Source organism: Symphalangus syndactylus, chromosome 4, assembly GCF_028878055.3.
Source record: "Symphalangus syndactylus isolate Jambi chromosome 4, NHGRI_mSymSyn1-v2.1_pri, whole genome shotgun sequence".
NCBI classification, from domain to species: Eukaryota; Metazoa; Chordata; class Mammalia; order Primates; family Hylobatidae; genus Symphalangus; species Symphalangus syndactylus.
The window spans coordinates 101,548,748-101,601,890 of record NC_072426.2 but is presented as its reverse complement, the minus strand read 5'-3'; the positions used below and the strand labels follow the sequence as shown (position 1 = coordinate 101,601,890).

Here is a 53,143-nt window from a genome sequence, read left to right as displayed (position 1 = left end):
ACTACTTTGTTTGAAAATATTACTGTCATGGTACTGTTTAATAATAACTTAGCTGACTGCAGAAATTTTGACAGTATTTTCCAATCTTTTGTCATCCATTATTGAGTGTAATGTTCCTTTTTAAATAATCAGTTTGTCTTTTCTTTGATATTTTGCAATTTTATTATGTCTTTAATCATAGATTTGCTTTTATTCACTCAAGAGTTTTTTGTTAACCTGAAGACAAATGGATTCTTGAGATTCTGGAAAAGTATCAAACATTATTCTTTTGTTGTCTCTCACACCCTTTTTCAGTTTCTTCTGGATCTCTTATTAGAATATGTAAAATGTATTCAAACCACTATGACCTTTAGACTCTCCTTTGTCATGTTTTTAATTTCCAACACTGTACTCACAATTTCTAGATGTTTTTTCAAACTTGCCTGTCCTTTCATACTGTATTATTTTTATTAAAAAATAAAAAATCTAATTACTTAAAAAGTCTATCATTTTAAACATTCTGATTTTATAGTTTCTTTTACAGTGTTTCATCACATTTTTAGTTCTTGGGGTGCTAATTCTGTTTGTCATGTCTACCACTTTTGCCACACAATGCTTTGTTTTCTCAGTGACTCATCAGTTCATCTTCATTGAAGGCTACCTTTTCTGTAGGATTTTTTGTGGCCTAGGTTGTAGAAGTGTTTCAGAGAGGTTTTGTATTTGTTTTTGCCAATGCCCTGAGGGCTTCACTGGTCCTATAACAGTTTTAATGGTTTGGCTTGGAGTTCCTGTGTTATACGGATAGTTTAAATATATATATATATATGTGTGTGTGTTCTATACTTTGTTGTGGCACAAGCTTGTGGGGTTTTGATTTCTCACAGGTGGCTTTTTAATTTTTAAAATTGTTAACCCCCAAACCAGAGACATCACAGGTGGGTTTTTCTTTCCCTGTTCACTGTTGGGGTAGTTGGCAATTCTTTTCCACTATGATTTGTTGCCTATTTTTCTAGCGTCTCTTCTTAAATAAAACACTCTTTTTTAAGATTGTAGCTTTTTTTTCTTTAAACAGAAACAGGGTCTTGCTCTGTGGCCAAAGCTGTAGGTCAGTGGCATGATCTTGGCTCACTGCAGCATCAGTCCCCTGGGCTCAAGTGATCCTCCCACCTCAGTCTCCTGAGTAGCTGGGACTACAGGCATGTGCCAGCACACTTGGCTAATTATTATTATTTTTTTAGAGACAGGGGTCTCGGTATGTTGCCCAGGCTGGCCTTGAATTCCTGGCCTCAAACCAGCTGCATGCCTCGCATCCTGTGCCTGGACCCAAGTTTGTAACTTCACTGGACAGTTTGTGTGGTTGGTAGGCATGGTATGTTTCAGTTTCGACCACCTACTCTACCAGGGCCCCAATTCCTTAATTCCTATCTACATATGTGGGTGTCAAAATCACCCTTAGTGTCTATTTGTTTCTGAAATCTGTGGGCTGCTACAATGTTAGCTCCCAGTTACTCTCCTGGCCTTGAGCATCTTATTTCTAACATCTCTTGATATGCTATTTCCCTATTTAAAACAATACAAAACAAAACCAAATCTTTTTGGATATATTTTATCCAGCATGTTCTTTTGGGGGAGGGGCATCTGTGTCAGCACAATCTACCATATATAAAGTGAGAAAAGAGCAAAGGACTGGCCCCTGGAGAATACTAACATTTAAGAAGTGGTGGAAGAAAAGGAGCCCTTCTGAATCTACATTTCAATCTATCAGCTAATGAGGAATGAAGGTATCAATTTCTTACTTGTGTAGCATAATGTTTATATATGAACAAAGGAACTGCTTCAGAAAATTTAATGTGAGGGTACCAAAGTTCTAATTTTTACTAGAAAGCATCCATCTAGAGTAGGAATATAAAACAGCAAAAATCTCTTCAGGGGCTTTTGGCCTCTTACTACCCAGACAATGTCTGTTATTTTCATTTCCCGCTCCACTTTCTCTAGCATAACGTGCTGTGAGAAAACAATGTAAAATTCGTCAAAATAAATGTAGTTTCAGTAAGTATAAATGACTACCAACTTAAAAGGTCATCTTGTTTTATGGAGGGTGTATTTTAATGAATTAAGAGAATGAAGCTCTGAGAATGGAATTTTAGGTATTATTTGGGGAGATAGTTTTAGGGCAGGAAATTAAAAATCCTATCTAATAAGACACTGTAAAAGATGCAGTACCCCAGCTCTCTTCTACAGAAAAAAAAAGATGCAGCACTAGTCATTTAAGATAAAAATTGTATATATTTTAAATATATTTTAACTATTCATTTTCCAATGTTAAGATTTTAAAAAATAATTTCCTTATAAAAGCATGTTATGATTTTGCTCACTATAAACTCTCATTAATAACAGTTTAATGTAGTTTATACAGTTTTAGCTCTGTCCAAGATACTAAGTAATATTTTTACTTTTTGTTCTAACTATACATCTTTTAGGCTTCAAAGAATAGAATTTTTGTCTAGCAATTTAGCGATTAAATTCCTGTTTGCCCTCTATCCATGCCATTCAGAATTTAGAGCCTTTTTTCCTCTATGCATGCCTCTGTACAAATTGAAAACTTTTATATTATCTTACTCTTTATATGGGAAACTATGCCTCATATTTGGTTATTTTAACCATCTTTCTTTGAACCATTTGATAGTGTAGCAGGAAAGGAAAATATTTTCTATTTTGTTCCTGTAACTCCGTTATGTTGACCACTGCAAGAAATGATGTTTAGAGTTTGACTTTTTTTCCTCTTGAGGGATAAAACCAATATATTTAAAAGTATGGTCTGTATTATTGTCCTTGAAATACACTTTGTCCCTGTGCATGAGGAAGTTCATCCACCCCATTTTGCCCATTCACAGCCTCACAAAATCCTTCTATAGTTTATCCCCACTAGCTTAACATCCCTTTACTCATTAGAATGTTAAAAACTTGGGGATTTCAAATATACTGTATTCTACAACAGCTCTGAAAAACAATACAAACTCCTGTACAAAACCTTGGAATGCTGTTTATATCTGTCCATTGAGAAATACCTTTTTCTTTAGTTAAGCCAGTTCTGACAAAAATTTTGCTATACTCTGCTTACTAATAAAGTCAGAGTCAGGGAAAAAAAGACTCCTTTATAACAGTTTTAAACTTCCTCTATTGTCAACAAAATATACAAACTAATTTTCAAGAGGATACCTTTTATTCTAAGATATATTCACACTAGCAAGATTTTATTTTAAAGATAAACATCAGCAGATAAGCCATTTTTATTTTCCAGTTTGTTTTATAATGTCACTGAAGTCATTATCAAATTTTAAATGATCACATCTATAATCAAAGGCTGATACTGTAAATATTATACACAGTAATAACAGCTGTCTTAGATATAGAACAAAGTTTATTTGTGCCTACAGATATGATGACATCTATTGATAAGCTTTTAAGAAATATGTCATACCATATGACCTTAAAAGATGGGAAAACAGGTATATTAAATGAATAGCAGTTTAAAAGAAGATACTTTCATTTCTTAGATTTCAGCATTATATGTTTTAATTTTTAATCATAAAAAGAATTTTAAACTAACAAAATATACTACCTATAATAAATGAAATATCACACTAAAATGTGTTTGAGTCTAAGTGGGAGGAAAATCCGCATTTATCTGATTTTTAGTATTTAAATTCTTGAAAAAATGTATGCTTTATTGCAGAACTAGCACTTTAACAAAATACAGACAATAACACACTATCAAAATGTATGCAAATGGCAGCTATGTAATTTGTATGTTTAACAAGTTAAATCCATGTATTTCTTAATTTACTCTCCCGATTACCTACCACCAATATCAATATGAAAGAATTCTTTAATTTTATCATATAATACCAACACCAAAGCACCCCCTGTACCACGAAGAACATTGGAGAAGGCGCCACGAAAAAAGGAACTGATTCCTTCATGTTGGTATATCTTCACAAAGCAGTCTAAGGTTCCTTTATATTGCCGTTTAGCCTCACCACTCTATACAAAGAAAGACAAAGGGTTTTCCGTCATCCGAATATTTTTTATCTTAAGATAGTCTTCTATTAGCACTAAGGATAGATAAGATAAACACTGTGTTGAGTAGCACCGTGTTAAAAGGCATATATGACTACTGTCCCTAGTGGTTAGAGAACATTCATACTTTTCAGACACACTTGAAAACCATACATTAGGCGTAACAAATGTCAAAGGATGTCATCACATAGACCATGATTTATCCTCTCACCACACTACAATTAACTGAGAAATCAATAGCAAAATAGAAAAATACCATATGGGCTAGGCACGGTGGCTCATGCCTGTAATCTCAGCACTTTGGGAGGCCGAGGCAGGAAGATCGCTTGAGCCCAAGAGTTTGAGACCACCCTGGGCAATATGGAAAAATGCCATCTCAACAAAAAATACAAAAAATTAGCTGGGTGTGCTGGCACATGCCTGTGGTCCCAGCTACCTGGGAGGCTGAAGTGGGAGGATCACCTGAGCCTGGGAGGTCAAAGTTGCAGTGAGCCATGATCACACCATTGCACTCTAGCCTAGGTGACAGGGTAAGACCCTGTCTCAAAAAAAAAAAAAAAAAAAAAAAAAAAAAGAAATCATATGTTGGGATGTTAAGAAGAACACTTCTTAGAAAATACTGAAAACCAAATGATAATTACAAAACCTCTTACCTAAATTTTTAAGATGCAGCTTGAGTGGTAATTTATAAGGAAATTAATGACCTTGAAATATTAGAAAAGGCTAAAAGTTAATGAGCAACCTAAACATTTTTAGACAAAGTATAAACCTAAAGAAAGTAAAAACAAGAAAATAACTGGCAGAAGTAAAGGAAATAGAAAACACACACAACAGCACAAAAAAAGTCCAGTTAGGTCTTTGAAATACTTTGCTGACAGAGTTTGGAAATACTGTTTGAGGAAAAAAGAGAAAAGGCCCCAAGATTATCAGAAATGGCAACGGTAACAAAAAGGCAGATGATCCAGAAATTTAAGAGCAAGATGATATCATTAAAAACTTTATGACAATTATTTTTAAGTCATAAGAAATGGATAAATTCCTAGAAAAGTATAATTTACCAACAGAGTAGAAAAGAACTGGAACAATACCACAGTTGTTAAAAATTCAATCAGTTGTTGAAAATCTTCTTATAGGGCCGGGCGCGGTGGCTCACGCTTGTAATCCCAGCACTTGGGAGGCCGAGAAGGGCGGATCACGAGGTCAGGAGATCGAGACCATGGTGAAACCCCGTCTCTACCAAAAATACAAAAAAATTAGCCGGGCGTGGTGGCGGGCACCTGTAGTCCCAGCTACTCGGAGAGGCTGAGGCAGGAGAATGGCGTGAACCCGGGAGGCGGAGCTTGCAGTGAGCCAAGATTGCGCCACTGCACTCCAGCCTGGGCGACAGAGCGAGACTCCGTCTCAAAAAAAAAAACAAACAAACAAAAAAGAAAATCTTCTTATAAAGAAAACCACATGTCCAAGAGGCTTTACATGTGAGTTCTGCTAAACATTTAATTCCAATCTTACAGAAATTATTCTAGAGAAGAGAAAAAGTGGGATGACTCCTCAACATATTTTATGAGGCTCGCACAGCCTTGCTACCAAAGTCATACTACACCAATACAAGAAGGAAAAATACAAGCCAGTGTCATTAAACGTGGATGCAAAAATCCTGAACAAAACCCAGCAATCAAATCTAGCAAGCGCTACAGAATACAATACTTACAAACTGGGTTTATCCCAGGCTTATAAGAGTTAGCTCTAGAAAACAGATTAATTTAACACAATACGTAAACATATTAAAAGAAAAAAGGTTTAATCATCTCAGCAGATATAGAAAGAACATGACTGCCATTCATAATTAAAAATTGTTGTAATCCAGGAACAGAAAGGAACTGTCATTACATGATAAAGGATAATGACAAAAAACCCCCACAGTTAATATTATGTAACACTGATGTCATTTTCTGTATGATTAGGAACAAGATAAGGTTGCCAGTTACTACTTTGTAAATATAACACTGAATCTGGGGTCTCAGTGAGTACAGAAAGGCAAGAAAGAGAAATAAAAGGTGTAAGAATTGATAAGGAAGGAAGAAAACCCTGATACTAGTTGCAGATTATATGCCTGTTCGTGTCAATAAAAACTTGGAGGCTGGGCGCGGTGGCTCACGCTTGTAATCCCAGCACTTTGGGAGGCCGAGAAGGGCGGATCACGAGGTCAGGAGATCGAGACCACGGTGAAACCCCGTCTCTACTAAAAATACAAAAAATTAGCCGGGCGTGGTGGCAGGCGCCTGTAGTCCCAGCTACTCGGAGAGGCTGAGGCAGGAGAATGGCGTGAACCCGGGAGGCAGAGCCTGCAGTGAGCCGAGATTGCGCCACTGCACTCCAGCCTGGGCGGCAGAGCGAGACTCTGTCTCAAAAACAAACAAACAAACAAACAAAAAAACTTGGAAAGTATGTACATACACATTCGTGTAATAGGGTTAACAAAGTTGTGGGATGTAAAATGAAAATACAAAAATTAAGTAGTACTGTTATGGGCTGAATTGTTAAAATCATATATTGAAATCCTAATAACCCCCAGTACCTCAGAATGTGACTGTATTTGGCGATAGGGTCTTTAAAGGTAATTAGAATTAAATGAGATCACAAGAGTGAACCCTAAGCCAATATGACTGTCCTTATAAAAAGGGGAACAGGCCAGACGTGGTGGTTCAGGCCTGTAATCCTAGCACTTCGGGAGGCCTCGGTGGGTGGATTGCCTGAGTTCAGGAGTTCGAGACCAGCCTGGGCAACATGGTGAAACCCTGTCTCTACTAAAATACAAAAAATTAGCTGGATGTGGCAGTGTGTGCCTGTAATCTCAGCTACTCGGGAGGCTGAGGCAGGAAAATTGCTAGAACTCGGGAGGCGGAGGTTGCAGTGAGCTGAGTTTGCACCACTGCACTCCAGCCTCAGCAACAGAGTGAGACTCCGTCTCCAAAAAAAAAAAAGGAACGGAGGAAGAACCCCTGTGAAAACACAAGAAGAAGATAGCCATTTATAAGACAAGGAGAGAGGTCTTCAGAGGAAACCAAGTCTGCTGACATCTTGATCTCAGACTTGTAGCCTTCAGAACTGTGAGAAAATAAATTTGTTGTTTAAGCAAACCACTTTTGTGGGTGACACCAGCTCTAGCAAACTAATACACACACACATATATAAGACTCATATTCCCAAATTTTTTTTTCTGTACTGTTGTGAGATTAGGTTGCAGACATCATGCTGTTTATCCTTAAACACTTAAGTGCATATTTTTTCTTTTTTTTTTTTTTTTTTTGAGACAGAGTCTCGCTCTGTTGCCCAGCCTGGAGTGCAGTGGCGCCATCTTGGCTCACTGCAAGCTCTGCCTCCCGGTTCATGCCATTCTCCTGCCTCAGCCTCCCGAGTAGCTGGGACTACAGGCGCCCGCCACCACACCTGGCTAATTTTTTGTATTTTTAGTAGAGATGGAGTTTCACCGTGTTAGCCAGGATGGTCTTGAGCTCTTGACCTTGTGATCTGCCGTCCTCAGTCTCCCAAAGTGTTGGGATTACAGGCATGAGCCACAGTGCCTGGCTTAAGTGCAAATTTTCCAAATATTGGGATATTTTCTTACATATCCAAAGTACAGTTATCAAATTCAGGAAATTTAATATAATACCACTGACCCAAACCATAGTCTACATGCAAATTAATTTTCCATTTTAAAAAGTTTCTCAATGTGCTAAATTAGAGCTAGCTATAGAAAGAGAAGAAACACAGACATAAAAGGAATAACTCTAAGTATTATCCCTAAGTGAAGTAATGGGTTAGTTTTAATCTGCCAGATTGCCTACTGGTCCTTCCAGGACCATTTTGTAGTCAATAAAAATGAGGATAATGATAGGAACTACACCTCAGTGTTTTGAGAATTTAATGAGTAAAAGTATAGAATTCTTAGGACAGTATAAAGCATATAATAAGCACTATATTACTATTCTAGTTTTCTGACCTCATTATTTTCACTTGCCCTCATAAAACTTATGACCTGGCTATCCTGAACTACTTCTCAGGCCATATTTCTGTGTATGATTTTCCCCCTATGCTTAGAATGTTCTCTCACTGACTGAAGTAAGCCTACTCACTGAGATTTAGCTCTTTAAGAGACCACGTCTGATCATTTTAAGCATTTAGGCAACCCTCCTCTATGTATTCCTGGAACCTACACACATTTGTATTTAAACCATTAACTGTTTTCTTCAATATTAGACTATGAATTTGGGTGCAGATTTTGTCTTTTTCTGTCACCAGAGCTTAGCATAGATTAAGCATGCAAATATTTGCTGAATGGATGAATGTAATAAGTACAGGTTGGTATCCCTTATCTGAAATGCTGGGAATTAGAAGTGTTTTGAATTTTTTCAGATTTTGAAATATTTGCTTTGTATACTTACCAGCTGAGCATCCGAAATCCGAAAAGCTCCAATGGGCATTTCCCTTGAGCATCACGTTGGTGCTCAAAACATTTTGAATTTTGGGGTGTTCTGGATTTAGGATTTTCAGATTTGGGATGGTCAACTGGTAATAACAATAGAGATCAAATGTATCAAAAATTTGGTTTAGGGATTTATATTTATAACATAAATCATTACAAACAAGTTTTTGTCCTTGGAGTTCAAAATTGTTTACTTTCTTAAAAATATATTACAATAAATAATGAAATATTTCAATAGCTTGTGACTGGGCTTATTCTACTTAATCTAATATTTCAGTTAAGATAGACATACTCATCCAATTTCTGCCATAACCCTCTACCTTCCAAGCAATATATGCTACAGGAATAGTAGGCATTTCTGTTTTGATGGCAGGTGAGGAAGAAGCTTTGCTGGCTGATGGTTATTTTAGGATATGAAAGAATATAAGACAGAATACATCATGTATTTATTTTAGCTAGGTAAAACAAATGACCTATGCCTTTCAGCCAACATTTCTCTTAAATTTGATTATACTAAATATCAGAGATATTAAAAACTCAACTAAGCTTAGAAACAATAACATAAAATACCTGCATCATCATACGTCTTCTAACTGTGTCAAAGGGATAAGAAAGTATTCCAGAGCATGTAGTCACAACTTGAGCAATGAAAAAGGAGACAAGAAATGGAGTTTTCTTTGGCTTTGGTAATAAACCCTAGAAAAGAAAAGTGTACCAAGTAACTATCCAAATTTCTAAAATATCTTAAATTCTTAAGTTAAAGGATAATTTTTATAAATATATGAAAGACGGACCAATTATACTTAAAATGCAATAAAAAAGTTGGATTTAATAGTAGCAGATCAATAAAAAGTGGAATGCCACACATGACTATATTTCAAAGGTATATTTCAAAAATATAAAGCACATTTGCCATTATAAGAATTTGTTATTAATGCACATAAAACTAGGGAAGATAGCAGACATTGACAAAAAAGAAGTTCTTCCATGGCTCTTCCTTGTGGGGTTGAAAAAAAGTGAAACAAATGCTTGCTTTTATCATCAACACATATTTGATGGGCAGCTTTAAAACTTTAAGCTAGTGGAGAAATGTTCCTAAATTTCACAACTACTGCAGGTGATAACAAACTAGAGACAGAGTACACACATAACATTTTTTGTGATTAAATAAATGTACGAGATCCTGTAATTTTCATTTACATAGCAGTCTAAAAAATACACTAAAAACTGATCTGTCCAGACAACAATAAAAATGCTATGCAACTACATTTATACTAATGAAGGAGTATAGTATAATTATTTATTATACTAATAAATAATACTGATATTAATTTCATTGCTTCCTTTTGGAAGCATTATAATGTAGTCATTAAGAACACGGATTTTTTTGCTTGCCTTTAACAAGTAAATTACTTAACCATTCCTAGGCTATTTACTTAACAATTCCTAGGCTATTTATCTTTAAACAAAGGGGGGATTTTTTTTTTATTATTTATTTTAAACAACTAGAATTATCTTTATTTTCTTCTTATTTTTTATTTCAATAGGTTTTTTGGGGAACAGGTAGTGTTTTGGTTACACGGGTAAGTTCTTTACTGGTGATTTCCGAGATTTAAGATGTAAAGTACTTTAAAAAGATTCCTAGAACTAGGTAATAGCTAAAAATTGGTAGCCATTATTACAATTTTTCTTTTTCCTACCTACCACATGGAAGTGTTCTTAAAATCTGAAATGAAAAGGTAAATTGCAGAACAACCTGGAGAATACAACACAGAATCTAACAGTATCCAGTAGATAACCAAGCTATGGTAGCATTTATTTAATTAATTTTGCTTTGCCTACTTCTCAAAATGACATTTGATTATCTGCATATAAAAAAGTGATAATACGGTTAATATAAAATCAGAAAAACTGTTAGAAAATGCCTTTCCATATACCAATGATTTGATTATGATGTAAGCTTAATTAGCATGTTTTTCATTTGCAATGTGATGTACAGTGAAAACACCTCAAAAACTTAGATACATGCTTTATAACTAAAGTCAGATCCATACTACAGTTATAATTTAGTTAGGTTATGGCAAAATCATGATTAAGCAGAATTTCATGTCTCTCTTATTTCATCACTGATTTTTATTTTTATAATTAAAAGTAACATATCTGCTGAAAACATTACTAATTAAATAAATAGAAACCATATATTTAATATGTCCAAGTTAAAGCCCCCAGATTACCTTAACTGTGTCATAAGCTCCAAAATAAGAGGCTCGGTACACAATGATGCCCTGTACTGAAACACCAAACCCTTGGTATAAACCAGCAATTCCATCTGATTTTGCTATTTTCATAATACAGTCACCTAAACCCTTGAATTGTCGCTCCTCAGGACCTAAAATAAAGCCATTTAAAATCTATTAGCAACATTATATATCCAATAAACACTTTAATCAAACCTTTACAGATCTAAATGATCTGAAATTCCCACTTACAAATCTAACAAAGAAAGCACAAATCAAAATCCTCCCATTCTTTTACAGATAATCAAGATTTCAGGTAATATCTCAAAAGAAATAAATGGAAAATATTAATCTCTCATGAAAACAATTTACTTCAAACAACCTGCCTTAAAGCATTTTATTAAAGTTACCAGAAGTTACTAATTGAGGTTCAGAAAATAATTTGAAACAGGCCAGGTGAGATGGTTCATGCCTGTAATTCCAGTGCTTTGGGAGGCCGAGGCAGAAGGACTGCTTGAGGCCAGGAGTTCGAGACCAGCCTAGGCAACATAGTGAGACCCTGCCACTACAAAAAATAAAAAAAATATTAGCCAGGAGGCTGAGGCAGGTGGATCACTTGAGACTAGGAGTTGGAGGTTTCATTGAGCGATGATTGTGCCACTGTACTCCAGCCTAGGCAACAGAGTAAGACCCTGTCTCTATTAAAACAAAACAAAACAAAGAAACACTTAGAAATGAAAAACTTGGCAGGGCACGGTGCCTCACGCCTGTAATCCCAGCACTTTGGGAGGCTGAGGTGGGTGGATCACGAGGTCAGGAGTTCAAGACCAGCCTGGCCAAGATGGTGAAACCCTGTCTCGACTAAAAATACAAAAATTAGCCAGGCGTCGTGGTGGTCACCTGTAATCCCAGCTACCCAGGAGGCTGAGGCAGAAGAACTGCTTGAACCTGGGAGGTGGAAGCTGCAGTGAGCTGAGATCATGCCACTGTACTCCAGCCTGGGTGACAGAGCGAGACTGTCTCAAACAAACAAACAAACAAACAAACACTCTAGGACTGTTGAAAGCAAAAAGATAAAGCTAAAAACTAGTAAGGATAGTTTAAGATAGTTAACATTTCATATGAAGGGGTCATATTTTTCTAGTATTTTCTGGTTTTATTTTTCTCTTTCCTTGACCAAGAATTCCTTGACAGTATTTTAAAACTATTATATATGTACAATGTAATCTTCCAAAATAAATTAAATCTTCCTGATTTGAAAGAGAAAACAAAACTATGGAACTTAAAGCAAGATAATATTGAGTTATTTTTACCCTCCTATTAATAAAAATAAACTTTCAACTTACAGTTAAATAGATGAAACTCACATTTTTATTTTTGCTCAAACTGCCACCCCTTCTGAGACATTTTCTGATCACTTATTTAAAATTGGTATCACTCTCTTCTAACTTTTTTCCCTAGCATTTATCATTAAGTGACAATATATTTTAGTCATTTATTCATTTATTATTACTTGTGTCCTGCACTAGACTCTTAGGTACATGAGGCATGAGCTCTGTCTTACATGGGGGGTGGGGTGTGAATATGTGTGCATATACATACACATATACACACTCATACACGACCTGAGCTCTATGTCTTATATGGGGGGGTGGGGTGTGAATATGTGTGCATATATATACACATATACACACTCACACACGCCCTGTATCTGCAGGCACCCTGTATTCCAGAAGGCACTCAGTATTTGTTGAATGAATCTCTGTACCCTAAAGCAACTCTATTACATTAATAATAATGAAATAAAACAGGTTTAAAGCCAGATAGGCCAATAAGAGAACATGACAGAATGAAATCTACAAAATTTTGCCAGATGGAGAGAATAGGGAGGAGTGGTAATTCACCAAATAGAGCAGAAAAAGCTGAACCTATTTTCTTACAGAGGAAGATACTGTTGGGAAGCAAGCCATTTGATCACAATAACTTCAGAAAGACTTAGAAATTAGAGGAACTAACTACTACTTCCAGGATGAAAGCAAAGGAGCAGGGAGATGCTCAATATCCACAACCTCACCCTGAGCAGCCAAATGACTTACTGTGCTGCCATCCACAGAACTGAACACAAGGCTCCAGATTTAACTGAGCCAGTTGTGTGACCTCTGCAATCACTCAAACACTGAAAAAAGATTCATATAAAGATATTTTATTGTGAAATATAAGATCAGGGATAGAAAGAAACTAAAAAGAAAAAACATATACTAAAGGATCCGGGGTAAGCAAATTGGTATCTTAAGAGCAACATTAGAAACTAGAAGTCAGGGTAATATTTTCATAATTGTGAAGGAAAATAATTTTAAACTCAGACTTTTATATATGTCTTATCCTTTTTGAGAGGGTAAGACAAATACTTTTTTTATGATATGTAAGAGCTCAATTTATTTTTTTCACTCTTTCTCAAAAAGTTACCAAAGAATATACTCTACCAAAAAACAAGAGTGTAATAACAAAAATGGGAAGATGTGATATTTAAGTAAGGATAGAGGCAAAGGGATTCCCTAGGATGAGATTTGTGCATCTAACCTAGAAGGGAGCCATAGCTGAGACAGGACTAGGTGCATGGAAAAAAATCTAGGAAGGGCTTTCTAGGAAAAAAAAACGGGACTAAGTTATAAGCCGTTTTTATGTTCACTTTTTTGTTACAACAGGCTTTCCCTCCTTCCCTTTTTTAAGGGAAAAGAAGCAAGTAATATACTTTAGGCCCTATGACTCCACCATTTGGTTGAGAACAAAGTTTGTAGACTTTATCTGGTAACACTATTATAGCACAATTAATCACAATAAATAACAGATGGTTCAAAATGCAAAGAAGGAAAAGTTAGTATTTCTAAAAATCTCATACCTTTTCCAATATCGACACCTAATCGGGTTCGGGCAAAATCTAGAGGATATACTACACATAAGGATGTTGCCCCAGCAGCTCCACCAGAAGCCAGGTTTGCCAAAAACCACCTCCAGAACTGAAACATATTAATTTAAAAGTGATTATTAAACCGCAGAATCTAACTGTTTAAAATACCTGGTAAATTCTCATTTTTATAAATGTTAAAACACCAGATTTATAAGCTACTTTTATAAAGTAAACATCTATAATAATGCATACCATGCTATCCAAAATATTTTCTCTTTATAGCCATATAGCTTTTGTTTCATGCAGTCTGGAAGACACAGTTTAGATGTTGACATACTGAAATTCCAGGATATTTTAATGTTCTCCAGCAAAGCAGCCCAAATTAGCAAAAGAGGTCACATAATCATCTCTTTATGCTGCATACTTTTTTTTCTTAATAGCTACATACATTCTTAATAATAGTGCTTGCTATGATTACAATGTCAGGCACATATGGAGGCTTTAGTTGTGCCCTTTTTCTGGGAAGGGTGCAATAAGTAGTATTATGGCAAAAAACTGCAATTACTTTTTGCACCAACCTAAAATACTTCACAATGCCCCAGCTTCACTTTGTAATTTAAATAGAATTAAATTTGAATAGCTCAAAAATATGTATTTAATTATGTTCAAATGACAACATGGAAATTGGCAGACATCAATCATAATGTAGTTGTATGGCATTTAAGTTAGACCTCACTGGTCTACTAGAGTTCACATGAGCTATTGAAGAAGTATAATTGTTTTTGATCAACATTTAAAATGTGCCCTCCCCAGGTTCAGCAAGATGCTTTTCAACATCTAGTGCTTATGGGAGAAGAAAGGAGTATCTGAATTGGAGCTGTTATGAAAAATCCAGGATACGAGGCCACTGCAAGCGTTAAATACATTAAAGTGAATAATATTCTAGTCAAGCTCAATTTCTTGCTTTATTTTCTGGCTTTTATTTCTAACAATAAAGCGCCAGACAGCTTTGCAATTCTCAATGTTCTCTAGCCCTGGAATGCCCTTCTTTTTTTAAACAAAAAAATAGTTATTGCTTCATGCTCTAATTCAAGTTCTACTTCTCTCATGAAATACCTGATCTCCAACCCATCTATTGAAACTGTATATGATCATACCCTCTTCCCATAAATACTTCATCTCTGTCAGAGAATTAAAGTTGAATCCCATGACCAATACATAAAATGTATTAACATGTTATAGACTCTTTTTTTTTTCTGAGATGGAGTTTAGCTCTGTCGCCCAGGCTAGAGTGCAGTGGCGCAATCTTGACTCACTGCGTATCTTATTTTTTAAATAGCACTTACAACCATTTTCTATTTTCAATTTATAATTATTTGTGTACATTTATACTCCTACAGACTATAAATTTCTTTCTTTTTTTTTTTTTGAGACAGAGTCTCGCTTTGTCACCCAGGCTGGAGTGCAGTGGCGAGATCTCGGCTCACTGCAAGCTCTGCCTCCCGGGTTCATGCCATTCTCCTGCCTCAGCCTCCCGAATAGCTGGGACTACAGGCGCCCGCCACCATGCCCAGATAATTTTTTTGTATTTTTTTTTTTAGTAGAGATGGGGTTTCACTGTGTTAACCAGGATGGTCTCGATCTCCTGACCTCGTGATCTGCCTGCCTAGGCCTCCCAAAGTGCTGGGATTACAGGAGTGAGCCACCACGCCCAGCCCAGACTATCAATTTCTTGAGGCCAGCATTATTTTTCCTTAACAGCTTTACTAAGTATAATTCACATATCATAAAATTCACCTATGTAAAGCATACAATTCAATTGTTACTATATTCACAGAGTTGTGCAACCATCACCACAGTTTAGAATATTTTCATCACACCAAAAAGAAACCCCAGGCCTTTTATAAGTCACTCCATATCCTCCCTACCTCCTTAAGTCCTAGGCAACCATTAAACTACTTTCTGTCTCTATATATTTGCTTATCCTAGACATTTCATATAAATGGAATCACATAAGACACACTCTTTTGTGACTGGTTTCCTTCATTTAGCATGCTTTCAAGGTTCATCTATGTTGCAGTACGTATTAATACTTCATTCCTTTTTATTGCCAAATAATATTCTATTTTATGAACATTATCTACTCATCAGCTGATGAACATTTGGGTTGTTTCCATTTGTTTGAGGCCAAGATTCTTAATTCCTCTGTTTATTTCACAGAGCAAGTCATGAGGTCTTGCCCAGAGACATGTATTAAATAAGTATTTGTTTAACAAAGTGTACTGGTAATGCCACTTACTGTTCCCAGACTCCCATGGATCTTTTTAAGTAACACTCATCAGTTTTATTGTATAAGCAGCATGTCTCATCATACAGAAATAGTTAGATCAGGAGATTGCATCTGACATAAGGGTAGTTAATCCACAGTGTAGTAGATGATTGGTAACCTGGTAGAAAAAGATGAGCTGGGCCAGAGCCTCTTTCTTGGGAACTGAACTTTAAAGATTCAATACTAGTTATCAATAAGGACAGAAAAGGAAAAGTTAATGTCTTAGACTTTTTGGAGACTGTTTAAAGCTATAGATCTTCTCCTAAGAAAAATCACACATGTATAAACATATTTTTAGAGTGTAGGGTATTCTGGAAGCATTCATGGATCCCAGGTTAAGAACCTCTGACCTTTAGAAAGGCCAAAAAGGATTACTATGGTACAAATATTGAATTTAAAGGAATAAGAAAATATCAGTAAGTAAAAAAAGTAGGCAATAATGAGAAAATAGAACAAACACACACACTAAAAGCAGGTAATTAGAGAGAAAGACCAGGTGACTTGGGAGAGAAAGATGAGAGTATAGATTGGTTCGTAGAGGTGCCTGTGGCTGAAATTCAAGTGCCACTGTATCATTACAATAAATCCTCTTTTTCCTGAGGTAACGTGAGTCAATCTCAGCTTCTGAAAACCAAGCACATCAACCAAACAAGATATGGGGCATAAAGATTTATAAAGTAGATCTTAAGTTCTACTTAATCTTTTTTTCTTTCTTGATGAGAAAGAAGGCAGATCAATGATTTTTGGCGTGGATAATCGTGTAATTTATCATTCAAATCAGGACACTTCTGATACAGAAAGTGGGAGCTATGAAAAAACGACAGGGGCAGGCACAACATCTATAAACAGTATGGCCAATCTATGTAGTGATGGTAGGAAGGATAGAAATAGAGCGAGAAAGACAGTAAGAATCTGCCCATGCTGAGTGACGATTCTGCATTTAGGTAACAAAGCCTGCCCCTCCACAAGTAAGACTGAAAATAAAATAGACCCAGAAAAGCTAGTATGTATATAAGTATAAGTGAGTTTTGGTTGTTGTAAGTTAGTAATTTAAAGTATTACTGTATTGGTGTTTTTTTTTCTCCCCCCAGGCTGGGGTGTTGGGACTACAGGCGCCTGCCACCACACTCGGCTAATATTTTGTATTTTTAGTAGAGACGAGGTTTCACCATGTTAGCCAGGATGGTCTTGATCTCCTGACCTTGTGATCTGCCTGCCTCAGTCTCCCAAAGTGCTGGGATTACAGGCGTGAGCCACCATGCCTGGCCCACTATATTGTTAAAAGAAGAAGCACGGAGAAGAATCAGGAAGGGAGAAGACGATGAAAGTCTGAGAGTTCTGAGGAAAAATAATCCTATTTATTTTTAATTGTTGACAGATGCTGTGTGAAAAGACTCAATGATGCATCAAACAACAAATGCCCTGAGACCAAAGTTGTTTATAACAACTTGTCTGGACAAGGAAGAGAGCTGGGAGCAACTCTAGTCTTCCTCATTGAGGGTTGTGCTGAAAGCTGCTAAGCGGTGGCTGAGGAGCAGTTTATGCCCAGGCCCAGCTGAGGCTCATCCACTGAGGCTCATCCAGTCTAGTCACCTCAGGTGAGTTTGGGAGTTAGATTGGAACAAACTAGTGGAACAAAAGCTTTAAGCTCTGAGTCCCACTCTCTTTATCTGTACCTTTTGGGTAAAAATAATTACCTCAAAGATTGAAGTGAAAATTCAGTGAAACAATATATATAGTAGGCACATGCTTCCCTTACCATTTTTTAAAAAACCTTTTATTTTGAGATGATTTTGGATTCACATGTATTATAAGGAGTAATATATAGAGAGACTATAAATCCTTCAACGAATTATCCTCAGTGTACTAGTATATCTGTAGTACAAGAAATGGACGTGATAAGGCCTACCCTATTCAGATTTTGTCAGTTTAACATGACTCAGTTGTGTGTTTATTCAGTTACATGCAGTTTTGTCACATGTTCAAATTGGTCAACAGTTCCATGAGAAGGATCCCTCATGCCACTCTTAAAATCACAGCCACTTCTCTCCCTCTTGGCAAACAGTATTCTTTTTTCCATCACTATAATTTCATCATCTCAAGAATGTTATATAAAAGCAATCAGAAAGCATATAACTTTTGAGATTGGCTTTTTCTACCTTAAAATCCAAAGTTGGTGCACATATCAAAAGTTTGTTCCTTTTTTCTATACTGATAAAATATACACAAGATTTACCATTTTAACTATTTTAAGTGTACAATTCAATGGCATTAAATATGTTTGCAACATTGTTTAAACTTTGTCACTATTTCCAGAACTTTTTCATCATCCTAAACAGAACTCTAACTCATTAAACACTAACTCCCCATCTCCCCTCTCAGTAGTTTAACAGAGGTTAACCACCTATTAATCTATAATCTGCCTTCTGTCGCTATGAATTTGTCTATACTTAGTACTTAAGTAGAATCATACAATATTTGCCCTATCAAAAGTTTGTTCCTAGACAAGAATGTACACTCTCACCACTTCTATTCAACATAGTGGTGAAAGTCATAGCCAGAGCAATCAGACAAGAGAAAGAAATAAAAGGCATCCAAATAGGAAAAGGGGAAGTCAAACTACATGAGTAATTTAACCTAGAAAACCCTAGATATACCTCCCAAACTCTAAATATACCTCTAGACCTGATAAATGACTTCAGTAAAGTTTCCAGATACAAAATCAATGTACAAAAGTCAGTAGCATTTCTACACACCAATAGCATTCAAGTTGAGACTCAAATCAAGAACTCTATCCCATTTTTAGTAGCCACAAAAAAAAAAAAAAACCAACATAGGAATACATTTCACCAAGGAGGTGAAAGATCCCTACAAGGAGAACTACAAAACATTGATGGAAGAAATCATACATGACACAAACAAATGGAGAAACATTCCACGCTCATGTACTGGAAGAATCAATATCATTAAAATGACCATACTGCCCAAAGCAATTACAGATTCAACAGAATTCCTATCAAATTACCAACATCAGTTTTCAAAGAATTAGAAAAAAGTATTTAAAATTCATATGGAACCAAAAAAAGAGACTGAATTGCCAAAGGAATCCCAAGCAAAAAGAACATATCCATAGGCATCACATTACCTGACTTCAAACTATACTACAAGGCTGTAATACCCAAAACAGCATGGTGCTGGTGCAAAAACAGACACATAGACCAATGCAACCAAATAAAGAACCCAGAAACAAGGCCACACACCTACACTCAACTGATCTTTAACAAAGTTGACAATAATAAACAATGAAAAAAGGACACCCTATTCAACAAATTGTGCTGGGGAAAATGGCTAGCCATATGCAGAAGAATGAAACTGGGTCCCTACCCTTCACCATATACAAACATTAATTCAAGATGAATTAAAGACTAAAATTAAATGTAAGACCTCAAACTAAAAAATCCTAGACAAAAACCTAGGAAAAATTCTAAACATTGGCCTTGGCAAAGAATTGATGACTTAGACCTCAAAGCCAAATGCAAAAAAAACAAAAATTGACAAATGGGACTTAAAAAGCTTCTGCACAACATTCAATGGAGGAAACAGACAATATGCAGAATGGGAGAAAATATGTGCAAACTATGCATCTGACAAAGGATTAATATCCAGGATCTATAAGGAACTTAAATAAATTGACCAGAAAAAAACCAAATAAACCCCATTAAAAAATGGGCAAAGGATATGAACAGACATTTCTCAAAAGATGACAGACAAGTGGCCAACAAATATATGAAAAAATGTTCAACATCACTGATATGGTTTGGCTGTGTCCTCACCGAAATCGCAACTTGAATTGTATCTCCCAGAATTCCCACATGCTGTGGGAAGGACCCAGGAGGGGTAACTGAATCATGGGGTTCAGTCTTTCCTATGCTACTCTTATGATAGTAAATAAGTCTCATGAGATCTGATGGGTTTATCAGGGGTTTCCACTTTTGCTTCCTCCTCATTTTTCTCTTGTCACCACCATGTAAAAAATGCCTTTCACCACCCACCATGATTCTGAGGCCTCCCCAGCCATGTGGAACTGTAAGTCCAATTAAACCTCTTTTTCTTCCCAGTCTCAGGTATGTCTTTATCAGCAGCATGAAAATGGACTAATACACTAATCATCAGAGAAATGCATATTAAAAGCACAATGAGATACCATCTCACACTAGTCAAAACGGCTGTTAAAAGGTCATAAAATAATATATGTCAGTCAAGTGTAAAAAAGGGAATGCTTATACATTGTTGGTGGGAATGTAAATTAGTTCAACCCCCATGGAAAACAGTATGGAGATATCTCAAAGAACGAAAAATAGAACTACTATGCAATCCTATTACTGGCTATCTATCCAAAGGAAGATAAATTATTGTATGAAAAAGACATCTGAACTTGTATGTTTATCTTAGCATGAATCACAATAACAAAGTCATAGAATCAATCTAAGTGCCCATCAATGGATGACTGCATAAAGAAAATGTGGTACATATACACCATGGAATACCATACAGCTTTAAAAAAAGAATGAAATAATGTCCTTGGCAGCAACATGGATGCAGCTGGAGGCCATTATCCTAAGTGAATTAATGCAGAAACAGAAAATCAAATACTGCATGTTCTCACTTATAAGTGGGAACTAAACAGAGGGTACACGTGGACATAAAGGTGGAAACGATGGACACTGGCAACTCCAAAAGTAGGGAGGAAAGTGGGGGAAGGGTTAAAAAGCTATCTGTTTGGTACCATGTTGACTATCTGGTTGATGGGTTCAACAGATGCCCAAACCCCAGCATTACACAATATACCCATGTAACAAACGTGTATGTATCCCCTGAATCTATTATTTTAAAATTTTCTTCCTTTCTACTGCTGAGTAATATACCATAGTTTAACCATTTGCCTACTGAAGGACATCTGAGTTGTTTCTAGATTTTGCCTATTGTAAGAAAAGCTGCTATTGAACATTGTGTACATTGGTTTTTGTATGAACATAAATTTTCAATTCTCCAGGATAAATGCCCACCCAAAAGTGTAAACATGCATCATATGGTGGGTGCATGTTAGTTTCTAAGAAATCGCCATACTTTTTTCCAGAGTGGCAGTGCCGTTTCACATTCCACCAGCAACATAAGAGTGATTTGGTTTCTCTGCACTGTGACCAATTTGGTGTTGTCATTATTGTAGGTATTTAGTGATATGGGTTTATCAGGGGTTTCCACTTTTGCTTCCTCCTCATTTTTCTCTTGTCACCACCATGTAAAAAATGCCTTTCACCACCCACCATGATTCTGAGGCCTCCCCAGCCATGTGGAACTGTAAGTCCAATTAAACCTCTTTTTCTTCCCAGTCTCAGGTATGTCTTTATCAGCAGCATGAAAATGGACTAATACACTAATCATCAGTGTTGTATCAATGACTTCAAAAAATTTTTCGGTACAATGGCTAAAAGTATCAATGACTTAAAAATTTTTTTAGTTGACAAATAATTGTATATATTTATGGGGTACAATGTGGTATTTTGATTTATATTTATATTGTCGAGTGGCCAAGCTAATTAACATATATATCACATACTTAAATTTTTGTGGTGAGAACATTTAAAACATACTCTTTTAGCAATTTTGAAATATACATTATTATTAACTACAGTCTCATGGTGTACAACAGAGTCCTAAAACTTATTCCTCCTGTCTAAATGAAACTTTGTACCCTTTGAGCAACATCTACCCATTCCTCATCCCCCCATGCTCCATCGACCTCAGAAACCACTAGTCTACTTTGCTTCTATGAGATCAACATTTTAAAATCCCATATATAAGTGGGATGTACAAAGTCAGTAGCAGTATTTGCCTTTCTGCACCTGGCTTAAGTCACTTAGCTGGTTATTCCACGTCACAAATGACAGAATGTCTGTCTTCTATAAGGCTGAGTAATATTCCACTGAATACATACATTTTCTTTATCCATTCATCTGCTCATGGACACTTAGGTTGCTTCCATATCTTAGCTATTGTGAATAATGCTGCAATAAACAAGACTGCAGATTGTGCAGCTATCTCTTCATCATGCTGATTTCAATTCCTTTGGATATATAACCCAGTAGAGGAACTGCTGAAAACTGTGGCAGTTCTGGTTTTTATTTTTTTGAGGTGGGGTCTTGCTCTGTCGCCCAGGCTGGAGCTCAATGGCGTGATCTCGGCTCACTGCAACCTCCACCTCCTGGGTTCAAGCGATTCTCCTGCCTCAGCCTCTCTAGTAGCTAGGATTACAGGAACACACCACCACGCCCAGCTAATTTTTGTATTTTTAGTAGAGATGGAGTTTCACCATGTTGGCCAGCTGGTCTCGAACTCCTGAGCTCAGGTGATCCGCCCGCCTCGGCCTCTCAAAGTGCTGGGATTATAAGTGTGAGCTGCCGCACCTGGCCCTATTTTTAGTTTTTTAAGGTACTTTTATATTATTTTCTAAAGTGTCTATAGTAATTTACATTTCCACCAACAGTATACAAGGGTTTTCTTTTCTCTATAGTCTTGCTAATGCATATCTTTTTTTTTTTTTTTTTTATTTTATTATACTTTAGGGTTTTAGGGTACATGTGCACAATGTGCAGGTTTGTTACATATGTATCCATGTGCCATGTTGATTTCCTGCACCCATTAATTCGTCATTTAGCATTAGGTGTATCTCCTAATGCTGTCCCTCCCCCCTCCCCCCACCCCACAACAGTCCCCGGAGCGTGATGTTCCCCTTCCTGTGTCCATGAGTTCTCATTGTTCAATTCCCACCTATGAGTGAGAACATGCGGTGTTTGGTTTTTTGTCCTTGCGATAGTTTACTGAGAATGATGTTTTCCAGTTTCATCCATGTCCCTACAAAGGACACGAACTCATCATTTTTTATGGCTGCATAGTATTCCATGGTGTATATGTGCCACATTTTCTTAATCCAGTCTATCGTTGTTGGACCTTTGGGTTGGTTCCAACTCTTTGCTATTGTGAATAGTGCCGCAATAAACATACGTGTGCATGTGTCTTTATAGCAGCATGATTTATAGTCCTTTGGGTATACACCCAGTAATGGGATGGCTGGGTCAAATGGTATTTCTAGTTCTAGATCCCTGAGGAATCGCCACACTGACTTCCACAATGGTTGAACTAGTTTACAGTCCCACCAACAGTGTAAAAGTGTTCCTATTTCTCCACATCCTCTCCAGCACCTGTTGTTTCCTGATTTTTTAATGATGGCCATTCTAACTGGTGTGAGATGGTATCTCACTGTGGTTTTGATTTGCATTTCTCTGATGGCCAGTGATGAGGAGCATTTCTTCATGTGTTTTTTGGCTGCATAAATGTCTTCTTTTGAGAAGTGTCTGTTCATGTCCTCTGCCCACTTTTTGATGGGGTTGTTTGTTTTTTTCTTGTAAATTTGTTTGAGTTCATTGTAGATTCTGGATATTAGCCCTTTGTCAGATGAGTAGGTTGCAAAAATTTTCTCCCATTGTGTAGGTTGCCTGTTCACTCTGATGATAGTTTCTTTTGCTGTGCAGAAGCTCTTTAGTTTAATGAGATCCCATTTGTCGATTTTGGCTTTTGTTGCCATTGCTTTTGGTGTTTTAGACATGAAGTCCCTGCCCACGCCTATGTCCTGAATGGTATTGCCTAGGTTTTCTTGTAGGATTTTAATGGTTTTAGGTCTAACATATAAGTCTTTAATCCATCTTGAATTAATTTTTGTATAAGGTGTAAGGAAGGGATCCAGTTGCAGCTTTCTACATATGGCTAGCCAGTTTTCCCAGCACCATTTATTAAATAGGAAATCCTTTCCCCATTTCTTGTTTTTGTCAGGTTTGTCAAAGATCAGATAGTTGTAGATATGCGGCATCATTTCTGAGGGCTCTGTTCTGTTCCATTGATCTATGTCTCTGTTGTGGTACCAGTACCATGCTGTTTTGGTTACTGTAGCCTTGTAGTATAGTTTAAAGTCAGGTAGCGTGATGCCTCCAGCTTTGTTCTTTTGGCTTAGGATTGACTTGGCGATGCAGGCTCTTTTTTGGTTCCATATGAACTTTAAAGTAGTTTTTTCCAATTCTGTGAAGAAAGTCATTGGTAGCTTGATGGGGATGGCATTGAATCTATAAATTACCTTGGGCAGTATGGCCATTTTCACGATATTGATTCTTCCAACCCATGAGCATGGAATGTTCTTCCATTTGTTTGTATCCTCTTTTATTTCATTGAGCAGTGGTTTGTAGTTCTCCTTGAAGAGGTCCTTCACATCCCTTGTAAGTTGGATTCCTAGGTATTTGATTCTCTTTGAAGCAATTGTGAATGGGAGTTCACTCATGATTTGGCTCTCTGTTTGTCTGTTATTGGTGTACAAGAATGCTTGTGATTTTTGTACATTAATTTTGTATCCTGAGACTTTGCTGAAGTTGCTAATCAGCTTAAGGAGATTTTGGGCTGAGACAATGGGGTTTTCTAGATATACAATCATGTCATCTGCAAACAGGGACAATTTGACTTCCTCTTTTCCTAATTGAATACCCTTTATTTCCTTCTCCTGCCTGATTGCTCTGGCCAGAACTTCCAGCACTATGTTGAATAGTAGCGGTGAGAGAGGGCATCCCTGTCTTGTGCCAGTTTTCAGAGGGAATGCTTCCAGTTTTTGCCCATTCAGTATGATATTGGCTGTGGGTTTGTTGTAGATAGCTCTTATTATTTTGAGATACGTCCCATCAATACCTAATTTATTGAGAGTTTTTAGCATGAAGGGTTGTTGAATTTTGTCAAAGGCCTTTTCTGCATCTATTGAGATAATCATGTGGTTTTTGTCTTTGGTTCTGTTTATATGCTGGATTACATTTATTGATTTGCGTATGTTGAACCAGCCTTGCATCCCAGGGATGAAGCCCACTTGATCATGGTGGATAAGCTTTTTGATGTGCTGCTGGATTCGGTTTGCCAGTATTTTATTGAGGATTTTTGCATGCTAATGCATATCTTTCATATTTTTGATAATGGTCATTCTAACAGGTATGAGGTGATATTTCAAAGTGGTTTTAATTTGCATTTCCCTGGTTAGTAATGTTCAGCATTTTTTCATGTACCTGTTGTCCATATGTATGTCTTCGTTTGAGAAGTGTCTCTTTAGGTTTTTGGTACATTTTCTAATCAGGTCATTTGTTTTTATATTATGAAAGTATTTGAATTCTCTATACAGTTTTTATATTAGCCCCTTTGTCAGATTTTTTTCTGGCAAATACTTTGTTTGCAAACATATTCTCCCAAGTCATGGGTTGTCTCATCACTCTGTTGTTTCCTTTCCTGTTCAGAAGCATTTTAGTTTGATACTATCCCATCTGTCTATAAGTTTTGCTTTTATTACTTGTGCTTTTAGGGTCATATCCAAAAAAATCATGGCTCAGACCAATGTCATGGAGCTTTTCCCCAATGTTTTATTCTACTAGTTTTATGTTTCAGGTCTCATATTTAAATCTTTAATATGTTTTATTTTTTTTGTATATGGTGTGAGATAAGAGTCCAATTTCATTCTTCTGCATATGGACATCCATTTTGTCAATACCACTTATTGAAGAGACTGTCCTTTTCCCCTTTGTGTGTTCTTGGCTTCTTTGTCAAGAATCAACTGACCATAGATATGTGAGTTTGCTTCTGGGCTTTCTGTCCTGCCATACTGGTTATGTTTGTTTTTATGCCATTTTCATGCTGTTTTGAATACTATAGCTTTGTAGCAGATTTTAAAACCAGGTGGTATAATAGCTCCAGCTTTGTTCTTTTTGTGGGTATTTTGTGATCCCATATAAATTGAAGGATTCTTTTTTTATTTCTGTGAAAAAATGCCATTGGAATTTTGATAGAAACAGCACTGCATCTGTAGATTATTTTGGATAGTACGGGCATTTTAATAGTATTAATTTTTCCAAACTATGAACACACGATGAGTTTCCAGTTACTTGTGCGTTCTACTAGTTTTATGTTTCAGGTCTTATATTTCAGTTTCAGTTTCTTTAATCAGTGTTTTAAACTTTTCAGTATATGGATCTTTCACCTCCTTGGTTAAATTTACTAAGTATTTTGTTTTTTTTTTTAAAGCTATTGTAAATGTTATTATTTTCTTATTTATTGTTAAGAGAATTCATTGTTAGTATGTAAAATGTGACTAATTTTTGCATGTTAATTTTGTATCCTGTGACTTTACTGAATTCATTTACCAGTACTAACAGTTTTCTGGTGGTCCTTGGGGTTTTCTATATATAAGATCATGCTACCTGACAACAGAGACAATATTACTTCCTTCTTTCCATGTGTATGCCTTTTATTTCTTTTTCTTGTCTAACTGCTCTGGCTAGGATTTCTAGTACTTTGTTGAATAGAAGTGGTGAGTGTGTCTGGTTTGTGATCTTAGATAAAAAGCTTTCAACTTTTCACTGTTGTATACAATGTTAGCTGTGGGCTTATTATATGTGATCTTTTTTTGTGCTGAGATACATTCCTTCTATGCCTAACTTGTTGAGTTTTTAATGTGAAAGAATGAACTTTGTAAAATGCTTTTTCTGACATCTACTCAGATGCTGCTATGGTTTTTGTTAATACAGTTTATCACCTGTATTGATTTGTGTATAATGAACTATCCTTATATCTCAGGAATAAATCCCACTTGATCATAATAAATAATCCTTTTAATGTGCAGGTGAATTCAGTTTGTTAGTATTTTCTTGAGGATTTCTGCATGTTTGTTCACTAGGGACGCTGACCTGTAATTTTCTTTTCTTCTAGTGTCCTTCTCTGGCTTTGGTATCAGAGTAATGCTGACCTCATAAAATGAGTCTGAAGGTGTTGCCTTCTCTTCCATTTTTTTGAAGACTGTGAGGAGGACTGGTATTAGTTCTTAAATGTTTGCCATAAAGCCATTTGATCCTGAGTTTTTCTTTGTTTGGAAGTTTTTGATTATGGACTTAATCTCCTTACTCATTGTTGGTCTGTTCAGATTTTCTAGTTCTTCATGATTCAGTGTTGATAAGTTGTATGTTTCTATGAATTTATCCATTTCTTCCAGGCTACATAATTACTTGGCATATAAATTTTCATAATTTATATGGCATAAAAATCCTTCAATACTCTTATGATCCTTTGCATTTCTAGGTTTCAGCTACAATGTCTCCTCTTTCACTTCTGATTTATATGAGACTTATTTTTAGTCCTGGCCAAGCGTTTTTCTATTTTGTTTATCTTTTCAAAGAACCCACTCTTATTTTTTAAAAATCCTTTATCTCTAGTCTCTATTTCATTTATTTCTATTGTGATTTTTTTTTCCTTCCTTCAACTGATTTTGGGCTTAGTTTATTCTTCTTTTTCTAGTTCTATAAGGTCTAACATTAGGTTATTTGAGGTCTTTCTTCTGTTGCTATAAACTTCCTCTTAGAACTGCTTTTGCTATACCCTATAAGTTTTGCTATGTTGTGCTTCCATTTAAATTTCTCTCAAGATATTTAAAACTTTTCCTTTTGGTTTCTTCTTTGATCCACTGGTTGTTCAGAAGCATGTTGTTCAATTTCCACATATTTGTGATTTTCCCTAAATTTCTCCTGTTCTTGATTTCTAGTTTCACTCCACTATGGTCAGAAGAGATAACTTGACATGATTTCAACCTCCTTAAATTTGTTAAGACTTGCATATATGCTTGTGAAAATGTGTATTCTACAGGTTTTGGATAGAATGTTCTAAATATATGTTAGATCTATTTGATCTAAAGTGTAGTTCAAGCTCAATGTTTTCTTATTTTCTGTCTGGATGATCTGCCCATTGTTGAAAGTGCAGTATGCATTGCAGTCTGTCTCTCTCTTCAAATCTATTAATATTTGTTTTATAGATTTAGGTGCTCCAACGTAGAGTGCATTTATATTTACAATTGTTATCTCCTCTTGATGAACTGACTCCTTTATCATTATGTAATGACATTCTTTGTTTTCACAGTTTTTGACTTAAAGTCTATTTTGTATGATGTAAGTATAGCCACCTCTGCTCTTTTTAAATTTCCATTTGCCTGCAATATCTTATTATTATTATTATTATACTTTAAGTTCTAGGGTACATGTGCACAACATGCAGGTTTGTTACATATGTATACATGTGCCATGTTGGTGTGCTGCACCCATTAACACGTCATTTACATTAGGTATATCTCCTAATGCTATCCTCCCCTCTCCCCCTACCCCACAACAGGCCCCAGTGTGTGATGTTCCCCTTCCTGTGTCCAAGTGTTCTCATTGTTCAATTCCAACCTATGAGTGAGAACATGCTGTGTTTGGTTTTTTGTCCTTGCGATAGTTTGCTGAGAATGATGGTTTCCAGCTTCATCCATGTCCCTACAAAGGACATGAACTCATCCTTTTTTATGGTTGCATAGTATCCATGGTGTATATGTGCCACATTTTCTTAATCCAGTCTATCATTGTTGGACATTTGGGTTGGTTCCAAGTCTTTGCTATTGTGAATAGTGCCGCAATAAACATACGTGTGCATGTGTCTTTAAAGCAGCATGATTTATAATCCTTTGGGTATATACCCAGTAATGGGATGGCTGGGTCAAATGGTATTTCTAGTTCTAGATCCTTGAGCAATTGCCACACTGTCTTCCACAATGGTTGAACTAGTTTACAGTCCCACCAACAGTGTAAAAGTGTTCCTATTTCTCCACATCCTCTCCAGCACCTGTTGTTTCCTCACTTTTTAATGATGGCCATTCTAACTGGTGTGAGATGGTATCTCATTGTGGCTTTGATTTGCATTTCTCTAATGGCCAGTGATGATGAGCATTTTTTCGTGTGTCTGTTGGCTGCATAAATGTCTTCTTTTGAGAAGTGTCTGTTCATATCTTTCACCCACTTTTTGATGGGGTTGTTTTTTCTTGTAAATTTGTTTGAGTTCTTTGTAGATTCTGGATATTAGCCCTTTGTCAGATGAGTAGATTGCAAAAATTTTCTCCCATTCTGTAGGTTGCCTGCTCACTCTGATGGTAGTTTCTTTTGCTGTGCAGAAGCTCTTTAGTTTAATTAGATCCCATTTGTCAATTTTGGCTTTTGTTGCCATTGCTTTTGGTGTTTTAGACATGAAGTCCTTGCCCATGCCTATGTCCTGAATGGTAGGTATTGCCTAGGTTTTCTTCTAGGGTTTTTATGATTTTAGGTCTAACATTTAAGTCTTTAATCCATCTTGAATTAATTTTTGTATAAGGTGTAAAGAAGGAATCCAGTTTCAGCTTTCTACATATGGCTAGCCAGTTGCCCAGCACCATTTATTAAATAGGGAATCCTTTCCCCATTTCTTGTTTTTGTCAGGTTTGTCAAAGATCAGATGGTTGTAGATGTGTGGTATTATTTCTGAGGGCTCTGTTCTGTTCCATTGGTCTATATCTCTGTTTTGGTACAGTACCATGCTGTTTTGGTTACTGTAGCCTTGTAGTATAGTTTGAAGTCAGGTAGCATGATGCCTCCAGCTTTGTTCTTTTGGCTTAGGATTGACTTGGCAATGTGGGCTCTTTTTTGGTTCCATATGAACTTTAAAGTAGTTTTTTCCAATTCTGTGAAGAAAGTCATTGGTAGCTTGATGGGGTATATGTGTATACTTAAGGCTAAAGTCCTCTGACAGGCAACAAACTGTTGAGTCTTTTTAATCCCTTTACCACTATGCTTTTTAATTAAAAATCACTCATTTACAATTTAAGTTATTGATAAATATAGACTTACTATTGCCATTTTGTTAATTGTTTACTTTTTGTAGTTCATTTCTTCTTTTCCTCCAATCTTGGTGTCTTCCTTCATAATCTGTTGTATTTCTGTAAAGGTAGGCTTTAATTCCTTTCTCTCTTTTTTGTATTTACTAGAGGTTTTTAACTTTATGGTTATCATGGGGCTCACATAAAACACCTTATAATTACAATATTCTAATTTAAGCTGATATCAACAAGTTCAACTGCACATAAAAACTCTATACGTTTACTTCTCCATTTTATGCTACTGACATCACATTTTACATTTATGTATACTGCATATCTGTTAAATATTATAGTGGTTTTTAATAATGTCTTCTGACTTTAAGGATTAAAAGTGATAAACACATCACCTTTACAGTATTAGAGTATTTCAAATTTGACAATACAAATGGTTCAAATTACAATTTTTGACTTTACCATGAGTTTATAAGGAAATAATCCCATTATGAGTCAAGGAGTATTTGGACTTCCAGTGGTTCAACTTATGATTTTTGACTATATAATCGATTTATCAGGGCATTAAATGAATTTTTGACTTAATATTTTCCACTTATTATGAGTTTATCATGATGTAACCCCACTGTAAGTTGAGGAGCACCTGTATACCTTTACCACTGAAGTTTATATTTTCATATGTTTTCATGTTGTTATTTATTGTCCTTTCAACTTTAAGAATTCCCATTAGCATTTCTTGCAAGGTCAGTGTGGTGGTGATGAAATCCTTTAGCTTTTGCCTTGAAATGTGTCTTTATCTCTCTTACATTTCTGACAGACAATTTAGCCAGGTATTATTCTTGGCTGACATTTTTTTTTTCTTTTAGCACTCTGAGAATGTCATGCCAATACTCCTGGCTTGCAAGGTTTCCTTTGAGAAGTTCACTTATAACCTCACATATTAATTCTTTCTGCTACTTTTAAAATTCTTGGTTTTTGACTTTTGGCAAGTTGATTAAAATGTATCTCCTAGTATTCTTTGTTTATTTTTAGACATAGGGTCTTGCTATATTGCCCAGGCTTGTCTCAAACTCCTGGCTTCAAGCAATCATCCCACCTCAAGTATTCAGGATAACAGGAGTTATCCCAGCCTCCTCAGGATCTGGGATAACAGGAGTGAGCCACTGCACCTGGCTTTTTTTTTTTTTTTTTTTTTTTGAGATGGAGTCTCGCTCTGTCGCCCAGGCTGGAGTGCAATGGCGCAATCTCAGCTCACTGCAATTTCCACCTCCTGGGTTCAAGCGATTCTCCTGCCTCACCATACCCAGCTAATTTTTGTATTTTTAGTAGAGATAAGGTTTCACCATGTTGGCCAGGATGGTCTCGACCTGCTGACCTTGTGATCCGCCTGGCTTGGCTTCCAAAAGTGCTGGGATTATAGGCCTGAGCCACTGTGCCCATCCACACCTGGATCTTTTTAAAATTAATCTTGCTTGGAGTCCTCTGAGCTTCCTGAATCTGGACGTCCATACATTTCCAAAGATTTGGGAAATTTTCAGACAATATTTTTAAAAATAAGCTTTCTTCCCCTTTTTCTTCATCATGTACTGCCATAATTCACATATTTGTACATTTGATGGTGTCTCATAGGTTCCTATGCTTTCTTCAGTCTTTATATTTTTTTCTCTAATTGGCTAATTTTAAATGACCTATCTTTGAGTTTGCTGATAATTTCTTCTGCATGATTGCGTCTGCTGTTAAAGCTCTCTGTGGAGCTTTTTCAGTTCTGTCATTGTATTCTTCAGCTCCAGGATTTCTGTTTTTTTTTTTTTTTAATGGTTTCAACTTCGTTATTAAAGTTCCCATTTTGTTCATGTATGGTTTTGTTTTCCTATTTTCATTCAGTTGTCTATCTTGCATCTTATTAAGATTTTTTAAGATAATTATTTTGAATTATTTCATAGGCAATTTGTATATCTCCATTTGTTTGGGGTCTGTTATTAGAGCATTATTAGTTTCCTTTGGTGATGCCATGGTTGCCTGAGTCTTTGTTATCCATGTAGCCTTGTATTGGTGTCTGGATATCTGAAAGACCAAACTTTTCTTGCAGTCTTAGAAAACTGGTTTTGGCAAGTTAAAATCTTCTCCTGTTAGGTCTTTGGACTGATAGGACTGCTATATAGATGGCAGTTCAGTAGGGTTGGATCCAAGTCACATGGCTGCTGCTGGGTCCACAGTGCAGAATGGAGTTGGTGGGTCTCTAACCAAAAACTGTAGTGAGCACATATCCTATCTAGATCCTGGGTGAATTGAACTGCCTCAAGGACCTTGGTCTGTGAGTTGGTGCTAGGATGAGGGCCTGCATCATATTTCATTGATGGTAGGCCTGTTACTAGGTGTGCTGATGGGTGTGGTTTCCTCCCAACTCTGGAACCACTTCCGTTAGATGATGGGGTAGGTCCCTGGGAAGTGAGTACTGACTTGGTCCACGGCTGACAGGGGCTGGAACCAAGTCACAGGGTTGTTTTAGGACTGTTGAGACTGAGCTCTTTAGGCTTGTCTCTGGGGTCATGTACAGATGAGCCTCCTGGTGGGTTGTTGGGTGAGCAGGCATGCTCTCAGGTTGCAAATGAGAAGGGCACGAGCTGATTTATAGGACTGTTTCAAGATCTACAAGGGATTGAGGTGAGTGACTCAGCTGGGAGAGTTTGTGTTAACATTGTGATTTATGGTAAACACCTGCTTGTCTATGCCTGGTGTTTTGGACTAAGCTGTATGAATTTGATCTCTGGAAGGGGACCAGAAACTGTGTAGCTAAGGTCAGTCACATTCCACGCCTATGATACTGATCCCAAAGAAAAACCCTGGACACCAAGGCTTAGGTAAGCTCACTGTGGCAACACATCATGTGCTGTCGTATGTTCTTGGGAAGTAAGTATTCTGTCTATATGATTCACTAGGACAGGACAACTATAAACTTGCACCTGGTTTCTCTAGGTGTCTTCCCTGCGTGCCTTTTTTCCTTTGATTTTAATTGGAGTACCTTTGCTTTAATAAACCACAGTATAACAGATTTTCTAAGTTCTATATGTCCTTCCAGTCACTGACCCTGAGGATAGTTTTGGAGACCCTGATGCTGTGGAACTAACAATCTGAGTCAAGGGAAATTCCAATTATTAGAGCTGTCAGCTTAAGAGGCCAGAAATATTTTTACCGAATGCCTGTCATAAAAGCAAAGTACTATGCTATGCACTTCACAAGTAATCTCATCTAAACCTCATAATAAAACTATGAGATAGATATTATTATGCCCAAATTTTAGATGAGGAAACTAGGGATCAGAGAAGTAAACTGACTTTTAAAACCTCATACAGTCACAAAGAGAATAAAATACCCAGGAATACAGCTAATCAGGGAGGTGAAAGATCTCTATCTGATATCTTCTCTGATTTCTATGAGCAGTGTTTTGTAATTCTCATCTTTCACCTCCGGAGGTGACACAAACAAATGGAAAAATATCCCATGCTCATGGACAGGAATAATTAATATCATTAAAATGGTCACATTTCCCAAAGCAATTTACAGATTCAATGCTATTCCTATCAAACTACCAATGACATTCTTCACAGAACTAGAAAAAACTGTTTAAAAATTTATATGTAACCAAAAAAGAGCCCGAATAGCCGAACGAAAATAACAAAGCTAGAGGTATCATGTTACCCAATTTCAAACTATAGAACTGGGCTAAAGTAACCAAAACAGCATGGTACTAAGACAAAAACAGGCACATAGGCCAATGGAACAGAATAGAGAGCTCAGAAATAAAACTGCACACCTACAGTCATCTAATCTTTGACAAAGCTGACAAAAACAAGCAATGAGGAAAGGACTCCTTATTCAATAAATAGTGGTAGGATAACTGGCTAGCCATATACAGAAGATTAAAGCTGGACTCCTTCCTTACACCATATATAAAAATCAACTCAAGATGGATTAAAGACTTAAATGTAAAACCCAAAACTATAAAAACCCTGGAAGACAACCCAGGCAATATCATCCTTGACATAGGAATGGGCAAAGATATCATGAAAAAGACACCAAAAGCAATTGCAACAAAAGCAAAAATTGACAAATAGGATCTACTTAAACTTAAGAGCTTCTGCACAGCAAAAGAAACTATCAACAGAGTAAACAGACAACCTACAGAATGGGAGAAAATATTTGCAAAGTGACAAAGGTCTACTATCTAGCATCTACAAGGAACTTAAATTTGCAACAGAAAAACAGCCCCATTAAAAAGTGGGCAAAGGACATGAACAGACACTCTTGAAAAAAAGACATACATGTGGCCAACAACCATATGGAAAAGGCTCAGTATCACTGATCATTAGAAAAATGCAAATCAAAACCACAATGTGATACTGTCTCATGGTCAAAATGGCTACTATTCAAAAGTCAAAAAATAACAGATGCTGGCGAGGTTGTGGAGAAAAGGGAACACTTATATACTGTTGGTGGGAGTGTAAATTAGTTGGACCATTGTGGAAAGCAGTATAGTGATTCCTCAAAGAGCTAAAAACAGAGGTATCATTACTGGGTATATACCCAGAGTAACATAAATCATTCTACTATAAAGATATATGTATGTGAATGTTCATTGTAGCACTACTCACAATAGCAAAAACCTGGAATCAACCTAAGTGCCCATAATGGCAGACTGGATAAAGAAAACGTGGTACATATATAACATGCAATAGTATGCAGCCATAAAAAAGTACAAAATCATGTCTTTTGTGGGAACGTGAACAGAGCTGGAGGCTATTATCCTTAGCAAACTAATGCAGAAACAGAAAACCAAATACTGCACGTTCTCACTTGTAAGTGGGAGCTAAATGATGAGAACTTATGAATACAAAGAAGGAAAAAACAGACATTGGGATCTACTTGAGGGTGGGGGGTTGGGAGGATGCAGAGATGCAGGAAAAATAACTATTGGGTGCTAGGCTTAATACTTGAGTGATGAAATTATCTGTATAAAAAACCCCTGTGACACGAGTTTACCTATAAAGCAAAACTTCACATGTACCCCCCAAACCTAAAATAAAAGTAAAAAAACCTCATGTAGCTAAATAAGATCCAAATCTAAACCTTCCAATTCTAAGTCTAGGGAATTTTCTTGGTTACCTTTCTACCTGCGCCCCCTCGCCCTGCCCCACCACCCTGGCCAAAGTACAGGGCAAAACATTCAATGAACAACTGTTAATAAAACTGTGAAAAAAGGGAATACAGAGCATAAAAGGAAATTTAAAGAGGCAGCAACAATGAAATGTTCCACAAAGACTTGCTTTTAAAAAACCTCCTAAGACAGCTTGGTTGGCTGAGGCAGGAGTGGGAGATGAGGAGTGATAGGGAGAAAAAGAGAAAAGATGAGGGGGAAGAGAGATTTTGTAAGAGTGAGGGGAAGATCTTGGGAGTAATGTAGGTAGTATAGTGTATTGGATACAACAAAACAAATAGAAATCAGAATAAATAACATGTAGTTTATATGAGTAGGAAATTTTGAAATTGAGATTTTGTAACCAAGGGAGTAATTACTTGGAAAAAAGAAGTATCCTTGCAATAAAAAGAATTCTCTAGTTTAAATTTATCATTTTCCAGTTTTGCTCCATTTGGACTTCCTATACACTTCAATCTCAGCTAAATATATCTTTATTCTCAAAGAAGAAATAATTTACTTCTTCAGGATATAAATTACCTCAGTAAGAGGAACTACGTACTTGTTGATTTCTTTCTGCGCTTAAAATAAGCAGACAAAATGCCGTGTTTCCCCAGTGCAAAACAGTGATAAGATGAAATTACATTAAGTATAATACTTATTCAAAAAATACTGCCTTGGGACAAAAGATCCTTTATGATTTTTGTAACAATACACACATTATTTTTTCCCACTACTTGAGCACATCCTCCCCAAATAAAACATCACAGTTAAGACAAATCTAACCATTTTAAAGAAAATTTTAGAGATAGTGAAATACATTTACATTGGATGGGAAATTTATATTGGATGGAAAATTTCTATATTGGAAGGAAAAAGTAAAAAAAATATATAAATACCTGTTTTTCTTTATTAACTCCAGACATGAATAGCTGCTTGTATTTGTCCTTAAAAGCAAAGTTTAGAGCTTGTGTTGGAAAATACCGAATAACATTTGCCAAATTGCCACGCCAAAAACTGAAGAAACCTATAGAAGGAAACATACAAATACATAAACTTACATTGTATTATTAAACAATTGCCATAGTTTTAGCAAATTTAGCTATACGAACTGTCTAAAACATACCCTTTCTTATGAGAAAAATAAAGTTTTCTAAAATGCGTGTCTCCACTGAAAAATAAAAAGGCAGTGTTAACTCTATTGCACCCCATTCCATTTTTAAAAAAATTTCAAATAAAGAGCTTTGAATATCTAAAACAGAAAGTGATATTAGTTGAATATAGGGCTCTTTACTAGTAGAAAAACAGAGCTCAGTTGTATTTGTCAGAGGCTAGTAACCCTTAGGCTTATTCCCAAATCCTGATGTACAACACCTATGGTGGTAAGGCTGTTACAAATGAGTATGATAGAATACATCCACTTACTGATTTCTACACATACTTACGAGAATGAGAACAGATAAAAGAATCTAATGTGCCCTTATCTTTATGATCTGGAACCATTTTGAATGGGTGTTAAAATTTATCCAGAAAAGGGATCCATCTCAATTCCAGGCAGATTCTAGAGAACTGAGGGAGAGATGGGAATTCTCCAGGGACTGACCAACCCATGTAATTCATTGTGTACCCCTTAAAATTCAGAACTATCCTTATGATATAGAGCTGCCCTAGAGCATGGCAGGCTAGCTCTGCAATAGCCTTGGTTGTTTTCACTAGATTACAAATTGTAAAATGCTTTGGCCTTGCTGTTCTGAACAGGATACCTCTAGCACCAGTTTGGAGAACACCCAGAATCAGTCTTTTAAAAATAAAGATTCAAAAGAAAATAATCTCAGTTAACTGGGCTAGTGCTCAGAATTGAACAAAGTTAGATAAGTACATAGAGGGAAAGATACTTATTTGTTAAATACATAACATTAACCCTGTGGGAAAAAAATAAAGAATCTTGGTGAACGCAAGGCTGGATATAAAGTGATTACACAAAGACAATTCAGAAGCATATTTAATGGCAAAGAAATAATCTTCTCAGTACTCATAGCTGACTCCATCTTTACTAGGGTATTCAACATGTGATGGTAACAACTACTACTTACTGAGCATTTGCTATATGAACCAGTCACTGGCAAAGAATTTACATGTATATCATTTAATCAATTATGCTTATTATGTAGGTTCTCCAACAGCACCCATTTTAAGTATGTACAAAGTGAAACTTTAAAAAGTTCAAAAACTAGGCTAGGTGCAGTGGCTCACGCCTGTAATTCCAGCACTTTGGGAGGCCAAATTGGGAGGACTGCTTGAGCTCAAGAATTCAAGATCAGCCTGGGCAACATTGTGAAACTGCATCTCTACAAAAAATTAAAAAAATAAATTAGCCGTGTGCAGTGGCATGTGCCTGTAGTTCCAACTACTCAGGAGGCTGAAGTAGGAGGATTTCTTGAGCTGAGGATGTAGAGGCTGCAGTGAGCTATGATCACACAACTGCAATCCAGCATGGGTGACAGAATAAGAATCTGTCTTTAAAAAAAAAAAAAAAAAAAAAGAAAAGAAAAGAAAAAAGAAAAACTGCCTGAGGATTACTAGCTAACCAAGACTTAAAATCAGGCTTTCTGTATGATTCCAAAACTCTACTCTAGGCTTGGATTTCTGGAGAAACAAATCACAGAAAAGTTCTAAAATTATAATAGATGAAGCTTTATTAAAAAAAGAAACTGCTGCAACAATTTTTGAACAGGAAGATAATTAAAAAGTTCACAAATACATGGAAATTAAACAACATGCTCTTAACAACCAATGGGTCAAAGAAGAAATGAAGAGGAAACTTAAATCCTGGGATAAAAGGAAACACAACATACCAACACTCATAAATGCATCAAAAGCAGTTAAGAGAGAAGTTTATAGCAATAAATGCATATGTAAATAACCTAAGTTTATACCACAAGGAGCTAGAAAAAGAACAAACTAAGTCCAAAGTTAGAAGAAGGAGAGAAATAATAAAAATTAGTGTTACCAAAATGCCAAGGGTTTAGTCTAGGTTCTGCTGCTCATTGCACAGAAAGCCAATCACAGAGACGATGAGTACTGCCAGGGAAGAAGGCTTTTTTTGGGCGCTGCGTCTGAGGAGAACAGATGAATCTCAAATCCACCTCTTTCACGCACTAAAATTAGGAGTTTATATAGCAGAAAAGAAATGTAACTATGTGTGGGAAAGCAAGAATTAGGGAGGAATAAGAAGAAGGACTTGGTCAACAGGTAATCAATCAGGCAGTCATGACAGGCAAGGGGTTAGTGTGTCAATGTTCAGACGTGGTGATCTGGTAAGTTTCAGTTCCTTGATACTATGGCCCAAAGGTTGGTTTCCTGAGAAAGGAACTCAGATATGACAAATACGAGTTTTTCAAGTTTTAAGACTGAGAAGGTCAATTCCTTGGTTTATTGATGAGAAACAATAAACATCAGTTCCATGGGCCAATTGAGCCGGTTTCAATGGCAGAAATAAATGAAATAGAGACTACAAAAATAATAGAAAAATATCAAGCAAACTAAGAGTTTATTTTTTTGAGATCCAGAGCTGGTTGGTATTTTATTAGAAGAAGATAAACAAAATTGACAAACCTCTAGCTAGACTTAAGAAAAAAAGAGAGGAGACTCAAGTAAGTAAAATTATAAGTGAAAGAAGCGACATTACCACTAATACTACAGTAATACAAAGAGTCGTAAGAGATTACTATGAACAATTATATACCAAGAAATGAAATAACATATATGAAATTGATAAATTTCTAGAAACATATAATCTACCAAGTCTGAATCATGAATAAATTTCTGAACAGACCAACAATGATTGAATCAGTAATCAGAAACTTAACAATAAAGAAAAGCCCAGGATCTGATGATTTCACAGCTGAATTCTACTAAATTCATTTTACAAGGCCAACATTACCCCAGTACCAAAGCCAACCAAAATACTACAAGAAAAGAAAATTACAGGCCAATATTCCAATGAACAAACATGCAAAAGTCCTCAACAAAATACTACCAAATTGAATTCAATGTAATGATAAAAGGATCATTCACCACGATCAAGTGGGATTTATGCCTGGGATGCAAGGATGGCTCAACATGCACAAATTGGTAAATGTGATATACCACATTAACAGAATGAAGGACACAAATCATATGAGCATCTCAAAAAATGCTGAAGAAGCATTTGACAGAATTTATCTTTATGTAATAAAAACTCTCAACAAATTAGGTATAGAAGCAATGTACTACAACATAATAAAGGCCATATGTGACAAGCTCACAGATAATATCATACTCAGTAGAGAAAAGTTGAAAACTTTTCTCTGAGATCAGGAATAAGACAAAGGGATCCATTCTTGCACTTTTATTCAACATAGTACCTTAAGTTCTAGCCAGAGTGATTAGGAATAAAAAAAGTATCCAAATTAAAAAGAAGTTAAACTCTCTCTGTTTGCAGATGACATGATCTTACATACAGAAAACCCTAAATATGCCAACAAACTATTAGACTAATAATTCAGTAAAGCTTTAGGATATAAAATCAACACAGAAAAATCAATCACATTTCTGTATACTAACAATGAACTACCTGAAAAAGTAATAAAACAGTATCATTCACAATAGCATAAACGAAACATTAGGAATAAATTTAACCAAAGAGGTGAAAGATCTGTAAGCCAAAAAGTTTAAAAAACTGATGAAAGAAACTGAAGAGATCTCCAGGCATTTGGAGTACCCACTCACCTAGATGAGCAGCCTGAGCCACCCTACCCTTTCTGTGCAGAGATTGTGGTACAGTGGGGCCCTCTCTGCTCCATACACAGGCAGATCTCCAGGCATTCAAAGAACCTGCTCACCTGCATTGGCAGCCTGAGTCACCCCACCCTTCCTTTGCAGAGATCTGTGTGGAGGGGGCCTTCTCAGCTTCACACTCAGGCAGGCAGAGTACCTACTTGCCATGATCAGCAGCCTGAGCTGCCCCATCCTTCCTGTGCAGACATTGTGGTGAAGTGGGGCTGTCCTGCTCCACAACCAGGCAGATTTCCAGGCATTCTGACCATCTGCTCTCCTGAATCATCAGCTTGGCCCATCCTTTCTCCCAGTAAATAGGGGTCAAGTACATATGTAGCTGTGTTTGCCTCAGTTGACTCAGCTGTACATGCAATCTACTGGCCTGTAGGTTGGATCCCATAGCCCAACATAAAACCTGCTGACATACGTGCATAGGGCTATAGAAGCAAAGTCAAAAGCCCCTGTCCAACATTGTCTACAGTTACACCCCCAAGGACTATAGAGCAAAGTCAAAAGCCTCTACCCAACACTGTCTACAGTTATACCCCCAAGTAAGGAGGGGGAAAGAGAAAAGAAAAAACCCCAATAATGTTACATAGAAAAAGAAAAAAAATCCTACCTGCATTAAAATGACTACAAAAATTGGAAGCACTAGTGTCTCCAGCTGAGAAGGAATAGGGCAAGAAATCAGGCACCACAAAAAATGTGAATGTAATAACAACACCAAAGGATCACACTAGCTGTCAAGCAATGGTTCCTAGCCAAACTGGAAACTCAGAAATGACTACGAATTCAAAGCATGAATCGCAAGAAAGCTCAATAAGATCCAAAAGAAGGTTGAAGATAGGCACAAACTTCTAAAGTTATCTGGGAAATGAAAGAAGAGATAAACATCTTCAAAAGAAATCAATGAGATCTTATGGAATTGAAAAGCTTACTTAAGAAATTTCAAAATACAATTAAAAAAATTATCAATTGACTGGACCAAGCAGAAGAAAGAAATGCAGAGCTTGAAGACTGGTCCTTTCAACTAACCCAGTTAGACAAAAATACAGAAAAAAGAATTTTAATAAATGAACAAAGTCTTTGAGAAATATAAGATTATGTAAAGCAGCCAAACCTATAAGTTACTGGCATTCCTGAAACAGAAAAAGAAAAAGTAAACTATCCAAAAAACATATTTGAGGAAATAATTCAAGAAAATTTCCCTAATCTTTGTCCAGATACAAGAAATCCAGAGAACACCTGTGAGATACTGTACAAAATGAACATCACCAAGGAATATAGTCACCAGAATGTCCAAGGTCACCACTAAAGAAAAAATCTTAAAGAGAGCTAAAGGAAAAGGTCAGATCATAGAAACCCATCAAGCTAACAGTAGCCTTCTCAGCAGAAACATTACAAGCCAGGAGAGATTGGGAGCCTATTTTCAGCATTCTTAAAGAAAAATTCAAACTAAGAATTTCATATCACACCAAACTAAATTTTATACACGAAGAAGAGATAAAATCTTTTCCAGGCAAGCAAGTGCTAAGAGAATTTAGTTACCACCAGACCAGGTGACAAGCAATCCTTAAGGGAGCTCTACACATGGAAATGAAAGAAAAATACCTGCTACCACAAAAACACTATTAAGAACATAGCCAAGAGACCCTATAAAGCAACCACACAATATAAAATATGAAGAAACCAGCTAACGAATTCACAATATGATCAAAACCTCATATATCAAATATTAACCTTCAATGTAAACCTCTAACCACCCCATTTAAAAGGTACAGAGTGACAAGCTGGATAAAAAACAAGATGCATCTGTCTGCTGTCTTCAAGAGACCAATCTCACATGTAATGACACCCACAGGCTCAAAGTAAAGGGTTGGAAAAGGATCATACAAATAAAACACAAAAAAGAGCAGGGGTCATTATTCTTATATGAGATATAACAGAGTTTAAACCAGCAAAAATAAAAAGGACAAAGATGTGCATCACATAATGAAAAAGGGTTCAATTCAACAAGAAGATTTAACTATCCTAAATATATACATACCCAACATTTGGACCACCCAGATTTATAAAACCAGTACTTCTACACTTACAAAAAGACTTAGCCAGTCACACAATAAGAGTGGGGTACTTCAACATCCCACCAACAGCATTAGACCACTAAGGCAGAAAATGAACATAGAAATTCTAGACTTAAATTCCACACTTGACTATTCGAACCTAATAGACATCTATAGAATACTCCACCCATCAACCAGAGAATTACATTCTTCTCTTCTACACATGGAACATATTCCAAGATTGACCACATGCTAAGCCACAAAGCAAGTCTCCATAAATACAAAAAAATTGAAATTATATCAACCACACTCTCAGACCACAACAGAACAAAAGCAGAAGTCAATATCAAAAAGATCTCTCAAAAGCACAAATTATATGGAAATTAAACAATTTGGGCCAGGCGTGGTGGCTCACACCTATAATCCTAGCACTTTGGGAGGCTGAGCCAGGTAGATTGCCTGAGCTTAATTTGAGACCAGCCTGGGCAACACGGTGAAAGCCCATCTCTACCGAAATACAAAAAATTAGCTGGGTGTGGTGGTGCACGTCTGTAGTCTCAGCTACTCCGGAGGCTGAGGAATGAGAATTGCTTGAATCCGGAGTGGGAATCGCTTGACCCTGAGAGGCCAAGGCTGCAGTGAGCTGTGATGGTGCCACCACACTCCAGCCTGGGAAACAGAGTGAGACCCTCTCCTAAAAAGAAAACTGAAATCAGCTGTTTAAAGGAAAAAACTAATAAACTGGTTTTTGAAGGCTATTTTACACATGGCTTTTTAACTATTAATGGCCACTTTGGAAATGGCTAATTCAGCTGACTGTATTATGGGTTTCAGACTAGGAGTTATTAGTTATAATTCTGTAATTATGATTATATTTCTGAATATATAAAAAATGAGTATAATATATAATAGCACAAGCCAGGCATGGTGGCTCATGCCTGTAATCCCAATGACTTGGAAGGCTGAAGAGGGATGACTGCTTGAGGCCAGAAGTTTGAGACCAGCCTGGGTAACACAGTGAGACTCTATCTCTAAAAAAAACAACCCCCAAACAAACTTAGCTGCCATGGTGGCATGTGCCTGTGCTCCCTGCTACTGAGGAGGCTGAGGTGGGAGTTCTTGAACACCAAAACTCCAGGCTGCAGTTAAGTCGTGATTGTGCCCTGCAGTCCAGCCTGGGCGATGGAGCAGGACCCTATCTAAAAGAAAAAAAAAAAGAGTAGTACAAAGGTTTGTAACTTTGATTAGTGTACTGAACATGAACAGAAGGTTTTAATGATAAAGACATCTGGAAAGTAACATGAGACCATGATGACAGAGTGTCAGATTTATGACTAAAGAGGTTTGCTAGAGTTGGCTGAAGAATGTGTTCCTTTGAGAAAAATTGTATTTGCATGAATAAAACCATTTGCATCAAAAGAAATGTCAATATCTCAGTGAAAATTTACAAACAAATCCCTAGAAGTCTAACAGGAAAACTGTTAAAGTAGTATAGCAGCCAATTCTTAATGGGTTATGTCAGAAAAAATATAAAATCTCACATACATAAAATAGTTTTACATAGACGTCACAGAATTCTTGAATTCCCGGAAGCTCCAGGTGTCAGGTTAAGAACTCTTGTTTTAACCTCTTTTCCCATAGATCACACTAAAACATCTTATTCTTATTTCCTTCTTTGCCTCTGCTGTACCTTGCTGTTAGAAACTCCAATGTCCCTGCTAAGAGTACAACACAGGAGGAGCCCCTAAGTAAAATTCTGAATACATTTTCTAACTATTTTTGGGAGTCAGGTTTCAGCATTTTAATTCAACTCTACTTAGATATGCTATGCACTACATAGGTTCCAGTTCCCTTGGATAGATTACAAAAATCTACTCTATGTGTAATGCAAGTTTATCCCAAATTATTTCATTTACAAATGAACATCTGGAGTACATGTTTATAAATTCAAGAACACACACAAACACATTAGTTACAATTACTTGAGCACTATGGTATAGACACATGTTGAATATTTTACATGTATTATCTTCTTTAATCCTCACAACTACCGTATCAGATAGGTATAGTTATTATACCAGTATATCACTGAGGAAACTGGGGCTGAGAAAGGTTAAATAAAAACTGTTCAAAGTTACAAGGTATGGGAAAGGCTGAGACTTGGTTCTAGGTCCATTTGACTCCAGGTCTAGAGTTATTGCACTTCTATTGCCTCTATATAAAAATTCATTCTGGATAAAACAGTATTTTTTGGTTAGGATAAAACAGTATTTTTTGGTTAGAATAAAACAAGGTTAAAGCAGAAGTGATACAGTGGCAGGAACGTTTTGACTCTCTAGTCATACAGAATAAATGGATGGTTTCTTAATATATATCACAAAATTGGTAGAGAAAAATATAGTGATGGTGACCTCTTTCTCCATTAAAAGTAAAATAAATAAATAAAAGTTTAAAAGTTTCTGACCTAATTCCTAAGAAAAAAATTTCTTCAAAATTTAAGAAGGATGAGAAAAACCTGCTCTGAACCTAATTTTGAACAAATAAAATAAGAATTGAAATAAAAGTGACAGGAAAAAGTTACTGGGCCATTTATTGGCTGGCCTTGCCAAGAACAAGAATGTTAGGCATGTTTGGATATACAGTCTAAACCAACGTTGTTTTTTTTTTTTTTGCAGAGAAGGTTCAACATGTTTTGATGATATGCCTATCAATTAAAAAAAAAGTCCGCATGACTTCCAAATAGTATACATTAATAAATTAGATACCTTTGCAACTATACCATATTATACACATCTGTAAAACATACTCAAAATATAAATTAAAGAATGAGATAAAGATTTTTCATTTAAAATCTTTTATTTGGTACCTCCTCCACAGCAGACATTTTGTGCCTACTGGGGACAGCATTAGGAACAATGTTCCTGATCTTACGGAGCTTACATCTTAAGAGGGAGGGACCAGGGAGATAGGTAGCAAATAACTATGTCTGTTAGCAATAAAAAACTGTAAAGAAAAAAAAAATATATGAAGATTGGGAATAATAAAAGGCTATTTAGATAGGGTTGTTAGGGAAACTTGAATGTTAGATGATATTAGAGCAAAGTTAAACATTTATTTAAAAGATGAAAAATCATATTTTCAAGTATCTTGCTAATTATGATGTTTTCACACCATCATTTGCTATTATCTCAAGGCACTGTTAGGGTGAGGTTCATTTTTAAGAACAGTATATAGGAATCTATATTTCAAATAGTCTTCTTGTCTCAGGTCCAATTAGACTGCCATTGTTTCTACACTGACTGTCACGTGAATGATGAAATAATATGCCATTTCTTGGAGTAAATGGCATCAGCTATGTCTTTTTCTTGTGGTTCATCATTTGATATTGGTGTTACTCTTGATTTGGTTTTCACGGCAGAATCTTTTTCAAAGTTTTGTCCATGTTTTGAGGATTTAGTTAAAACCTGATAATAGAATTTATAAATCCAGTTAATTGGGCAAACATAAACAATAATATATTATTGAGGAAGGGTGCTTGTCATTCCCTCTACCCTGTGTAACTCCCACTCTTTTTTTCAGGATCCCTTAATGTCCTGTGATATGTAACTGACACTGGGCCCAAGCATAGGTGATAATACCAATTTATATATTAAATATCAGTAAAATTTATTTTTGTATTTTACTTAAAGTACATATAAATAAAATACCTAGTATTTTCTTCCCATACCCCAAAATAGCATCTTCAAGATGGACCCTAGGATATTAAAAAACCTTACTGTTCTAAGTCTTCAGAAAAATGGGTTTGGGAAAAGCTTAGATGAAAGCTGATAAACTCATGACACAGAACTCCTAAAAGAGAAGAGTTTGGATAGGCTTGTAAAAATGAGACTGTATGGATCTTTTTTTGAGACAGTCTTGCTCTGTACCCAGGCTGGAGTGTAGTGGCACGATCTTGGCTCACTGAAGCCTGTGCTTCCCAGGTTCAAGTGATTCTTGTGTTTCAGCTTCCCAGGTAGCTGGGACTATAGGCGTGCGCCACCATGCCCAGCTAATTTTTGTATTTTTAGTAGAGACGGGGTTTCACCATGTTGGCGAGGCTGGTCTTGAACTCCTGGCCTCAAGTGATCTGCCCACCTCTGCCTCCCAAAGTGCTGGGATTACAGGCATGAGCCACCATACCCAGAAGATCAGTTCTTTAAAAGGCTACATTTACAATATACTAATAAGACAGTTCCTTTGATTAAACACCTATTTACATATGCATATTTTGCTCAGTGAAAAACCAAAATGTTAACTGTGGTGACTTTAGCAGTGATATTACTTTTTGCTTCTTTATATTTTCTAATTTTCTACAATAATTATGCATTATTTGCATAATAAAGGTTTAAACAGTGTTAAATAAAAGTACACATACAAAGTTGGAAGGTGATAAAACCAACTAAATAATATAATAAATCTTTAAGAACAACATAAGGATAAATCCAGAAGCTTTCATAAGCCAAGAAAAGCTTATAAAAAGTGTCAAAAACACTCAAAGTGATATTTAAAGCTATATTCAAGGCAAGAATGCAGAGATCTATCCTTGTAATGGAAAGAAAGCAGAGATAAGGTAAGAAACTAGAGAGCATCTAGTTGTGCATTCTGTGTTCATGTCTCTTTCTCCAGCTCATTTCACATGGCCTAAAGAAACGAAAAGTTGTGAATAAAATTAGAGAAAACATAAAAACAATCTTCAGGACACGTAAGATGTGCATGTGTCCTGACTTTCAAAAAAGAAAGAGAAGGCAAATTGCAAGAAATTTATGTTTTAAAATAAGGAAGTTGGTAGGTCATGACCATACCAAAAATATAATAGTCAAGCTTGCCTCTACTATAAGTAATTACTATAAGTAATTACGATTCAGTTGTAATTAACTGCATATTGACATTTTGAAATACGTCAAATAAATATGTGTACAAGTATACATACAATCATCATAGATTCAATAGCTACAAATACAGATGATACAGGTTGAGCATCACTAATCCAAAAATCCAAAATTCTCCAAAATCTGAAACTTTTCGAGCACTGACATGATGGGCAAAGGAAATGCTTATTAGAGCATTTTGGATTTTAGATTAGGGATGCTCATGTGGTAAATATAATGAGAATATTCTAAAATCTGAAAAAATAAAAAATTCCACAACTTTTGGTTCCAAGCTTTTCGGATACTCAACCTGTATAAATGATGACCAAATACTATAAGCAGAGTTGCTGACATGAGTTTCTGCAATGATGAACAACCCTTAGTAAACTTCTGAACAGAAGAAAGTACAATCTTTTCTTCTACTTCCTTATATGGTAGCTGCATTACTGGAATCAGTGTATACTAAAATCATGACCCAGACCATGTGTGTTTATAAGTAAATCAGAGTTAAGTTATTTCTAGGCTTAGAGAATCATAAACAGGTTTCACTGCTACACGAAAATCGAAGGGGAGATCTAAAAGTCATTCAGGTTGTGGGATAAATCTTCATCATGGATATAGCAGCAGGACGTTTAACATTCCTGGCCCTTGCCTTTCATACCATTGTAATGTAGGTTTACACCCCTCCATCTCTGTGCTAAATAAAAAAAATTGCCCCACAAGTTTCCAAAATTGCCTCTAGATGGCAATAGTATCCTTGTTGTAAATTACTGATCTCTTAGCATAGGATACACCATGGTATATCATAAAGCTTTATATATAATAGAAAACATCTTCAAGTTCTGCTTATGATCCTCTCATCTTGGAACTTAAAGCAGGGACCAGGATACATTTGAGAATGATATCAACTTACAAGGGCCATATTGAATACGTTTAGGTTTAAATATTGTCAAAAACATTAAAAATATGAAATAAATTAGCACTAGTCAGCCCTATCTGACCAGAATACTTCATTTTACCTGACAAAATATTTGAAGCAGAAAAGCTAGTAATAGAGAGGCCCCTACTTCTCTTCAGAAGTCTTAGAATATAAACGAAGAAGAGACTTTTCCTTGCTTTTCCTGAAAAAATCTTGCGGGAAATGAGAAGCTTGCTTTAATTAAATGAATGAGTGGAGAGAGGCAAACTATGAAAGACCTGAGCTTAGCTCCCAGATGATGCATTAAGTTTCTACCCCTGACCCCATATACTCCACGCCACAGGTCTGGAAGAGTTGTAACCACATCCCTAGCATTCCTAGGGTACAAGGTGCTTTTTTAAATGGCACAGTATCTGGCCCTAGAACAGGACTAAAAGAAAGGTCTGCACTGGAGTTGAAGCCACTTCATTTCTTGAGAATACACAATAAGTAAGTCTATTTCTTTTTAAAAGATCATACAGATTTTTCTATTGAATCCAACAATATGGGTGGATTATATAAAATATCTGATAAACTTATCCCTTTAGCTAACTTGGGAGCCATTTTGCAGCAATGGTTCACAAAGCACTTTCGTTATTTCTTTAAATCATTCCAATATTAATAGAAAAAATCCATGATGAACAAAAATGAAATTTTAAATAAGGACAGCGCTTGATGCAAAAAGAAAAACTGGTAATACCGATCCCATCTTTATTTTAAACTTGTATATATTGTGTTCGTTATTAATTTTTTTGCATGACTTGATTTTTAAAAGATTGCATTAAAATAGTTTAAAGTTTTTTTTTTTCTGTTTTTAGGAGTGGAGGTTTAATAGAAAAAATAAAGAGGAAGGAGAACAGCTCTCTCTCTAGTGAAAGAGAGGGGCTTCGGAAACGGAAGGACCCTAAAGTTTTGTTTGTTTTTTTGAGACAGGGTCTCACTCCATCCAGGCTGGAGTGCAGTGGCGCGATTTGGGCTCCCTGAAACCCCCGCATCGGGGCCCCCCAAGTTGCTGGGACTGCAGGCGTGCGCCACCATGCCCGGCTAATTTTTGTATATTTAGTAGAGACTGGGTTTCGCCATGTTAGCCAGGGTCGTCTAGAACTGAGCTCGAGCTCAAGTGATCCGCCCGCCTCGGCCTTCCAAAGTGCTAGGATTACAGGCGTGAGCCACCGCGCCTGGCCTTAAAATACTTTTTATCTTGATGACTGAGGGTTGGGTTTTGTTTTGTTTGTTTGTTTTTTTTTTTTTTTTTTTTTTTTTTTTTTTTTTTAGCGCCCCCTTGAATTTTGGGCAGAACGAAGTGCCCCCTTGGTCTTCAGTAGAATAAGCAGAACCTCTTTTCACTAATAGGTTTCAGAGTTCTGGGAAGCCCTAGCGCTCCCATATTTGTACTTCTCTTAGACATAGTATTTCAACAAATATACATATAGTTTTTGACACAAGGTCTCGCTCTGTCGCCCATGCTGGAGCACAGTGGGGTGATTATACCAACAAATATTTAAGCAACTTATAGCACTAGTTATAGCAGAGTGCCTAATGGCATCTCCCTCAATCCTGGGAGGTAAACCACTTTCCTTCTGGACCTGGCACAGGTGCACCAAGGTGTAAATCGCACTGCAGCAGATTTAGAGAAAGAGAAGGCAGTGGTCTCCCCGGTACCAGGACTTGGTCAGGACCAACGCGGCCCTGGGAAAGCAGAGCCTGTTAGGTTGAGAAACTAAATTCTGGAAGGGTAAGAAGCAAATTCATCACCGACAGCTGTAGCCGTGGTTGTGGGGCCCACAATCATGCCCCTCCCAGCCACCCCTCTTCTCTGAGAAGCTGACGGGGGCGCCGGGAGAGGCTCACTGGGCGGCCTGCCTTTACGCACCCTGCTCGCGAGGAATCCGCACCAGGCAGTCCACCATGCCTTTGTACCGCGCCTCGGGGCTGATCTGCTTCGACGACGCCTGCACCTGCAGCAGCAGCTTCACCCGCTCGATGGGCGCCACCGCTGTCTTGGACACAGCTGCCGCGACTCCGCCGGCCAGAAGGTCCTTCCCGAAGGACGAGGCGTCAAACAGCCGCTTTTCTGCCTTCTTCTTCGCAGGCTCACGATGCATGATGGAGAAGGATATAAAAACCGGCAGCAGTGGCTAAAAATGAGTACGGGAGCGACGATGAAGGGAGGCGGAAAACCGCTGTAGCATCGTCCTGGCGAGAAAGTGGCTCTTGGGACGCTGGGAGAGCGCCGCGCCGGCGTGGGGCGTGTGGAAAAGCTGCGCAGGCGCTCCAACGGCCTCCAGCCACCAGGTGCCTGACACGTGACGCCTGACACGTGACTCCTGACACGTGGCTCCTGGATGCGCGGTGACGCCAGCGATGTGAGATTAAAAGAATTTAGTTTTAGTTCCTAGTGTTACCCTCTTTACTTTCTTAATCGCTTTAATCCGTTACGTTTTCTTTGACCAGAGATGGTTCCTTTGACCTTTCTTGGCATCTTAAAAAAGAGTCTTATCTTTTGTGTGATTCAAGTGATGTTCCCCTTAAATTGCACCCTATGTGCCTGTTAATGCTTCAGATTCCCTTGGAAATTGCTTTAATCTGTTCCTTTAATTAAGCAGGGATCCTTTGTCTAGTCACTTTCTGTGTCGTTTTGATGATTGTGCCCCCATAGGATAATACATGTTCCTCTTTTTCATATTGTATTTAAATTGATAATATCCAGAGCAGTGGTTCTCAATCCAGACTGCACATTCAAGGGGATGAGGGCTGTTTTGTTTTGTTTTTCAAATTGATGTTTGGGATTAGGCCCTGCACATTACATCAGAACGTCTAGAAGTGAGGCCTGGCGTCAGTATTTAAATTCTCCAGGTAATTCTAATGTTTGAAGTAATTCTAATTCTAGGGTTGAGGGCCAATGACCTATCTAGAAGAGTAGTTCACAAACTTTTCGATTGCAGGACCCCTCTTTTTCACTCTGAAAAATTATTGAAGGCCAGGTACCAGTAATCCCAAAACTTTGGGCCAAGTCCAACCTGGGCAACATAGTGAGACCCCTCCTTTACAAAAAAAATAATAGCTGGGTGTGGCTGCACAAGCCTGTAGTCCTAAGTATAGCTACTTAGGAGGCTGAGACAGGAGAATTGCCTGAGCCTGGGAGTTGTAGGCTGCAGCGAGTTATGATCTCACCACTGCACTCCAGCCTGGGCAACAGAGCAGGACGCTGTCTCTTAAAAAAATTATTGAAGACACAATGAAGCTTCTGTTTTTATTATGTATATTGGCATTTACCACGCAGACATTAAAACACAATTTAAAAACATTTAATTCATTTAAAATAAAAATAATCCATTACAGGATAGCGTACATAAGACTTTTAAATAAAAAATGTAGTAGAAAAATAGTATTGTTTTATATTTTTGAATCTCTAATGTCTGGCTTAATAAAAGACAGCTAGATTCACATTACTGCTTTTGCATTCAGTCTGTTGCGATATCACACATGTAGCCACTGGAAAACTCCACTGTTTATTCAGGACAGAATGAAAGTGAAAAAGGCAAATAATAGTATCATTTAAGAAAATACCTTTTACCTCATGGTGTTCCTGTCTCCGTGACACAGAGGGGTTTTCCAAACTGCACTTTGAGAACTCATTTAGAGGAGGTTGGCAGATTCAGGTTTGACTTCTTTCGACAAAAATACTCAGTAGACGTACGTCTAGCCTGTACATAACGTTTGTCTTTTTCTTCCACCTCACTTTTTTCACTTAACATATCATGGAAATCCTTCTATAGTAGCATTTAATATATCCCTTTTTACAGCTCGTTTGGTGGTTTGAAATAAATGGAGAGCCCATCTTATCACCTCTTACTCTGTAGGACCTGCAGAGCCTTACATCTATAAAATGTGAGATGAGTTTTTAGCTTTTTTTGAATGTTAGGTTCTAATTTTTCCTTTGTCTTAAGTGTGTTATAACCCTTCTACTAGTACTTGTCACTAGTAAAAAACCATTTAGGTCAGAAGGATTCCAGATCAGGAATGTTGTCAATATTTTGATTACCTCACATAAAATCAGTTGGCAAGTCCTACTGATATCGTATGTTTGGTGCTACTTCCTTTCCATGGTGGCTTATTCAACTTTTTTTTTTGAGACAGAGTCTCGCTCTGTTGGCCAGGCTGGAATGCAGTGGTGCAATATTGGCTCACTGAAACCCGGGTTTCAAGCAATTCTCCTGCCTCCGCCTCCCAAATAGCTGGGATTACAGGCGTCCACCACAACACCCAGCTAAGTTTTGTATTTTTAGTGGAGACAGGGTTTCACCATATTGGCCAGGCTGGTCTCAAACTCCTGACCTCAAGTGATCCACCCGCCTCGGCCTCCCAAAGCGCTGGGATTACAGGCATGAGCCACTGCGCCCAACTGGCTTATTCAACTCTTAACTGGATTTTCCAACTCGAATCTCTGTTTCTTTCACATGCAGCAGCCAGATTAATGTGTCTAAAGCATTAATTAATTAATTCCTAGGCTTAAACAAAATTGAAAGTCTTTCCATTGCATTGACTTCAAAATCCTTTGTCAAATTCATTGTAAATTCAATAAACAATTGGCTTTTTATTAGCAAACACCTGAAAAATGAAAGGTTTCATTCTCCTTCAAGGGAATTTGAAGCATTAGCAGGCACATAGGGAGAAATTAAAGGGGGAAATTACTTGAATTACTACAGGTAAGAGTGTCTTTTTAAGATCCAAGAAAGGTCAAAGGAACCATCTCTGAGGACAGAAAGGAAGTGTTCTGCTGCTCCCCAGGGCAATTTTCTTTCTACCCTCCTCTAACATTTGATTTGATAGTTGACAATGTTTATATCATATTCCTTTATGATATCAAGCTTATTTCTGACATGTATTCATTGATAGAAGACAGACAAAAGTGAAAATATCAACTTAGAAATGTAGCTTTGTAACCTTTTAAAAAACTTTTTGTTGAGATGGGGTCTCACTCCGCACCCAGACTGGAGTGCAGTGGCAAGATCATGGCACACTGAAGCCTTGAACTCCTGGGCTCATGTGATTCTCCCACCTCAGCCTCCCGAGTAGCTAGGACTACAGGCAAAGACCACCATATCCAGCTAATTTTTTAAATTTTTTGTGGAGATGGGGTCTCCCTGTCAAGACAAACCCAAGCTTGTCTTGAACTCATGGACCCAAGCAGTCCTTCCGCCTCAGCCTTTCAAAGTGCTGGGATTACAGTAGTGAGTCACAGCGCCCAATAGCTTTTTAACCTTATTAAAAGCACTGAATCAACTCTTCAGTAGGTCGGAGCTGAAAATGAGTAATTTACTGCATTGATTTTACCTACTGATTAGGGAAGGAAAAAAATTCTAGTGATTTATGTTAATATTAAAAGTGTAGAGTC

General features: G+C 36.8%; 1 protein-coding gene across 2 annotated transcripts; it reads right to left on the bottom strand.

Annotated features, from left to right (window-relative positions):
- Positions 1–3,133: 3,133 nt before the first annotated feature.
- On the bottom strand, positions 3,134–50,045 carry SLC25A31 (solute carrier family 25 member 31). 2 transcript variants are annotated; one of them, XM_055275907.2, is made up of 7 exons: positions 49,619–50,045; positions 35,899–36,026; positions 13,679–13,796; positions 10,777–10,931; positions 9,113–9,238; positions 8,502–8,625; positions 3,903–4,023 (listed from the first exon to the last, which is right to left on the bottom strand). In XM_055275907.2, exons 1-7 carry the CDS (start codon positions 49,848–49,850, stop codon positions 4,016–4,018), a joined length of 891 nt encoding a protein of 296 aa, XP_055131882.1. In that variant the 5' UTR covers positions 49,851–50,045; the 3' UTR covers positions 3,903–4,015. The 2 variants fall into 2 exon arrangements, with proteins under 2 accessions (XP_055131881.1, XP_055131882.1); XM_055275906.2 differs by lacking the exon at positions 8,502–8,625 and having other exon boundaries at positions 3,134–4,023; positions 49,619–50,043.
- Between the last annotated feature and the right edge of the window lie 3,098 nt (positions 50,046–53,143).

Excerpts from the sequence above, each read along its gene's own strand:
- SLC25A31 (XM_055275906.2), bottom strand. The coding sequence starts at position 49,850 with ATGCATCGTGAGCCTGCGAAGAAGAAGGCAGAAAAGCGGCTGTTTGAC. Across the intron at positions 10,932-13,678 it reads AGGTGTCGATATTGGAAAAG|GTCCTGAGGAGCGACAATTC; the intron begins GTATGAGATTTT and ends GCTTTATTTTAG. Across the intron at positions 9,239-10,776 it reads GAGCTTATGACACAGTTAAG|GGTTTATTACCAAAGCCAAA; the intron begins GTAATCTGGGGG and ends TTTCTTTTCTAG.